At 41.4% G+C, this 72,089-nt stretch overlaps 2 protein-coding genes across 3 annotated transcripts in view; one reads left to right on the forward strand and one right to left on the reverse strand.

The window, feature by feature from the left end:
* Positions 1-16,468: 16,468 nt before the first annotated feature.
* LOC145412261 (mediator of RNA polymerase II transcription subunit 25-like) lies at positions 16,469-55,428 on the reverse strand. Its single transcript, XM_080282211.1, has 17 exons — positions 55,315-55,428; positions 52,662-52,710; positions 52,141-52,271; positions 45,759-45,963; positions 44,403-44,548; positions 41,655-41,877; positions 40,877-40,964; positions 40,470-40,538; positions 33,277-33,432; positions 32,487-32,709; positions 31,707-31,869; positions 30,840-31,007; positions 27,287-27,407; positions 23,679-23,768; positions 20,997-21,235; positions 17,765-17,938; positions 16,469-16,854 (listed from the first exon to the last, which is right to left on the reverse strand). Exons 1-17 carry the CDS (start codon positions 55,419-55,421, stop codon positions 16,582-16,584), a joined length of 2,625 nt encoding a protein of 874 aa, XP_080138337.1. The 5' UTR covers positions 55,422-55,428; the 3' UTR covers positions 16,469-16,581.
* A 2,099-nt stretch (positions 55,429-57,527) lies between these two features.
* Positions 57,528-72,089, forward strand: part of Sqor (Sulfide quinone oxidoreductase) — a 15,410-nt gene continuing 848 nt past the window's right edge. Inside the window, exons 1-12 of one of the 2 annotated variants that reach the window (XM_080282135.1) lie at positions 57,528-57,538; positions 59,654-59,764; positions 60,284-60,389; positions 60,835-60,915; positions 62,152-62,295; positions 62,692-62,886; positions 64,029-64,118; positions 65,676-65,795; positions 66,939-67,125; positions 67,651-67,752; positions 71,189-71,333; positions 71,633-72,089. The exon at positions 71,633-72,089 is cut by the window's right edge and continues 848 nt beyond it. In XM_080282135.1, coding sequence (XP_080138261.1) covers positions 59,673-59,764; positions 60,284-60,389; positions 60,835-60,915; positions 62,152-62,295; positions 62,692-62,886; positions 64,029-64,118; positions 65,676-65,795; positions 66,939-67,125; positions 67,651-67,752; positions 71,189-71,333; positions 71,633-71,690 — 1,320 coding nt within the window. In that variant the 5' untranslated portion in view covers positions 57,528-57,538; positions 59,654-59,672 and the 3' untranslated portion in view covers positions 71,691-72,089. Of the gene's footprint in view, positions 57,539-57,940; positions 57,954-59,653; positions 59,765-60,283; positions 60,390-60,834; positions 60,916-62,151; positions 62,296-62,691; positions 62,887-64,028; positions 64,119-65,675; positions 65,796-66,938; positions 67,126-67,650; positions 67,753-71,188; positions 71,334-71,632 lie in introns of those variants that run through there. The other variant, XM_080282134.1, reaches the window with a different exon arrangement.

Here is a 72,089-nt window from a genome sequence, read left to right on the forward strand (position 1 = left end):
CTTATTTTCCTGGGTTTCAAAGGGTGGTTAGTGGAGTGTGTAGAATTGAAGGTGCTGGCAATATTACGAGAGAGCGTGTAGAATTTATGCTGTTCGGAAAATGAAGAGACGAAGGAGTTTAGGAGTTTATTACGTTCGGTTTGCAGGAGATTGGCTGGCGGCACAGAGAGAGAGAGAGAGAGAGAGAGAGAGAGAGAGAGAGGGAGGAGTGTAATGAGGTGTAAAGAAGGGCGAAGGGAGTGGAAGGAGAGAGGGTGCGTGGGCGTGTTAGCAAGTTACATAGATACACAGACATCGCTGACCTAAAAGTCCTTACTCTGCTCTTTTTTCTTCAGCTTGGCCTAAAACTGCCATCTCTCTATCTTGAATGCTGGATTGTAGCAATAGATTAACCCTAAAATATGGTGCAAGTCACGAAGAAGTGCTGTGGAAATGATATGCACCCGTAGCATTGTCATTTTCTGCCACTGAGTTACGTGAAATAAGCTACAAAAGGACGAAAATCTGGGCCGAGTTAAGGTGAAAGAAGTATAGATAGTGTGGCCAGAGGAGTGTAAGTAGCAGTAATAGTAGTAGTAGTAGTGGTAGAAATGAAAATAATAATAATAATAATAATAATAATAATAATAATAATAAAAAGGAAAAGAAGGAGGAGAAGGAGAAGGAGAAGGAGGAGGAGGAGATGAAGAAGAAGACGAAGAAGAAGAAGAAGCCTTTTAAGACCAGATTTAAAAGACTAGGAAAGGCAATAAGACCAAGTAATTACCAAAGAGAACCTTTTACGGTAGTCATAACTCTCTCTCTCTCTCTCTCTCTCTCTCTCTCTCTCTCTCTCTCTCTCTCTCTCACTGTCTGATGTTGAATGGACGTTTTTTTCCAGAGTCTCCTTTTTTTTCTCATGCCCTCCCTTTATATCCTCACGCTTTCCCCTTTTCCTCACGCCCTCCCTTCTTTCCCACTCCCTCCTTCCTCTCTCTTCCCCCTCCCCTACCTTTCCTCTCTATTATCCTTTCTCTTCTCCCTTTTCTTCACTTTTTCTCCAGCTTTTCCCGGCTTTCTCTCCATATTCTTCCCATTTTTCTCCCTGTTTCTGTTACCTTCCTTCCTTCTTTCCATTTTGTCCTTCATTCTCCATTCCACCGCCCACCTTATTACATTCGCATTTTTCAGCTTTCTTGGGGAATTCCGTCGCCTCTCTCCCTCGCTCCTTGGTTCCTCCCTTCCCTCCCTCCCTCCCTCCCTCCCTTCCTCCTTCTCCCCGACTTTCCCTCTCCCATATTCCCTCCCTTCCTATTTCTCTTTCCCCCTCCATCTGTCCGTCCCTGTCTTCGGTCTCCCTCTTGTCCTCTCCTTCTTTCCCGTCCCTGTCTCCACTCTCCCCTCTCGCTCCATCCCTTATTACTTCCTCCCCTCTCCCCCTTCCCCGTCCCTCTTTACCTCCCTCATCTCTCCTTCCCTCTCATCTCTCCTTCCCATCCCTCCCTCACCTCTCACCATCCACAGAATTCAGTTATTTTTACATCTCCTCCCCCACTTTCTCTTCCTCCATTTTCCTTTTTCTCTTTTCCTCCTCTCCTCTCCCCATTCCCTTTCCTTCTCCCTCTCCCCCTCCCTTCCTCTCATCTCGTCCCTCATTCTCTCCTTTTTTTCTTTCTCTCCCTCGTCCCCTTCCTCTTCCCTCTTCCCCCTTCCCCTCGTCCATCCCCTCATCTTCCCTCTTCCTCTTCCCTCCTTCTTCCCCTCTCCTTCCACCTTATTCTCTGCAATCTGTTTTCTCTCCCTTTCTTTCCTCTCCTGCCTAAAAAGTGCGGAGAGAATGTTGAGTGAACTGGAGGGGAAATAGTTTGAGAGAGAGAGAGAGAGAGAGAGAGTTACAGAGAGGGGGGGCAGACAGACGGACTGACGGGCAGACACACAGACAGACAGACGGACGGACAGGCAGAGAGAGAGAGAGAGAAACTTACATAGATACACAGACCGTACAATTCATTTTCTTTCTCCTCCCTAAATATTTATTGAAAGACTTGCTCGCTAATTACAAAAGTTTCAGAAGCACAGAAGTTGAGAGAGAGAGAGAGAGAGAGAGAGAGGAAGGTTTGGGAAGAAGAATGGAGAGAGGAGAAAAAAGTGTGATCCTATTTTTCGAGAGCGAGTGAGATAATGAGAGGCTCTGGTGAGAGAGAGAGAGAGAGAGAGAGAGAGAGAGAGAGGAGTAGATTACTTTTTGTCACTGTCCATTTTTTTGGAACGAACTATTCACTATCGTGTACCTCCCTTATCAAGCGACTCTCTCTCTCTCTCTCTCTCTCTCTCTTTCCCTGATCAAACTTAATTATACTTCCACTCCAAAAAATCGGCCGAACAAAGCATTTCTGGCAACTTTGTCATTGTTTTTTTCGATTTAAAGTTTGTCAAAGAAAAATTGTCAAAACGAAAAAAGAAGCCTCGCGTTGGCCTTCCTTGCTTCTCTCTCTCTCTCTCTCTCTCTCTCTCTCTCTCTCTCTCTCTCTCTCTCTCTCTCTTTCAACAGTTTCCTCTTCCTTGGATAAATTGATAGACATATGGGGCAGATAGACGATGTGATATATATATATATATATATATATATATATATATATATATATATATATATATATTGTCAGACGCCTTAATCCCATAATGGGTGGCCACAAACAAATCGCCTCCATGTTGCCCTGTCCTCCGCCATTTCATTGCCCTGGTCCCAGTTCACACCCCCGCTCTCTCATATACCTCTCCACTCCATCCCTCCATCTCATCCTTGGCCTTCCCCTACGTACATACATACATATACTGTATATATATATATATATATATATATATATATATATATATATATATATATATATATATATATATATACATATACAGTATATCGAGAGAGAGAGAGAGTTTTAATGAAGTGGTCAAGAGAGAAATAGTGAATATTAAACTCACAACACCCCATCTCATTTCCTAAAATGACCCTATTCACTTCTTTCGAGAACTTCCCTTTGGCTATTACGAACCCCGCTGTGAGCATGGGAGGGAGTGTGGGAGGGAGGAAAGGGAGAGGGTGTGGGAGGGAGGGAGGAAGGGGAGTGAGAGAGGGTGTGGGAGGGAGGAAGGGGAGTGTGAGATTGTGGGTGGGAGGAAGGAAGAGGAGTTGGAGAGGTGTGGGAGGGGAGAAGGGGGGTGTTAGATGGGTGGGAGGAAGGAAGGGGAGTGGGTGGGAGGGAGGGAGGGAGGACAGGAAGGAGGAAGTGTGGAAGGAAGGAAGGAAGGAGGAAGCGTGGAAGGAAGGAAGGAGTGTGGAAAAAAGGGAGGAATGTAGCTGGAAGGAAGGAGTATGGATGGAAGGAGGGAGTGTGGGTGGAAGGAACGTGAAAGAGAAGAGTGTGAGAGAGGGAGAACATGAAGAGTGAGAGGATGTGGAATGAGAGAGGAAAGAGCAAATTTAACTGAGAGAGATTGGAAGGGGAGAGGAGTGTGTGAGGGAGTAAAGGAGCATAATGGGAGGGTAAGTAGGTATGGGGTGGGTATAGTGTAGGAGGATGGAATGGAGTGGAAGGAAGTTGGTTTTAAAAGTCTGATATTTCTTTCTTTACATCATTCTATATTTTGTATGTTGTTCAAATTCCCTTCCTTCACCGGCCTTATTCTTTTTTTTTGTTTATTGTAGGTACTGAGCACACAATTTTTGCAGCTTAGGGAAACCTTTTGGACTGGATAGGTTAATTAAGACTGTATTTACCTTTGCCAGTTAAATTCTGAAACGTGTCTCCCATGCTGAGTTGAATTGTCTTATGATAAAAAAAGAATGATATTGAAGAAATTAAATGAGTTCCTTGTAAAATTGTTATATGTCTTTGCCTACCTCCTTCACTCTTCTTCCTTTCCTCCTTTCAGACCCAAAGATGTTTACTTGGAGCCACCCCCCCCCCCTCCTACACCTAAATACGTCCCTTACCCCCTCAGCTGTGTAGGGAATAATATATATGTTCTTTTCAGGAGTAGGAGGAGGAAGAAGAGGAGGGAAGAGGAGATAACGAGGGCGACAAAAAGGTAGGCCAACGTCCTGTATTCTCGTCGGCGGAGGATGCTCCTTACCTACTTTTCTTAAGCGACTTATTACGTGTATTTCCACTTAGTGCCCTCTTCTGTGTTACATAACTCCTTCCAATGTCGTGATACTCTGCATAAATAACATATGAAAGGATATTAAGCAACCGTACCCAAAAATAAATCACTAAGGAAGAAAACTGTTAGGGAGCTTCCTTAACCGACGGGAGTAGGGGCCAATGTCCTTAAGTTCTGAGTATATTATGGTTGTGCAACGGAAGGAAATAAGTGCGTGGTACAGTGTGTGGCAGGATGAGTAGGAAATGGAAAGCTAAGATTTCTGTGTATGTCTTTGTGTATCTAGCTGAGTGACCTCGAATGACCTGTTAATAGTGGTTGGAATATAATGTTTATAATGTTTACTCATGCTTTCCTTCCGTATCTACTTAGACTTTTAGTTGACTCCTCTGTACTAGGAAGTTCTGAGCTGTAGATAAGAAATAACAGATAACAAGATACGCTTTTGGCCTTCAACGAGGTTATCTTTTTTTATGCAAGGAAGAAAAAACCAAAGGCCGGAGCCCACAAGATTGTTCCCCCTAAGAAAAAATTCCGAGATGTGGTGAGAGATAAAACCCACATTATTTTTTTTTTTAAGAAGATGGACAGAAGAAAAAACAAATAAAAAAAATCCATATACCAGCTTACAGGAGTCCCATTCATTATAAAAAAAAAAAAAAATGTGTATCGTGTGAAAAGGTAGAATAGAAGTCAACTCTCCTCTACCCCCCCACACACACACACACACACACACACACACACACACACACACACACACACACACACACACACACACACACACACACACACACACCATAGACTGATTGGTGAAAAGATTGCGTGGAAATTCTTATAGGACAGACGAAAGAGGAAATGCAGTGACCTTTTACCTATAAACTGAGAGAGAGAGAGAGAGAGAGAGAGAGAGAGAGAGAGAGAGAGAGAGGGGGGATGAGAAGGAACGCAGATAATGAGGACAACCATCGCTCACCTGAGAGAGAGAGAGAGAGAGAGAGAGAGAGAGAGAGAGAGAGAGAGAGAGAGAGAGAGAGAGACAGACAGACAGACAGACAGACAGACAGCTAGATAATACAAAAGGGAGGGAGGAGAGATGATAGGAAAACAAGTGACAAAGGAAATAAAAAGAGGGAGAAAAAAAAGAAAGGGGGAACTGGAAAAGGTTAAAGGCAATTACTTAACCAAACAAGAATGCATCGTCAGTCTTGTATCACTGGGCGATTTTTTTTTATTTTGATATTTTCTCTGCGTTTTGTTCAGTTTTTGCGTTGTTTTTGTGTATACTGTTGTTTTCTCTTTTCTCTTTTACTTTTTTCTTTTGTGGTTTTGCTTTCCGTTATTGTTTTCATTGCACCGAAATGCTTATGGCGTTATATGTGTCATTTTCTTGCCACCAGTGGATGTTCTTCAGAAAAATGATTAATGAAAGACAGCAAAACTGTAGGGGAACTACGCTCCATGTTTCAGTAATAGGACGGGGGTTTCAAGGGTTATTCAGTACAGGGCTTTATAGGGAGGTTAAACTCTCGATGGAAACCTGGCTACCAGATTGGACTTCATCCACTTCTGGAGCTCCACAAAGGGTCAGTTTACTCCACTCCCATTCATCATTCATACCAGTTACATAGATGCTGGTCTGTTACGTGTGATCTCAAAGTTTGCAGGTGACATCAAACGTGGAGCAGATGTGAGCAGTCGCGAAGGGGTTTAGATATTCCAGGCAGACTTGTGTGCCATTTAACTTGGAGAAGTACAGGATGATGCATATTGGCCATGAAAATCCTGAGTTAGACTGTTTGCTTTGGGGGAGGACTCTGGGAATGGCTGATGGGGAAAAGGACTTCGATATACTGATCAGTAGTAACCTAAACTTTTCCACACAGTGCCTCGAAGTACAAAAAACGCCAAGAAATTGCAAGGTTACATCCAAATGCAGTTTCCCCGTAGCTATCAAGAGACTTCTTAAACTTTATAACTCCTCAGTATGACCACTTCTAGAGTACACTATGTAGTTCTGATCACCTACACTTGCGAAAGACATAGATCGACTTGAATACGTTCATTCTACTGTAGAGCTGCAAAATTTATTCCATCCATCGGGGGACTGAGTTATAAGAGCCGCAAGATCTTGGAGACACTAATTTTTCCCCTGTAACTCCTTGTAACAGCAATAGTTTGAACATGTACGCTAACTTTTCATTGCCAAAAGGCAGTTACTTTTCCTTTCCCAGTTACATTTCCTTCCCCAGACATTCTTACCACCCCTTCCTGTGGAGCAGTCCTAAGCTCTGCCATAGCCAGAAGCTCAGTCTTTGCTGGGTATTTGGGACCTTGGCTTGGCTAAACTTTTCACACTGGTTAAGGAGGAGGCCTGCACTGGTGTGCCTCACAGACCTGATTCAGACAAATACACTTTACATGTGAGGGGAACACTTTTTATTTAATCCCTAACAGTGAACCTACCTAGTGTGGTTGCACCTGTCCAGTATAGCTCCACTGATCACTGGGATGTGCAGGCTTCTTCGCCACGGCAAGGCAGTGTTCCTTCGAAGAAGAAAGTTCGGACTTCAGGACATAGACTCATTACTGAAGCTCACACAGCAAAACTATACTTAGCTGAGTCATCCTAGCAGTCGTAAGGGTCAAAATGTGTTATAAAGGAATTTGTTGATACTGAAGCAGAACATAAAACATTTCAGTAAAGGTGCTTTGGACCACGGGATATTGACTCTTTATACAGGATAACACCACATGCTTGTGCTCATCTGATGGAGACATCCTAGCAGTCATGTTAATAAGACAAAGTAAAGACACCGGTAGCTGACACCCTTCACCTTGAGAGAACATCAGCCAATTGGGCTAGAGTGGGCCTGACCAATGGATCATTGGAGAATGCATCCAAAACCCATTCTTGTAGTTCTGAGGGCATAGCCAGCTTTACTTTACCAAACAGAACAATGATCACGTAGGCAACACTGTAAGTATCTGAAGCTGACGGGCTGAACTCACCTTGCAAAACCTCTGGTGCCATCCATGGGAATTTGCGTAGCCTCTCCCTGCACATTGGAATGTTAAACACTGGGTCTGAAGCGTTTGTAGCAAAACCAAAGTCGATAAGCGTTATCTCTGGTCTACCACCAATCTTTTGCAGGCAAACATTATTACATTTGATATCATTATGATAAACATTAAGAGAATTTATCTGATCGACTATTAATGCGAGTTGTTTAATGATCATCACTACAAAATCCAGGTCAACTTCTTCAATGTTCTTGTCAATATACGTGGAAACATCACTTCCAGCAAATTTTGTCAATAAAGTTCGGTACTCGATACAAACCGCTTCTAATTCTTGTACACCGGCAACATCCCTCAGCTGACTCAAAAACGTAATCTCCTTGACAGGATCCTTTGAAGCAGCATCATTATAATCCTTGCCACGTAGCTTTTACTGTTTCCCGTAAGCAGAACACACGAGCCCTGTACATCACACCCCAGAAAATTTATGGCATATTTTGCACTGATTTCTCCATATTTCTTTGCTGTATAATTCTTCACCTTTAGGGAAGCACAAAGGCCCCGTAAATGCTCCTGGTATGCATCCATGTTGATGAAACCTTGATGAAACAACTTGTGCTGGGTTTAAGTGTGCCTCACCCAAGATAGCTAAGGAATGACAGTAAACTTTTTTTTTTTCTGGCCTATCAACCATTGGGGGCGAAGCCCCTGGTCATTAAGGCCGTATATATATATATATATATATATATATATATATATATATATATATATATATATATATATATATATATATATATATATATATATATATATGTACACACACACACACACTTCCATGCACAAATACAAACACACTTTCATGCACACGTATATATATATATATATATATATATATATATATATATATATATATATATATATATATATATATATATATATATATATATATATATATATATAATAATTTTTATTTTATTTATTTTTTTTTATTTTTATTTTTTTAATTTTTTCTTGGTTTTATATTTTTTATACCTTATATTATAAAGAAAAACTAAAGACCCTAAAACTAATCACCTAACAGACAAATCGCTAACTTATACTAAATCTTACAGAGACAATAGCTAGACCAACACAAATGGTAAAAATACCTCGACTAACAGAACACCATCGACTGCAGATATGTAATGCCTTTCTGCATTACATACCTGCACTCATCACCTGGTGACTGTCAGTCGAGGCATAGCCTAATATAGGGGACATCAATATATGAAAGAGAACCAGACGAGTCAGGAACATTTCCATATACGTCAGCTGTCGGCCCTAATTAGGACAACTTAAACATGGTGGTATAAGGTATTTACATAACATGTACAAAAAGTGAAGGACCTCGCCCAACAGACCACCATCGACTGCAACTGCCCAATACCTTTCTATATTGCACACTTACACTCATCAGCTGGTGACTTTCAGTCGAGGAACGGGGTTTAATGTAGGGGACATCAATACTAGAAATAGTGGGAAGGAGGAACTATTTCAAATATGTCAACTGTCAACCCTAATTAACAGTACAATATATACATAATTACAGTCGATGAAAAACAAAACCATACAGTAAAAAAGTCACATTACTCTGATCAGTCCTGTCTCTCTCAAGAAAGCCATCAATTTATCAGTCATAACAATGTCCCCATCACCCAGGATGGTGGAAAGGGTGAAGGGGACGTCTGCTGCGCCGCAGTAATTTATAAGTGAAGCACGTTCACGAATAAATCGCCGACAGCACAGGATGATATGACTGATAGATAACACCGCATCACAGATGTCGCAGTGCGGTGGGAATCGTTTTACCATATAAGGTTTCATGTGAGTAAGCATGGTGGCATTAAGCCGTAACCGCGCCAACACTTTTTCTTCCAGGCGACTGGGACGGTTGGCAGTGGCCCAGTCGCCCAGGTACGGCTTACTCGTTCGAATATTTAGTCTGGTCCACTGACCTTGCCACAGAAGATTTATTGATTTCTTTCCGAGAGAGACTCGACCGTAGATCACGAGGAACGTCCCAAGTCTCCTCGAGTTCTACAGCCGACTTTGCAAGTAAGTCAGCCTGCTCAATGCCGTAGATGCGACAATGACCAGGCACCCAGATCAGCGTGAATGACTTGTTGCATGAATGCAACTTATTAACGATGCGGCCCTGGATCTCGTGAGAGTCCGTAGTATAAGATGCAATTGCCTAATGGGCTGATTTTGAATCTGAAAATATGACAAATGAGTCATGCCTAGAATGCAGAGCATAGTCTATGGCTTTGTCAATAGCGAAAAATTCGGAGGTAAACACAGATGTATAAGTCGGCAACCGATACCTGAGGGCACATTCAGTCGACCATACACTTGCATCCACACATTCACTCGACTTGGAACCGTCGGTGTACAATTGGTGGGACCCCAAGTGACGCACGATGATGTTACGAAACAAGTGGTGGACCTCTGCCTCCGGCGCCATGCCCTTTGGTGCTGGGAGCCATGATACGTCAATGGTAAAGCCGGGTGGCTCCCAAGGCGCTATATTTTTTAACACCGACTTATCACAGTCACTGAGGTCCACACCAAGCTCTTGAGTCAGTAAGTGGAGGCGAACGGCAAGTGGCCGACGCACCCTCCGCAGAAGGTGGTGGTATTGACGCAGGGGGGTACAGGCCATATTGCCGATATTACTTTTCCTCGATGTTCTGAGGCCATAGGACCAAGCCAGGTAGTCACGGCGAATACGGAGGGGAGGCACATTCACCTCCACTTCCATACGAGCTACACGGGTACACCGGATGGCTCCAAGACACATTCGCAAACATTTATTCTGCAACACATCCAATCCTTTCAGCGTGGCATCAGATGCTGAGCCATACACCTGTGCGCCATAGTCTAGCTTTGATCGAATAAGGGACTTATACACCATTAATAAAAATAATCTGTCGGCACCCCAGGTAGTACCCGCTAGGTACTTGACGACATTTACAGATTTATCACAACGAGCAAGCAAATTATCAACATGAATTTTGAAGTTCAACCGACGATCAAAATGTATTCCCAGAAACTTTACAGAATTTTGAAAAGGTACTGCCTGATTATCCAAAGTTAAGCACAAATTAGGTACGTTACGATTAGTGAAAACTACAGCGGCACACTTAGGGACGGAAAACTTGCCTCCCCACTGCAAGGCCCATTGGTGGACGGAGTCAAGGGCTGCTTGAATCCGCCCAGCCGAAAATTGTGCATTATGGGAAGAGTGCCATATTGCACAATCGTCAGCATAGAGCGTGTATTTAAGATTCCTCGGGATGGGAGCTGATAACAGAATATCATTGATCATAATGCTAAATAAAGTAGGACTAAGCACACTTCCCTGCGGCACCCCGTTTTCCTGGATAAATATATCCGATGTTACGTTACGGGGCAATTTGACAGAGAAAGTCCTGTCCCTTAAGAAATTTGAAATAAAAATCGGCAAATTTCCTCTTAAACCATAAGCATAGAGCTTCATCAGTATACCGTGTCGCCATGTCATGTCATAGGCTTTATGGATGTCCAAAAACACCCCTATCATGAATTCTTTATTGGCAAATGCCTCTGCAATACAATGTTCCAAATTCATTAAATGATCTAGTGAACTTCTGTATTTACGGAAGCCACATTGTTGATCATTTAACAAATTCTTCGACTCTAAAACAAAAAGAAGCCTATTGTTTACCATTCGTTCCATGACCTTACATAGACAAGAAGTCAACACAATAGGACGAAATGAAGTGGAATTCATAAGACGACCAGCCTCTTTGGGTATCGGTATGACCTGCGCAAAGTGCCATGAGTTTGGGAACGCTCGAGACGCCCAAATCTCATTGTACAATGCTAACATCTTAATCAGGTTGTCCTGATTAAGATGCTGGATCATACCGTACGTGATAGTGTCAGGTCCAGGGCTGGTGTCTTTACAGGATTTAAGGGCAAGGAGCAGTTCATCTAACGTAAACTCTTGATTGTACGGGGAGTCTTCGTCTTCTGTGGCAAAGTCTATGATCTGTAGCTCAGCCGTGCGTTTATGATGTTGAAAACGCGGATCATTATTGGCTGAGCTACTTATATGAGAAAAACTCCTGGCGAGGATGTTAGCAACGTCCACGGGCTCGTCATAGATGGTGTTGTTCACCTGCAGGGTGGTCACAGGGAAGTATGGGCCTTTATTATTTAATATTCTTATTGTAGACCAGACTTTACTTAATGGTGTAGTACGAGTCACCGTGGACACGAAAGACCGCCAGGAGTCACGTTTGGCCCTTCTTATTATTCTCCTTGCCTCAGCCCGTGCCTGTTTGTATGCAATAAAATTTTCCTCAGTGGGCTGACTATCAAAAATCCTGTATCTCCTATTGCGTTTTCTTAATGCTTGTCGGCAGTCCGGCGTCCACCAATGTGCTCTATGCTTCGCATGAACTGTAGAAGTCTTGGGAATAGCAGCCTCAGCTGCGTGTAATATGGAAGTAGTTACATTTTCGACCTTAACATCTATGATCTCCCCAGATATATCTAAATTGGCGATCCTTGAGAAGGATCCCCAATCTGCTTTCTTATAGTTAAATTTTGGAGGTGGAGGGTCCGAAACAATGTCGCGTGTATAAGAAAGACAGATGGGTAAATGATCACTTCCAAAGGAGTCGTCATAAGGGTCCCATGAGAAATCATGATGTATACCAGGGGAGGCCAGAGATAAGTCAATGGCCGAAAAGTTACCAGTACGCTCATCTACACAAGTCGCACTACCATCGTTCAGAAGACAGAGGTTGGACTGTAGTATTAGGTCGGCTACTTGCTCCCCACGACCATCGATCCTCAAGCTACCCCACTGATAGTGATGGGCGTTGAAATCGCCCAACACTATTGTCAGGAAGATGTTCGAATAGTGAATTTAAAGCATCACTATCACTGGGGCCATGTGGAGGACAGTACAGAGAACAAATAGACAGATGCGTGTTATTAAATTTTACTCTGCACGCGACAGCTTCCAGAGTAGAATTTAGAATCACTTCCGTTTGTGGATGTGATTTGTGTGTGTATATGGCCACTCCGTGACCTTCATATCTTCTATACGAATGGTAGTGTTTGAACTGTGGAGGATCAGGATGATCCTCCAGGCGCGTCTCCTGTAAACAAACAACGTCTGGCCTGTGTATTGAAAGCAAGATTCCTATATTTTGTAACTTATTCCCAACACCTCTACAATTCCACTGTAATATAGTGAATGCGGCGGTTTAAGATTTACGAGGGTGGCCAGTGCTCTTTTTTTTGTCTCCCGCCAGCAGGCGAGCGACTACCGGGGGACCTATCCCGGTGCTTGGAGATGGAAACTTTCATTTTCTCGTCAATAATGAGGGTCCCAGATTCCACCGAAGAAGAGCTACCTTTTCTCTCCCTCGCTGGGCCAGGAGCAGGTAAGACATGAGGTCGTGACTTGGTGAGGGTGGTCATATTATTCTTACTAGACTTGTCAGGCTTCTGTTTAGGTTTGACTGACTGAGAGGCAGCAGCAGCCTGAGAGTATGAAGTTGCATTGGGGATGTCAGCCTGAGAGGGTGATTGGACAGGAGGCTGATATGTAGAGTGTGTGGCAAGAGGAACCGGTTCAGGATCAGTCTGTGTTTCAACAGAGCACATCACGGGACGGGACATCACCGCCGAAGCATAGGACCTATTCGGTGTGGGAGTTGCATCCAACTCCTTCATCTTTTTACTTGCTTCGTAGTAGGAGATACCCTTTGTCGACTTCACCGCGCAGACCTCTTCTCCTCCTTCCACTTGGGACAATCCCTAGAGGAAGTGGAGTGAGCACCCTTGCAATGGAAGCAACAGACAGTCTCGGATGTGCAGTGTTCAACATCGTGACCCTGTGTTGCACATTTGCTACACACTGGTTGCGAAGCCCGACAAGTCTTATCTATGTGTCCATAGAGCTGACAATTCAAACATCTAAGAGGGTTAGGGATATACGGTCTTATGTTAAGTATTTCATAACCAACTGTAATCCGCGAAGGGAGTACAACCTTGCCAAAAGTCAGTACAGTTGTTGCAGTCTTCTTCCTTACGCCTTCCGTGAATCTAGTGATAAACCGTGCATCAGTGACATCTTGCGTAGCTAGTTCACGTATGATATCGTTCTCCTCCATAACCATGAGATCCCTGCAAATGATAACTCCCTTGCAGGAATTCATGGAAACCGGGATCTTCGACTCGACATCATGACAATGAAACTTGCGCAGCTTTAACAAGTCCTTTACCTGAGAGGAGTTGAAAGTCTTTACAAGGAGGTCTCCATTTCCAAGTTTTTTTTTTTTTACTTGTTCCACCTCTCCCGCACAGTGGTCAATCACCTTCTTGACAATGAAGGGATTGAGTCTGGACAGGGGAGTGGACTAGAGCATGAATAGTTTCATGGGTCGCATTCCCTACTGGAACTTCAAGTGGGGCTCGAGTCTGGCGTCCGTCAGTCTGGGGGTGGTCAGTCACATCACACCTATTGTCGGCAGGACCACTTCCCCCCCTGAAGGGGGGGGGAGGAAGCAGGGGCGTCCGACATAGTAATCACTTCTCCCGTGAGGGAGAAGTGGGAAGAGAGAAAAAAACGAGCAAGGGACAAAGCACCCAGGGAAGACACACCTAGTCTGAGATTCCCCTCTCAAACCACTCTCGGGAGGACGCGCCTATGTATACGGTAACTCACACCCCAGAGCGATCAGTGGGGGTACACTCCAGAGGTGAGTAAGCAAAGGCAATATCAGTAAGTAGATATTGACATCTGCTATATCTGTTAAGGACAGGGAGGAATATTAGAACTAGCTAACTAAACTTTTATTACGCTATTTACAAAACTAATGCCAGTGAGGCAGTCCTGAAAGCTAGAGGAGAGCCAGCAAAACACGTCCGAACTCCCCACGACCATGCATCAAAAAGTCCGCTCGACAGTAAACGAAAGTCACTGCCCTTATCTACTCTACCACTAAGGGATAGCGGGTTATTATAAATGGGAATGAGTTCGAATATTTTTACCAACAGACCATTATGTTGAAAGGATTAGCATTCTTCATTTACACTGTAGAAACGTAAATAGTGCATATTTTATTTATATTTTTATACGGCCAAAAAGATGCAAAAGTGCGATTATCTAGCCAAATTTATGAAACATGAATGTTTAGTATACCTGTAATTAAGGGATATCACCAGTAGGAGATGGACTACCGGCACCCTCACGAAATGTCCACCATAGTATGGGCTTGAGCCTTAGACTTAGGGCTCGCCCATCACAAGTAAAGTTTTGTGCGTTAACCACAGCGTTACCACAGCTCTCACGATTGTAATTCTTTCAAGATGCCTATCACTCTTGCCAGATACCTGGATATAGAAATTCATTCATCATTCACTATCTAATCCAGGGTTGCCCCATAAGACGCGTAGGAGCCCGGGGCTAGGCAGGTTGGTCTTGATATGCAAGATGATTGTGACCAGCCTCACTCATCCCTGAGTGGCATTACATGAGCAATAAACCCCAACCACCCCTTGGATATAAATCTGCACCGACTTAATCCGATAGGAGTGCCTTAATTTCCCACTAAACCACCAGGTGCCATAATTTGGTTATATGGTTACCATCCAGTGTAGTAAATGGTTTCCTGGCATACAGGAAACCATTTGACTTGTCACGCAGTGTAGAGTCACCCAAGGACAGAAGGAAGAGGAAAGAATTAAGGAAAGAAAGGCAGAAGAGGAAAGATGGAAAGAAGAAAGAGAGGAAAGGGCAGGCACCCGAAAGCAGCACAACATCCATGAGTGAATGGTGAGCGCCCCCACCAACCGCTTGTAAAGGAAAAGACTACAGTATCTCATCAGTTTGCAGGTCCATCTCCACGAAGCAACTTTCATAGCTGAAATTAACCCATTCTTAGTAAGGCATGGGAGGCATATGTTTCAGAAAATGGGAGGGTACAGTGGCTCCAGGATGAGGGGTAATATGAAGAATGATATGAAACAGTGCTGGGTATCACCAAAAGAGGATTGCATAAAGGCGTTTTAGTGTCCACACGAATATATGGGTGCGAAACTTTTGTAGGGCTTGAGTGTAAAAGGTATGACTCATTTCACTTGGCATTCTGTTTGTAGTTCTCCAGTTTTAATACATTCTCATCCTGTGTTTCTGGATCTTGCATCACCTAGTCTTCTAGTGGGAATGATTGAGATAATGATGATAATGGTGGGATGAAAACAGTTCCCCATGGCTCAGTAACAATGAGATTAAGTTAATAACGCTTTCACTACATTCTTGCATCAGCACAGAGGTAAAGTTTCATGAGATTCATTATGTTGGGGAACACAGACCATTCATCAAAAGAGCCCTGAATTTATCCTTATAGTTAGCATGTAACTGAATTACAGTAAATTATATTGCAGTACTTGTACCATACAGTTCTGATGAAATGCAGCTTTGAAAAAATACCTCTTGATTATGTGGAAGAACAATAAAATTGATTAACTATAATACCTTGATGAACTTTCTTTGTCATGAGCAGTCTAAGGAAAAGAATAATACCATATAGGTGTAACATGCATGACTGAGGGTAATGAAACGTATAAATTATGAGCAAAGGTTTTATTACTATCCAGCAGTCACAGCAAAACCCAGCCCCCTCTAAGCCACTGATCAGTGTGCAGGTGAAGAGCTGTGGTGTTTGCAGATCATGTAATTCTGAGTCCATAAATAACCAGGTACCTGTACTGTAATCATACTGACAGACTCAACACCTCTTACATTAAACTTTATTTGCAATACTGATACTGTACTGTATCATATTTTTAAAAATGGCAGAACAAAAATTTCTGATCTTAACCACAGTGTATTACACTGTTGGCAGACACATGGCCTTTTCCCATATTAAGGCTTTCAGTGACTGTAATTTCCATCCCAGGGGTGACTGAACATTTCCAATCAACAAAACATGCAGTTAATAACCAAATATTTACAGAAGACTGCCAGTACCTTGTAGTGACTTTGGGAAGCAAAATGTGGAATTAAAAGCAGGGCAAGGAGCTGTGAGCCCATACACTCTTCCTATAGGGTACAAAAGTTTCTCTAGATTGCAACTACTGTACAGAATTTTGGTTCCAGGATGTCAGTTATTTGTGGTAGCATCAACAGGCAGTACAAGACAGATATGCACCAACTCTGCAAACATTGGTCTGGTGTGGAATGAGAGTAGCATCCCTGTCATCACCTACCTTTAAATATTCTGGACTACAGTAGCTTAGCCTCGGGATCCCTACACCTCAAAGAGGGAAGTACAATATTGGCTGTTAAAGATATCCATGTATATTTTATATTTATCATTGTGTTCAGAGAAGGTCCAGGTAGTCTGGTCCATCTGTAAGTGGTTGGCCAATACCTTGTTGGTTCATGTTCTGTTGGCCCAGTGTGCCCTGAGTCATACCCTGCTGCCCAATCCCCTGTCCCATCACCTGCTGACCCTGCCCTGCCATCTGTGGTCTCATGCCCTGCTGTTGCTGCATCATGATTATGTGCTGCTGTTGCTGCTGCTGTTGTTGCTGCTGTTGCTGCTGTTGTTGCTGCTGTTGCTGGACTTGCTGGTGCTGAAGCCTTACATGTTGCTGTTAATAAATGTTTTAAAAATTACTCTTTACTTATCAAATGCTAACCTGATAGTGAAGAACAAAAGGGGAGGAAAAAAAAGGTAGTACTAGCAAATATCTGGTGGTGTCACTACATATTAAAATGAGAGAGTAAGTCAGTCCAGCTTCTCAATTATAGATCCTCAGTTATGTTTAACTTACTTTTTTTTTTTTAAGTTATGTTTCACTATTGATGATGGTAACTGTGTTGCTTACTTTACCTCTACTGTGATACAAGATTTTCAAGCTGGTTTACAGTAACCATCTTATTCCTTAATATCTGCAATCATTTCTAACTTTCCAAACTCCAAAGAGCCATGGGGTGTGGACTTACCTGAACTGTAAAATTTGTTACAGTACTGCCCTTGAGCTTGCTCTGCCCTTCTCCAAACATATCAACCTTCTAATACAGTATTATTCAATCTCCGGTGAGTCTAACAGTCTTTAACATGAGCCTATTTTGCAGCTGCCAGGCATGGTCAATCTACCTTTTCATATTTCTGGCATGACACAAGCTCTGCCCCTCAAACAGTGACTCTATAATGCTTGACTTTTTTCAGCTGACTTCTAATCTGCTACCACCAAGGTTTCTACTTATATAACTAAGACGGTATGTATCTTATACGGAGTCTACTGTGAGTCCAGTGTCCTAGCTAACTGAATGGCTCTGCTACAGACCTATGCCTAGTATCTGAAATTCAAATCTAGCTCACATCAAGCACTTTAATAGCCAAGTCTTGCCCCAAATGGTAGGACCTGGCAGGCTACTTGGCAAACACCAAGCATGTCAAAGATCAAGCTTCCTGACCACAGTCAGCCCCCTGACCTAGCTGTATTCTAACTAGATATAAACTGCAGCTCCTATCTGGTGACTCACCCAGACACTCACCTGTTGCTGTAGTAACTGCTTGAGGCCAGAGGTGGCAGCCATGGTGGGCTGCATCATACGTGGCTGCCCTAGGCTTGTGTTTGCCCCTGCCATGCCTAGCCCACCTGGTCGTTGCTGCAACTGTTGCTGCAACTGCTGACGTATAGCTGTGTGGTGTTGCTGTGGTTGCTGAGGCTGATCATGCCAACACAACAAAATCAGTCATTAGTGTTATAGAAGCATACAGTACTGTAATAGATTGTAACCAACGATACTGAGGCAATGATTTTTGCTGCCCAGAGTTGTTACACAGCATTATAATAATGCAGCTTCAACAAGGGCAAACTTCATCCTTTCACTGGAAGGTACTTCCCAATACTAAATACATTTTCCTGGTGCTTGCCATCATGAACCCAAGTGCTACAGTTTCAATAAGAAGGCTGACTCCTAGACATTTTTAATTGTAAACATACAATTAATGTTGAGAACTTACATTAAGAAAAATTATATTTCTTCTGTATACACTTCCAATCTACATCATACACTTAATGTTGAGAACTTACATTAAGAAAAATTATATTTCTTCTGTATACACTTCCAATCTACATCTGAAATTCTATTCAGACCCCTTTCTTGTAGATCACTGAAGCCTTATACAAAATACATGAAATTATATCTACCAGAGTTCATTTCTCCTTTTCTTAACAGTTTCAAGAGCTGTTGAGTAAATAACTGGTGCTGGCACTTACAAATGCTGCAGAAAATTTATGGTATCATTTGGATGTGGATGTGATAGAATGCATGTGGAGAAATACTCTAAGGTGGTTTGGCCATGTGGAAAGATAGAGAGCAAGAGACTTATGTGGGGGGGATGGAGAGTGAGAGACTAACGAGGAGTGTATATGAGTGAGGTGGAGGGGAGGAGAGGGAGGGATAGAATGAAGAGGTATATCAGATAGGAGTGTGCGAGCTGGGGGAAGGGCAGTGAAATGGCAGGGGACAGGGTGGCATGGACGCAATTTGTTTGTGTCCACCCCTTACGGGAATGAGGTGTCTGGAAATAGACAGATAGATAGATTTGGATGATGACACAATAAAAGTTTCATCTACATATGGGGTCTTTATTGTCTTCGGTCTAGGTAACTGCAGGTCATAGTAGTAATCTGTATAATGATATTCAGGCATAAGATGTGGTGTGTGGAAGGAAGAGAAGACGGAGGGGGGTGCAAGGAACAGTGTGGTGGACTGAAGAGGTGAAACAGGCTGTGGCACAAAAGAAGAAAGCATACAATGAATGGATGAGAAACAGGGGCGTGGAAGAAGTTGAGAGGCGGAAGAGAGAGTCATATGCAGAAAGAAAGAGGTGAAAAGATTAGTAAGAGAGAGTAAGAAGAGAGTGGATGAGGAAATTGGAAGGAATTTGAGTGTAAAGTGGAGGGACTGTAAGAAAATGTTCTGGAAAGAGGTGAAAAGAGTAAGACAGGGTGGAAGTGAAGTTAGCAGGGAAGTGAAAGATAAAAATGGTAGATTACTAGTGGAGAAGGGAGAAAAAGTGAGCAGAAGGAGAGAACACTTTAAGGAATTGTTGAATGTAGAGGATGGAAGTAATGCAAGTATAAGTGGCTGGGGAATGGCTGGGAGAAGGAGGGAGGTAAGAAGACAGGAAGAAATCAGTAGGATAGAAGTTGTGGAAGCAATGAAGAAAGTTAAATCGGGGAAAGCCCCAGGAATTGATGGAGTGTGTGGTGAAATGCTGAAGCATGGGGGAGAGATAGTAGTAGAATGGATGTGGAAGATGTGCAGATTGGCCTGGAAGGAAGGTAGAGTCCCAGAGGATTGGAAGTCAGGTATAATTATTCCCTTGTACAAAGGAAAAGGGGAAAAAGAAGTGTGTGGTAATCATAGGGGCATTTGTCTTCTTAGTATAATAGGAAAAATGTATGGTAGGATACTTATTGACAAAGTTAGAGAAAGAACAGAGAAATTAGTTGGAGAAGAACAGGGAGGCTTTAGGAAGGGAAGAGGTTGTGTAGATCAGATATTCATTCTTAGATCTTTAGTGGAAAAGTTTCTAGAGAAGGGAAAGAAGTTGTATGCAGCTTTCATGGATTTGGAGAAAGCATATGACAGGGTGGATAGACAAGGATTCTGGAAAGTGTTAAGAATATATGGAGTAGATGGGAAGTTGTTGAATGCTGTGAAGAGTATGTACGATGGTGCGAAGGCTGCAGTGCGTGTGGATGGTGAACTAAGTGAATTTTTCTCTTTGAAAGTTGGTTTGAAACAGGGATGTGTCATGTCTCCATGGTTGTTCAATCTGTACATGGATGGGGTAATAAAAGAGGTACAAGGTAGGGTAATGGATGTTGGAGTGGCCCTGGTGAGAGAGGATAGTGTTTGGAAACTCCCTGTACTGTTGTTTGCAGATGATACTGTGTTGTTGAGTGAAGATGAAGGGGAGCTGCAAGGCTTGGTGGATGAGTTTGAGAGAGTGTGTAAGAAACGGAATCTAAAGGTGAATGTAGGGAAGAGTAAAGTGATGGTCTTTGAGAGAGGTGAAGTCAGTGAATGTATAGCGAGGTTGGATGGTGAGGAATTGGAAAATGTGAGTACGTTTAAGTACTTGGGTAGTGTGATGAGTAAGGATGGAGGTTTGGAGGGTGAAGTGCTTGAAAGGGTACAGCAGGGAAGAAAGGTTGCTGGTTCTTTGAAAGCAGTGATAAGAAACAGGGAAGTGAGCATGGAAGTGAAAAAGTTACTACATGACAGTATTGTGATACCAACTCTAACGTACGGAAGTGAAGCTTGGACGTTGTTGGAAGGACACAAGTCAAGAGTGAGAGCAGTGGAAATGAGTTATTTAAGAGGAGGCTGTGGAGTCACATGGAGAGACAGGCTGACGAATGCGGATATAAAGGAGCGTTGTGGTGTTGATGTGGATGTGATAGGAAGCGTTATGAGGAACACACTGAGGTGGTTTGGCCATGTGGAGAGGATGGAGGGTGAAAGACTGACGAAGAGAGTGTATGTGAGTGAGGTGGAGGGGGGGAAGAGGGAGGGGGAGGCAGAGGATGAGATGGAGGGATGGGGTGGAGAGGTATATGAGAGAGGGGGGTGTGAGTTGGGAGCAGGGCAGTGAAATGGCAGGGGACAGGGCAACTTGGAGGCGATTTGTTTGTGGCCACCCCAAACAGGATTGAAGCGTCTGGCGATAGATAGATAGGCATAAGATCAGACCTACACACTGACTCACCTGATTCTGTCGCATCTGTAGCATTTCTGTCTGTTGCTGCTGCTGTTGTTGCTGTTGTTGCTGCTGCTGCTGGATACTGAGGGTGGGTCTGGTGGTTAGCTGCGTTGCCAGGACAGATGGCCCGGTGGACATCTGGACATTAACCTGACCTGTCCCTGGCCCCTGCTGTCCCATGCCTTGCGTCACCACCCCTGTCCCCATCTGAGACATCTGACCGCCAGCCAGCAGTGTGTTGCCAGCTGAAGGGTGGGGTCAGCACCATTATATAGTACTCTTGCTCATAAAATGTTTAATGAAAAGACAGTCTAGCCACAATGCAAGTTTAGTTGTGTGGCTGGAGTCAGTAGTAAAATTATCATCCAGCCCACTATGTGTCTACTGAAGAGACAGAATGGCCACAATGCAAGTTAGTTAAGTATGTGTGAGTTGAAGATGCTAACTATACTGTTTTTACTCTAACATGGCCAAGATTTTCGTCCTTTTGCAGCATATTTCATATAGGTCTGTCACAAAGAGACAATGCTACCAGTCTGCATACTTTCCATAGTACTTGTTTGTAACTTATCATAATCTAGTGTTAATCTGTTCTTTCAGGTCATCAATCAAGATGAAGAGATAGGAATTTTATGCCACGATAGAGTAAAAAAAGAATAGCATTACTCACCAACTGCCGCACACCAGATGCTGTGACACATAATACTTGTGCCTTTAAACCACTTGTGCTGTAGGGCAGGATGTTACATAGGTATTTTTTCTGACTAGCACCAAATTATTTTACTTAGCTGAGTGAGACCACTAACCAAGAAAGGTTTACAAGTGATTACTATAAATCTTTTGCGAGCCATGACGTGATTTGAATATTTTATTCTGCCAGACAGAGAGTAAAAGATCATATCGAATCATATCGTTTATAAGGACTCCAACATCACTTCATCAATACATTCTTTACTAAATGTTTGAACTACACTGTCCTGTCATAAAAGTACTGGATATAGCCTATACTGCATATATGGGTTAGCAGTCAGCACAAATCAGTGTTCTGGACAACATGGATCACTAAATAAGCAAATCAATATGCCTCGATAAGTTTCCTACTACTGTATTCTATTAAATTCAGGGGTGAAGCAAAGAGGGTTATATTCTGTATCAGAAACATCATATTCTCTCACCCATATGCTCTCATCCATACTCTAGTGCAGCAGAGAGGTTATATGATGCCACTAATAAACCAAAATGAAATGAAACTAAATAAAATTAACAAACGCAGCAACAACAACAGCAACATACCTTCACAAACAGCAAAACTGGGAAAGGGATATACTGTACTCTGGATGGGCTATAGTAAAGATCATATACTGGTGCAATATATGGTACACAATAACATAAACAACTGTATAACATTTCTGCTATAAGGTTGCAGAAACATTTATGATTATAGATAAAGATATAATCTAACTTGCTCAACTATAAATTCTAGCAGTATGATAAAATGCCAAAACATCTTTAAGTACAACAAAAATCAAATGACTGTTTAAACTGATATGCATTAAGTAAAAACATGTTCTTTACAACAAATGAGCTAGACTTCCAGCATATTTTTGGGATACAGTACACGTAAGCAGCTCAGATTTACGATCAACTCCATAATCACCCAAAGGCATGGATAAAATATCAAAAGCCTACTTTTGGGGGGAAAAAGAAAAAAAGAAAGAAAAAAAAAAGTAAACTGACTTTTGTTAGACAAAAATAGTAATCAATGGTGGAAGAAGGTATGCATTTTTTTTTTTTTTGCTACATTTACTGATACAGTAATATGAAATAGAGAAACTGATACAGAGAGCAAATGATGAATTCATCCTTTTTCTGCTATTAATGATTATGTGTATGTGCTACAGCAAACTTTTGTTAATGCATGGATATACTGTCTTTACATATTGAGCCTTCCAATCAAATTTTTCTATACCTTCTGTTGCACAAGTAAACAAGGGACTAGGAAAGAATTTTAAATGTAGCATTCAATGACTTACAGTGACTTAAAAAAAAGAAGTAAATAAGTTAAAAAAAAAAAAAAGATTATTGTGAAGAACATCTAAGAGTACTCATGAATGTAAGATAATCAGAGACAAAATATTTCATATTTAGTATGAAAGAAAAGGAGGCAATAAGAAGCAAAGGAAAGTTATAACAGATTTTGTGGCAGGCATATTCATAAGGTTAGGAAACCAACCAGATGCCACAATTCTTCCTGGATGAAATGCTCAGTCTTGACAAGATGCTTAGATTGGAATGGGTAGCTGATTTGCAGCTAACTTACAGGATGCATATTTCAAATGATCAAAGGGATAACAGCAGCTACAAAATTATACACTGACTGTATGATTGTATACATACAGTAATCTTTTACAGACTGGATGACCTGAGAAATGCTGAAAGAAAAGTTAAAATACAGACACTAAAGGATGGAAATGTGCCCAAGACCATGAGATGGGTACTAGAATGGGGTACCAACAAGGATAGACGAGAGCGGATGAGTGTGACATGTTCACAAGATTCAGGGGGAGCTGGGAGGGGGTAATACTTAGGGGATAAAGGAACAAAGCACTGGAACAGGTTACAGGAAAGGGGCACCAGAAAGAAGTACAGTACTGAAGGGAGAGATGACAGTGGATGAGTGTGATATACCTTGACTAATGGGCTGACTGAGGGCCTGGGTGAGCTGCGGGTTCTGCTGGATGATCATACTCTGGGTGGGCATTACATTCATACCCGCACCTGCCAACAGACTCTCAAGTGTTACCCAGTATCGGTTTCTGTTACCATTTGCTCTGACCTCTACCTTTAACATGCTTTTTTACACACCTACTGCCAGATGTTACTTTAGATACTACCTGCTCTCACCTACAGCTTCATAATGCTCCTTTATACCTATGATGTCCGTGATACAGTTTTTGTTGCCACTTGTTGTAACACAACAGTTCTAAAACTTTTACATGACTGGAACTACTTTGCGTTACCACTTACTATCTCCCAACCCCTTCAATGTACCGTACTTCTGCAATTGCTACACTCCTCTGCTCGTTTAAAACTTTGATATCCTTATGCCTCTGATGATGCAATGTCACTTTTGCTCCTGTACATGTCACTTACATTTTCTCTACTGTTCATCTATAATGCACTCCTCCATTCACTAACACCTATTGGTACATTTCCATATACTCTTTTATTGCATGGCTATATGTAACTACAGTCTCTGTTTTTACTCTCCCTTCTCTGCATTCATCAACTCTGCTCCAAAGAAGGATGAAGGCCATTCTTAACTTATTTTCAGTCTAACCTGCTGGCTATTAACCTGAACTACACCACAACCTCTTGCAGCATCTCTAACCTTTTTATCAACTATCACATTCAATGAGGAGTGTCCTAGGCAAAAAGACATCCAGGTATTTTTGTCCCTACTAAATAACATGCCCTCTTTTCACAAAACACCATCTTCTCTAATTCAAGTATACTCTCGAGTCTTATCCTTCTACCCTTTTCCTCATCTACATCTCTTTTTCCTTCCAATCAACCCACTCTCATACACTCTAGTCTCATTATTCTTCCCACCACTCCACTCTCATACACTTCCAGTTCATTCTTCTTGAGACTGTTTGATTATCATCTCTTCGGCCAACTTGCCTAGCCCCGGGCTCCTATGCTCCTCATGGGACAACATAGGATTGGATGATGAATGGATGGATGAAACTCTCGTACACTTTCACCTCTTCCTTTTTCTAAAAATCCTACTCATATTCCTTAACTCATTTCAAACATCCCACTCTCATTTCTTATCTTCTTCCAACCATCCAGTTCTCCTGAACTTTAATCTCTTCCTTCTTCCAACCACCCCACCCATGCACTCTCATTTCCTTCTTCTTCCAACCACCCCTGTCTCATCTGTTTCTTTCTTTCTACCACCCTACTCACATATGCTTGATTTCTTTTTTCTCCCAACAATCCCACTCCTATACAGGCTTTTAGCAAATGTCACTCTTCATTTGTTCCATAGGGCCAAACCACAATGAAAAGTTTAATGATGATATCCATCCTTTTAAGCAATATGGTGATACTCTCCACCTCACCTATGGTATTTTAACAGTATTACCATTTCCTCTTCTATAGCATTCCTCCTCCTACTTCTGTATTTTCCTATATTACAAAAAAGGCATCAGTAAAAAACACATTACTAAAAGAGCACATCAGGTGCAAAACTGAAAGCAAGGTTAAAAAAAAAAAAAAAAAAAAAAAAAAAAAGTCAAAACAATGCATAAAATGAGCATCATTCACTCAAGATGATAAACTCTAAAATGAATGAATATGATTAACATTTAAATATATGAAATTAAGACTATGCACAATCTGTATCACTACTGAAAACTATCATTAGTAGCAGAGTATATAATTGAAATACCATTACTAATTCAAAATCCAAAAAAATCATCACCTTCACCACGTGATCTGACCAAATCATCTGGTGACACTCCACCATGGCAAGCTTTAATAGTACCTTTACAAGTATGGTACCATACTGACCAGTCGATGAGGAAACTGGCATATTACTGTATTTTGGTCAAAAGTACTTCTATACCAACTTCAAAATGTGTGCTTGAAATGTGCTAAGTATGGAACTACTAAACAAAATTTTGTTTAATTAAAGACACTGTCGTAATGGCTAGTATTCTGCAAAGAATAAAGAAATAATTACATAACTGCAATTAGTATCTACTACTAAACCTTAACAGTTTACTTTTTTAAAATTCATATACCTAATATGAATTTCTTATACCTGTACATTATGTATTTACCAGGTATCTGCATTGCTATATCTAACAGTAATGCTTACCCCATAATAAAAACACTATTCACTACAGTAATATTAAAGTCTTCCCATTTTATTACACTGCTCTTATGTTAATAATGTCAAAGCAATCATTAATTCTTCATTCACCTCTCATTTTATACTAAACTGATGCCATTGATGCTTAACTCATGATGGCTGAACATCTGCCCAGAATCCCTTTCCTGAAAATAAAATCTATAGAATGATAAATATGTGAGTATGTATCCAAATATAAACTGTGCTATACAACACAAACCAGGAAATGAGTAGTGTACTATTAATTGTGGGACACCAAACATAAGAACTCTAGTAAACTCAAACCCATGCAAAATTAACAACACAAGAAAAATAAACAAGCACGCAGGCATACACACAACGAACAGTGTAAAGTTGCACACACACACACACACACACAAACTGCTGATACAGATGCACTTCCACTTCAACAATAATTAAAGTGATACATCAACATATGTGTGACTGACTGCAGTGTGAGGGAATGTATGTGTGCATGTTCAGCTTCATGTTGTAAATAAAGCATTATGCCGAAACATATACCCAGTATAGGGTATCTGTGTATGGGTCTCATGGTAATGGCGCTTCACTAAGCTAACCTTCTCGTGCAGTCCATTATCTTCTTTATGGGGGAAAGGGAGGGTGTGTATGTGGAGTGACATATGGAGACAGGAGGGTGTAATATGTATTGCATGAGGTCCCTATGGTATCTTTTGTGTGTGTGTGTGTGTGTGTGTGTGTGTGTGTAATTCACCGGGTCGGTCAGGATCACTTGATGGTCGTGATCGTCAGCTTTTACCCTCCCGGAAGGGAGCTGAGAGCTCATATAGTCCGATCTAAGGGCAAGGCTGTGACCTTCACACACGCACACACCCATCCCCTTGCTCAAGGGGGACAGTAACCACCCACTTCGTCAGTGAAACTTTTCGCAACCTGAGCGAGGCGCGAACTCCCGTCCACCAGTTGGCAGGCGAGAGCGTTACCACTGCACCAGCGAGCGATGTGTGTGTGTGTGTGTGTGTGTGTGTGTGTGTGTGTGTGTGTGTGTGTGTGTGTGTGTGTGTGTGTGTGTGTGAGAGAGAGAGAGAGAGAGAGTAATATAATAAAAAGGTATGTGTTTGCATATACTGTGTGAGGTTCCTATGGTGTATGACTGTGACATGGCATATCAGAGAATGGAGTGAGTGTATGTGTTTTGTAAGAAGTTCTTATGATGTAGTGACATCCAGAAGGAATGGTATGGACAGTGACTGTAGCATTAAGAAGAGGAAGCCATGTTTTGTATGAGGTCCATACAATGTACAGTATAGATTATACTGAACAACATACCACAAAAAGGAATGAGTGTGTTCTGTTTAAGGTCCCCTTGGCATCTAGTGGATGTTGTGAGACATACCTGGTGTGGATGAAAGCTGTTGTAAGCCAGTGCTGCCTGGAACCACCATATGAGGAGCTCCAGGACCCGGCACTCCTCCAGGACCACTCACACCTGCGCCCATCATCCCACCCGACATCTGCTATAAATGAGAAATAGGATATCTAGCCATTGTCAAAGTCATTATAAATCATCATTACTTATCTACACCTCAAGTGACTACATCCTCTAGCTTGTGAATGATTGCCAGAATACTAAAAGACTGTCTATCTACCTTTTAATCATCAACCTCTAGCACAGTAACATCTGAGTTCCAAACTTTGCCTTCCATATTTCTTCCTACATGTACACATTTGGCTTGCTTCAATCCTTTATTACCCCACTAGAGACCCAAAAGGAACCAGGGCATATGAGGGTCAAGGTTGGTTACCATACCCCAGTCCAGATCAACATGCCATTGGAAAGCTGGAAACCATCTTATATCCCTAGCAGCTGCTGCATGGCATAAAACCTCCAGCCAGCTCTTGGATTTAAATCATCGTGCATTGTCTGACGCTCTCCTTCAACCTGAGACTTCTGGCAAAACAACCACACACCAATGCTGAGTGTGTGGGCTCACATGGCTACATGCCAAGTCTCTTATCTGTCATTTGCATTTGTTACGGTCAATCACCATAGCAATAACTGATGGCCTTCACTTCCATGATGAGCTGTTCCTGTTTTAGTAGCAGTCAGTCTGGTCATAATATACTGTATATGCTTTTTATCATTTCTGTACTGATCACCTCATCATAAGTTCCCTTTTTGGATTCTCTTATCACTTATTTACCCCTCTGTTTCAAATACCCATACTTATAGTCCTGTTTTCTTCTCTCTTTCATTACCTTCAATGTTTTCCTACAACATCTTCCATCCCACTTTTCTCATTTGTTGCTAATCCTATGTCACTATCATATAGTGTAACTGTGTCTCTTCTTACCCATTTTGACAATGTTCGTAAACACTAAAAACAACTGCCATGTTTTTGGCATATCCGATAGAGCCAGGATTCCGGAGGCTTGAATGATGAGTGAATGGAAGTGTGGCCCACTGGACTGGGCAAATTTGGGCTGTCTGGACACTGCTCACCCTGCCCCTGGGTGGGAAAGGAGGTCTGGATGATGATGATGATGATGATGATGATGATGATGATGATGATGATGATACTGATGATGATGATGATGACGATGACGATGACGACGACGACGACTTAACAAACACTATTTTGGTTCAGTTACATCAGTCGTCGTGTTATTCCTGACCTTTTTTTTTTTTTAACTTCATTCATTTAGAAACTCACTCATTTCCTTCAGCCTTAACCTATCATTTCCACAAGCTTTATTACACTTCAGATTTTCTCTCTTTCTGTGGTAGATGGGGGCACTCACCATCCACTCACTCAATATAGTGTTGCTCTCGGGTGTCTGCCCTTTCCTCTCCTCCATCCTTCTTTCCTTCCATCATCTTTCTTTCCTTCAGTCTTTCCCCGTCTTTCTGCCTACGGGTGACTTTACACTCCCTCTTCTGTCTTTCATTCCTTCATTCTTTCCTCTTCCTTCTGCCTGTGGGTGACTCTACACTGAGTGACAAGCCAATTGGTTTCCTGTACACCAGGAAACCATTTAGTATGCTGGGTGGTAACCATATAACCAAATTTTGGCGCCTGGTGGTTTAGTGGGTAATTATTATGCTCCAATCGGATTGAGCCGGTGAAGGTTTATATCCAAGGGGTGGTTGGGGTTTATTGCTCACATAATGCCACTCAGGGATGAGTAAGGTTGGTTACTCATCTTAAATGTCAGGACCAACTGCCTAGCCCTGGGCTCCCATGCTCCTCATGGGGCAACGTAGGATTGGATGATGGATGGATTAATGCATCCATCGTAAGTTTTTCTGTCTGCCATTTCTTATTTTCTCTTATCTTGGCATCATCATCATCATCATCATTATGACTTTTCTCCTCATTTAAAGATTAGGGTAGCCATTTGCTAACACTACAAAATTATTTGAACCAAACTGTATATCTCATATCTAAACCAAAACAACAAATGCTTCAGGAGGTGGAGGGTGCATGGTTCCAATCACCTTAATATCAGTTACAAAGAATAATGTTTATAATACAGGTATAACAGTTAGTAAAAGTCACACAGCCATGTCACTATGATTGCGTGGTGATCATGTGGTTTGAGAAGTAGTTATCTGTCTGAAAGGCTACAAGAGTGATTCCAGGTTTGAGGCAGGAAATATTCTGATTTGTAAAAAAATAATTAAAACAGACTCTACTGATTATCTACAAGACCCAGTGACATATCATAAAAACACCCCAGCTAATACTATTACAGGAGATTACAGTCCTAGCAAATATTCAGCATGAACGGTGGATATCCACACCAAAAATATGTGTGGCATGTTGGAAGATTGCTGGACCTTTGGGAATAGGCAGGCAAGTCTATGCCCAGAGTCTCATATATTTAAAAAGTCAACTGATTATAAGTGCATTCAAGTAAAAGTTTTACAGCCATTTACAATACAGAAGGAACAATAAAATATATGAGACTTGGCATACTATGCAGAGCCATCATGAAGGGAAGCAGGAAAGAAAATAGTAACAGCCAATATCTAATCTCACTGACCTCCTTCAAAGTGTATGGGCCTGTGACCAGTCTACTTCCCTCTCTGGTGTTACATAATCAAAAACTTTCCAGTCACCTATTGAGGAATCAAATCTAAGTTCATTTCAAAGTCATCACTCCAGTGGATGTTCTATCCCCTAAACCACCAGGTGCTTTGACCATCATGGATAGACTTATACTGAAAAACTAAAAGCTCATGGCAATGATAACCATATTCTTTGGAGATAATAAATCAGCATTTTCCCTGTAGTATTGGTTTCATTTTACTCTGGCTACCAAGAATTGATTTTACTCAAGTTAGGGGTGACCTCTAATGTTGAGTGTGCTTATGTATAATATATCTAAAACCTTCAAAATTAAATATCTCTATGCACCACTAAATGGGTTAATGGAGACATTTTTTGTTCATTCATTCATTCCATCAATAAAGATTTCTCTTACAATGATTATCTTACAGTAGCAAAATGTAAAATAATAAAAAAGAAATAAAGAAAGGAAAGAGAGTAGGCTAAGTAAGCACTGGTAGTTGAATGAGAAGAGACTGGCTAACAACCTTCCATGGTGACATAAAAGTAGATGGACAACCCTCCGCAGTGATGGAAAATCCAGTACTGGCTAAGCATAAGATATACTATCTATGCTTCCCAAGTGTGTTGGATGGCATAACTGTAACAGTTATGTGGGGAAAGCATGTAAGTGCCAGACTGTCAGCTAAGGCAAACTGGGGATACGTTCTGGACTGGCGACAAGGGAAGAGATGTTATGCTGAATATAATCAATTGACGGCAGAAAAGAATGAAGGAGACCAGGAGAGATGGAGTAACAGAAAGAATAACCGGACTGTAGGAATAAAAAAATGAGACCAGCCTTAATCCAACACACATATGAAAACTATTGCTTACCTGGCCTTTGCGAGCACTTTGAATGACACTCTTGATTTTGTTGACAAAAGAGAACTGATCGATGGGAATGAAGCCAACGTAGGCCTTCTTCTCACTGGAGTAGAGGAGGATGATCACCTTGACATCACTCTGGTGAGGTGATGCATGCGATACATGAACACAACCAGCCTGGAAGTTGGGTCACAGTTAAGGTTGTGATCTCATGAGTTTTTGGAGGTCTCCTATGCATGTCTCCATTACAAGGTATCTCATAAATGGTAGTCCACTAGAAACTCAACTGGCAGTATTTTGTGTTCTGAAGGGATGGCTGAGTTGGCTGGTGTGGGACCATGGGTGTGGGTGTGGCAGTTGGAGTAAGAAATGAACAGACGATACAGGACAGTTAATGATAAAGCTGACTGAGACATCCCCACAAAACATGAGCAACTGCCCGGCAGAGTGAAAGAGGAACATTATATATGGACCACCCTGTATTTTCAACCATGCATTTTTACCTTCATCAATGTACTTGCTTGAAGTTCCATACCTCACTCTCTCACACTCCCACGTACAACATACAACCATCTTTGCTTTCCATGCCTCCTCTCACCTTTAACTTAACATCCATCCATCCATCCCTCATCCAATCCTACACTGCCCCATGAGGAGCGTAGGAGCCCGAGGCTAAGCTGTTGGTCCCGACATTTAAGATGAGAGTGACCAGCCTCACTCATCCCTGAGTGGCATTGCAGGAGCAATCAACCCCAACCACCCCTTGGAACTTAACATCCATTACAGTATATACATTTTCACCACAAGCAGTCACATCCATACTCAAAACATACTCTTTTGTACCATTCAGTCATTATTCTAGCTTACGATATTTACCATTCCTCGAAACAGGAAGTTGGTGAGAATTTCCAGAGCATGACTCTGATCTGGCAAAAACATGACAGTCTTGACATTCTTGAAAAAAGTGTTGCCAATGTTCCCAAGGATGTGCTTTGGAATCATCTGCATAATAAGTGTCTGTGACCAATGGTCTGCCTTCCTGTAAGAAAAAAAATCATCATTATTTTTATCATCAGTTCAATCCTTGTTCTCATCTAAAGATGGGATGCAGCTCAATAAATAAATACCAGTACTGTAAACAGAGTACTGTATATGGTTTGAAATTCCATTACTTTTACTTCTGAAAGCATAGTACTGTAATCATTATGAGGGTGTTCAACAGAACTGAATCTTCCTTTTTTCTATACACCAAAACTACACCATGCAGGAAACACTGTACTAGTGGCAACAATAGCCACCAATCCCATTCTACCCTCTTTGAGGTGCTGGGGCCCCAAGGATAATCTACCACAGTTCAGTACCCATCCCTCCCTCTAGGTGGCATTACATGACTGATGCCTACAGTTACCTTTGGGGGATCAAACTTATGGAAGACTGAAACAATGACTAGGTCATTTTAACTATTAGACCACTATAATCAATTTGCTTATACCTGACAGAACTGGGGAACTCGGTCAACCTGAATACTACATCATGGTTGCATCAATATCAATGAGTCTTAGTTGTGAGAGATACGAATAGGTTATTACGGTCAAATTAGGGTACATGGATAATAATTTCTCTCCCGTATCCGTTCTCAACAGGGCCATGACTTACACTTCTGGTTCCCCGTTGACCACAAGCGAGGTCATTTTACATGTGACCTGGTGCACCACTCTGCCATTGTTGTCAGTCTTCTTTTCTTGCCACTCCAGTGCACCCTGCCACACCACCTGCCGCTGGTTGGGAGGAGTTATACCCACCTGACCCACACCAGGCCCAGACCCTCCAGCTCCCTGAAGAGGTCCCTGAGGTGGGCCTATGATGGTTGCATCCATATCTGCCACAGAAACAGTTGGATCATTTTTAATATTATGTATTCCATGCCTTTTTCATATGTCTGCAACTACAGTGAGCACTTATTATGCCAACTATTTTAACATATTTTGCTCTGATGTTTTCAGTAAATTAGAAAACAACTGCCAAATAAAGTTCCATTGCCGCCATACTGATATGCCAGTTTCTTCTGATTTACAACGCAAAGTTTACGGAGAAGCCATGGTATTTTAGAACACATCCCTAACTTACAATAAGGACTGCATTACATGAATGGATATTTAATACTAGATCTTTTTCATATTATGCTTGAAAGTACAGCACTAAACTTTATTCACTTTAACTACCAGTAGTAAGAATTTTCATCCTTTTGCACCTTATTTTCCACTGCTCAGTGGGAAAACTCAACAACAGTACATCCATATATCCCTTCTATAGCACTTCTTTGTGACTAGCACCACTTTCCAGTGTTAATCTCATTATAGTTCAGTATTCAAGATGTAGAAATGGCAATTTTATACCAAGTTAATAGGAATAGAGTACAATACAAGTGCAAAACATAAGAACTGACTTTGCACTGAGCCTGGCTGAGGTTTAGGTCCCCCCATGGAGTCTGCAGGGACAGCCTGCTGTGGCTGCTGGTTGACCATGGGTGGCATGGTGGGTGGACGTGGACCAACATTACCTGGCCAGGTTGCACCTCCCCCTCCTGTTGTGGCCGTTGCCTCTGTGATAAAGAGTGAACTATTTACAGTAAAAGTCCCATCATTCGGCATCTATGGGACCGGGATGATGCCGAGATATTGGATTTACCGAATAATCAAAAACCTACCCACACAGTCTATCTATCTATCTATAGCCCGACGCCCTAATCCCGCAAAGGGTGGCCGCAGACAAAACGCCTCCAAGTCACTCTGTCGCCCACCATTTGACTACCCTCCCCCAAACTCACCCCCCCCTCCCTCATATACCTCTCAACTCCATCCCTCCACCTCATCCTCGGTCTACCTCTCCCTCTCCCTCCCTCCACCTTACCTACATACACCCTCTTAGTCAGTCTTTCATTCTCCATTCTCTCCACATGTCCAAACCACCTCAGGGTATTTCTCCTAATCTTCTCAACCACATCCACATCCACCCCACAGCGTTCCTTCACTTCTTCATTCGTCAACCTGTCCCTCCACGTCACTCCACATGCTCCTTTCAAGTAACTCATTTCCACTGCTCTCACTCTTGACTTGTTCCCCTCTTGCAAGGTCCATGCCTCACTTCCATACGTCAGGGTAGGGATCACAATACTATCATGCAGTGACTTCTTAACTTCCATACTCATCTCCCTATTTCTTATCACTGCTTTCAGTGTACCAACGACTTCCTTCCCTGCTGTGCCCTTTCACGCACTTCATCCCCCAAAGTTCCATCCTTACTCATCACACTACCCAAGTACTTGAATGCACTCACATTCTCCATATCCTCACCATCCAACCTCACTGCACACTCTGTGACTTCATTCCTCTCAAACACCATAACTTTACTTTTGTTTACATTAACTTTCAGATTCCTCCTCCCACACACTGTCCCAAATTCATTCACCAAACCTTGCAACTCCCATTCATCTTCACTCAACAATACTGTATCATCAGCAAACAGCAACACCGGAAGCTTCCAAATCTCACCCTCATTCATTAGAGCCACCCCCACATCCACTGCCCTACCCTGCACCTCCTTTACAACCCCATCCATGTATATATTAAATAGCCATGGAGACATCACACAACCCTGTTTCAGTCCCACACTGAGATCAAAGAACTCACTCAGCTCACCATCCACTCGCACCGTAACCCTAGCTCCCTCGTACATACTCTTCACAGCACTCAACAACCCACACAGTACCTTAAATATATTGGTGAACACTGTCATCACCACTTATGGTATTACAACTGTTTGCAGAGAGTACTGCATACTGTACAATACTGCAATCAATACAGTACTATACCTGAATCTGAAATATACGAGTATATATAAATTAGTGAACATATACAAGTGTAACGACACAGTAGGCATACAAGGCAGATAACACTTCCTGGATGGCCGAAATGATACGTAATATTTCCTACCAGCTCAGTACATCACTTGTATTGGTGAACTCATCACTACTTATATTATTACAAATATGTTTGGAGTGAGTGCTGTATAGAGTACTTTTTCCAAAAACAAAATAAAATAGTCGGAAAATTGCATAAAGTGAAGGAATATGAATTTTTTTTTTTTTTTTTTTTTTTTTATGCGAGGAAGAAGGAACCAAAGGCCATGAGCCCGCAGTAACAGTTCCCTCCAAGAGAAAAACAAAATACAATAGAGAGCCAAATTCAAGATCCGATCATTTTGAGGTGCCTGGACACACTGCGTTTGAAAGACTGGAGATCATAGGCAGGAGGAAATACAGACAGAGGGAGACAGTTCCAGAGCTGACCTGTTGCATGAATGAAAGACTGGGAGTAACGGTTAACTCTTGCATTAGAGAGTTGGACAGAAAAGGGATGAGAGTTTGCTGCCAGACGGGTGCTACGCGCCCGTCGTAGAGGTGGAGGAATGCAAGCAGACAGTTCAGAGGAGCAGTGACCATTAAAGTAGCGATAGAAAAGAGATAAAGATGCAACAGTGCGGCGAAGAGACAGAGGTTGAAGGGAGTCAGTAAGAGGAGGAGAGTTAATGAGACGAAAAGCCTTTGACTCCACCCTATTGAGAAGAGCTGTATGTGGGGAGCCTCCCCACACATGAGAGTTGTACTCCACACAGGGGCGGATAAAACCCCTGTATAGAGTCAACAATTGTGCAGGGGTAAAGAAAGAGCGGAGTCGGCTTAGCACACCCAATCTCTTGGAAGCAGATTTTACAAGAGATGTAATATGATCTTTCCAAGATAAGTCCCGAGTAAATGAAACCCCAAGCATGTTCAAGGATGATGTAGGATTAATCTGAATATTATTAAACATTAGTGGGTATACCTGTGGAAGATTTTGTCGGGTTGATAGGTGTAAGAACTGAGTCTTAGAAGCATTAAAGACAACCATATTATTTTTACCCCAGTCAGAGATATGAGCCAAGTCAGACATTAGGTGTGCCATAGCCTCATCCCTTGTTTCTTGAAGTAACTGTTGAGATGGGCGTTGCGGGAACCGAATGGAAAGGTGAAGGGTGGAGTCATCAGCGTATGAGTGGATAGGGTTAGATGTACAGCTTAGAAGATCATTGATGAATAAAAGGAAGAGAGTTGGTGATAGGACAGAGCCCTGAGGAACACCACTGTTGATAGATCTAGGAGAAGAACGATGGCCGTCTACGACAGCAGCTATAGAACGACCAGAAAGGAAGCTAGCGATGAAGGTACAGATAGAAGGATAGAAACCGTAGGAGGGCAGTTTGGAAATTAAAGATTTATGCCAGACTCGATCGAAAGCCTTTGAGATGTCAAGTGCAATGGCAAAGCTTTCGCCAAAGTCCCGAAAGGAGGATGACCAGGAGTCTGAAAGGTAGGTGAGAAGATCGCCAGTGGAGCGCCCTGACGGAACCCATACTGACGATCGGAAAGAAGGTTGTGATAGGAAAGATGCCTTAAAATTTTTTATTAAGAATTGACTCGAAAACTTTTGAAATACAGGACGTTAAAGCAATTGGACGATAGTTGGAGGGTTGGGAGTGGTCACCCTTCTTTGGGACTGGCTGAATGAGAGCAAACTTCCAGCAAGAAGGAAAGGTACAAGTTGACAGACAAAGGCGAAATAGTTTGCCTAGGCAGGGTGTAAGCACAGAAGCACAGTTTTTGAGAACAACAGGAGGGACCCCATCAGGCCCATATGCCTTGTTAGTACTGAGGCCAGTAATGGCAGAAAATACATCAACTGAAGAAATTTTAATGTCAGCCATGAGGAAGTCAGAGAGGGGAAGTGATGGAGGAACAGCACCGGAATCGTCTAAGGTGGAATTGGAGGAGAAAGTCTGTGCGAAGAGATCTGCTTTATCAGTAGAAGAAACAGCTACAGAACCATCAGAGTAGAAAAGAGGAGGGAAGGATGATGAGGTAAAGTTGTTAGAAAGATTTTTGGCAAGGTGCCAGAAGGAGCGGGAAGAATTCGAGTTGGAGAGTTGAGAGCATTTAGTATGGATGAAATTATTTTTAGTAGAGCGAAGGACAGACTTAGCACGATTCCGGGCAGAAACGTAAAGATGATGTGATTCAGGGGTGGGTTGGCTCCGGTACCTTTTGTAGGCCTTCTCCTTGTTGCGGACAGCATTAGAACAAGCGTGATTAAACCAAGGCTTTCTTGCGTTAGTCAAAGGATATGAGAAAGGAATGTATGCTTCCATGTCCGAGAGAATAACCTCCGTAATGCGCAAGGCACACTCAGATGGCTCACGGCCATGGAAGCAATAATCATTCCAGGGAAAATCAAAGAAGTACTGCCTGAGGGCCTCCCAGTCCGCAGCTCCAAAATGCCAGAGACGACGTTTCCCTGGAGGGTCCGCAGGCCGTACTGGAGCGATAGGACAGGTTAAGGTAATAAGGTTGTGATCGGAGGAGCCCAACGGAGAGAAAAGATTAACAGAGTAAGCAGAAGGATTAGTTGTGAGGAAGAGGTCAAGTATGTTGGAGCTCTCTCCAAGGCGGTCAGGGATACGGGTAGGGTGCTGTACAAGCTGCTCTAGATCATTAAGGATAGAAAAGATGTAGGCTTGTTCACCAGGTGGATCCGTGAAAGGAGAGGAGAGCCAAAGGTGGTGGTGAACATTGAAATCTCCAAGAATGGAGATTTCAGAGAAAGGAGAAATGGACAGAATGTGTTCCATCGTAGAAGTAAGATAGTCGAAGAATTTTTGATAGTCAGTAGAATTAGGGGATAAGTAAACAGCACAGATATATTTAGTCAGAGAATGACAGGAAAGCCGAAGCCAGAGAGTGGAGAATTCGGAAGAATCAAGTTCAGGAACACGAGAGCAAGATAAGTCGTTGCGTATGTATACACAACAGCCACCTTTGGCTTTGAAATGAGTATAGAGAAAGTAGGAGGATACAGAAAAGGGTTTGCTGTCAGTTGCCTCAGACAGCTGAGTCTCCGTTAGAAAAAGAAGGTGAGGTTTAGAGGAGGAGAGGTGGTGCTCAACAGAGCGAAAGTTAGATGAAAGGCCGCGAATGTTGCAGAAATGAAGAAGAAGAGAGTCAGACAGTGGTTCCAGGCACCTCGAGTCGTCACCGGGAGAGGGGCAGATGGCGGGGGCATTTATGGTCCCCCCCCCTGGGGACTCCGAGGCTGGGTGAATTGACGCCATTTTGGTAAATTTTGAATAGGAAGTGTAGTGTGTACTGTGCATGTAGTTTGGTGAAGATAGATAGAGAAATTTGTACTGGAGAGCATGCTGGCCTACTCTCTGTGTAACTGAGACACTGAAAAAGTTCAGCAAAGGGGGATGGTCAGGAACTAGTCCTGAGGGCTGATGAAACGGGAGCTCCAGCACTCCCTGTCATCAGCTTTCCATCCACCTCGGGAGTACTGCCCTGCTCGACTGGTGCTACAGTCTACTCCCTGGTAAGGTCTTTCTGATGAATGTTAAACCTACATTTAGCACTCATTCTTTTGTTCGTTTTTTTTTGTTTACATGTGAAAGGGAGAGTATTGATGGAAACAGTAATGTATTCCATTATCCCCTTAATAACCTCTGGCATTGACCAACCCATTACAGTAAAAAACTGTGAACAATTATGGGAAGGGAACGAAGGTCACTGGTATGTTTACACGACTCTACGATACGATTCCAAGCAGTCAGAGGGTCGGTTAATCTCAGATGTTTTCGGCCATTTGGTAAATGCACCTTAATTTTGTAACTTCTCCCATGAATCACAGAATGTGTTTAGGAAGCTAAATAACACATTGTTAGGTGCACCAGACGATATCTTCACATCTTTAAGAAAATGGAAGAAATTTAATCTCTCTCTGAGTACGTAGAGTAAGTTTCTTCCATTCTTCTGAAATCAAATTGTTTTTCTTAAAGATGTGAAGATAATTGTCTGGCTCACCTAGCAATGTGTTATTTAGCTTCCTAAACCCATGCTATGATTCGCTATGAGTCATAGAAAAAGTGATAAAGTTACGGTGCATTTACCAAATGGGCGAAAACATCTGAGTTTAACCGACCGCCTGACTGCTTGGAATCGTAGCGTAGAGTCGTGTAAACATACCAGTGACCTTCGTTCCCTCCCCATAATTGTTCAAATTTCTTTATAGCTCACACTAACTTGATATCACTGACATCGGTACTGTAAAAGGTTGTTCTGTGCCGAAGGTTATTAAGGGGTTAATGGGGTATATTACTGTTTGCATCAATACTCTCTCATTAAACAAAAACGAACAAAAGAATGAGCGCTAAATGTGCGTTTAACTTTCATCAGAGAGACCTTAGCAATTCATATTCCTCCAGTTTATTTTTAAGTATTTTTCTGACTTTAGGTTAGATTGGGAATGGTTAAATTATTAGGTACAGTTAAATTCGGTTAGATTAGGTACAGTTAAACAGGGCAGTCCCTCCCACCATTATGCTGGGGAATAAAAATACTAGAGCTGTCACAACCGTACAGCTAAAAACAACAGGGAAACTGATTTAACAAGCACCATTTATTTATGGGTAATGCATTACAGCATCAATGGTTCATGGGCTACGCAATTACCAGTAAATGTCACTTTCAGGAAGGTGTCAAGAATGAACGAATTTCAAGTAATAGCAAGAGGGCTTGGAACGTAACCCTCGCTAATTTGGAGGGGGTGGTTACTGTACTGTATGATACTATCCAATATTGTAATCAATACAATACTATGCCTGAGTCTGAAAAAATATAGAAATTGGTGAACATACAGAAGTGTAATGAAACATTAGGCCTACAAGTCACAGATAACACTTCCTGGACTGCCGAGATGATTCCGGACAGCTGCCGAAATGTCGGATCTACCGAATAATCAGCTGCCGAATAATAGGACTTTTACTGTATCAGCTTAAGCAGCCCTAACAAGCAGCCAGGTACATTTTGCTGTTATCAGTTTTATTTTTCACTGTATCTGTGATAAAGAGTGAATTCTTTATTCATCAGCTTAAGCTGCCCTAATATTAGAGCAACCAAGTACATAGTTTGCCATTATCAGTTTTACCATCATTGTCATTCTGCATTTCACACATGTCGGTTTCTATTTACCATCATTATAGTATATTTTGTAACATTTCATAACTTAATTTTCATTACTGTCACCATGCTCGTCCTAATCCTCTCTGTTATTGTTAGTTTTATCTGATATCATCATACAGTTAAAACCTGAAGTTGATGGGACTGTATTTACAGGAATTCAGGCTTTAATGGCTTTTTCACAATATTTTATGGCATCAGTTCGGTATAATTGGAAAGCTGACCAGCGCTAAATTGGTTTACTGGGACATAGTTGCTAAGTCTTCTAGGCTGTGGCACCAAGTATAATGCAAGTGAAAGTCTTTCACACCTGCCACCAGGAGGCACTGCATCCCTTTTTTATACATCACTTGAATTCTCCCCACCTCATGTGAGGTGTACAGTCTCTGGGCTATGCTGTCAAAGTCTTCTGACGACATCACACATCTGAAAAATCTCCAAAACGACATTACAATGGTGGTTTCATACATGTTGTATATTGCATCAACCTGTTTAGGCAGTGCAGAATACAGGATGCAGCAGAAAGGTTGACTCACCTACAGACCACCGAGGACGGGCTGGGTTGATCATACGAATAGGGGGCATTGGCTGTCGCACCATCGGCACTGCAGGAGACAATAAACATTTACCACCTTATGTTTACCTTGGACATGGTAACTTCTGACAATTCCTTAATCTAATGATAACATACTCACTAAAACTCGGACTTGTTGAAGTGTGAAATTTTCAGGTAACAAAACTCTGACATCATTACCAAACACTGTCCCTATGTATTAAAAAATGTCTGTATATATAGAGGAAGCATACCACTAACTTTCTTTTTCCCCCCATTATTTAGCTACTTTAATCTATGTCTTATCTATGACTTAATAAAACTGCAGCATGAATACAAAGACACAAGTAATTAGGAACCGACAGGAAAAAATAAAAGTAAATGACTGACCCTGGACACCTGTGCTGGGCTGTGAGGTAATGCTGCAGGGAGGAGCTTGATTTACAACCATTGGATTGACTGCACCACCACGACCAACCTGTTTATGAACTAGGGATTAGGTATTCATCTCCACAACACCACACTAAACTTTTCTCTACCTTCATAACTAAAAAAGGGCAAGAGTTTCTCTTTACATAACCTATCCGTCCATCATACAACCATCCACCCATTTATAATGAGTGTAGGGACCTGAGATTAGGTTACTACTGTTGTTTAAAGCAATGCTGACTAGTTGCTTGCCTCTTAATACAGTACCACTTCATGAACAATAAATCTTAACACTCCCAAGATTTTTAACCTTTGTGGCTTTTTAACACCACCTCACTAATTAATACTCTACCTTCATAACTGCCTATCGATACATCACCATATTACTTGTTATTATAACATACTGTACCAGCACACATACATTTTCTGCTACAGAGTTTTGTAACAGTACCCTACCGTTAATGTCTTCCGTCAATCCATCATCCAATCCTCTACTGTCTCATCAGGAGTGTTAGGTCCTGGGTTTAGGCTGTTCGGCCCAGATACTTAAGTGACTAGTTGCCTAACCCTAAGCAGCATTACATTAGCAATAAACCTAACCATCCCTTAGATTATACCCATATGGGCCACATCCAGCTGATGTGCCTTATTTCACTAGACCACAGGCATCAAATTTCTTCCAAACAGCATAATGATAGGAAGGAAGGGAGAGAGGAAGTGAAGGGATTCAGTGTCCAACCTGTGGTTGGCCAGGTTGCTGTGGTGCTGGTGAACCCCCTGGGCCAGGTGAAGGTGTGGTGGCTCCTGGCCCCATCTGGTTGGGTGACGGTCCTGGTCCTCCACCACCAGCCACTGCCACACCTTGCTGGCCAACTTGGGTGCCAAGGGCTGCTGGGGGTGTGGCCACTGACCCTGTCTGAGTGTAACCCATCAGGGATGGGCTCACAGCACGTTCCTGAAGACTGTAACAAAACTATCAGTTCAAGGTCTGCTATAAACTATTACCATAATAACCATTGTCCTGACCTTTTTTCCCACCTATGGATGGGATACAGCTGGGTTAACAAGAAAAGGAAACAGAGAGAATGAAAAAAAATAGGCCAGGTTATTTAAAAAAAAAAAAAAAAAAAAAAAAAAAAAAAAAGTCCTTGGAATCCTAATTTCAGTCCTTACCATCTAAGATTTGTTTTTGTAGGAAGGGGAAGGACAGGAAAGTAAAACAAAAAAAATCTTCCATGTACAGTAATCCCTCCACTATCCTATGTAACAGAGCCCAAGGCATGTCCGGAAAGTGGGCCCCTGCCTCCTGGACTGGTACTTATGGACCCTAACCCAGCCTAACTCAGAAAACCATCTACATGACTCTCTACCGGACATGCACAGCACCTATTTACACAAACAGGAGACAGAAAGTATGAAATAAATGAAAAGAAACCAGAGAATGAGGAATTAGAAGTGATTATGGAAAATATTTTGTATAGGGTACTTACAACATGTCCGTGGCCGTTCGTTAAGAAGGTTAAACCGCCTCCTTTAAGGCTCTGGCAGTGGTGAAAATGCTCTTGAAGCACATACAGTAATCCAGTGTTGTGCTGCACTTAATCCTTTGCACTATGAGTTATATTTGTTTAACACTGCACATACTGTTCTTGATTGCGCCATGCCAGTTTCAACCATCAGTTTACATTCTGTACTTAATCTATGCACTCTGACGTCTAATTTCATAACACTGCACAACACTGTAAATTCCCATGTGGTCTAGTGGCAAGGTATTGCAGTTTATTCACTGTTTATTTACAAAAACGAGCACATGCAGCATCCACTGAATGAGCGTCTAGTCGGGATGGTAGTTAGGTGGTAACTGGGGAGGCTGGGAGGGATGGGGGAAACAAGTAGCGAGGGTAAACACAGCTGGTCGGCGCTGCGCGCCAATTTCAAAGTACGGTTGAAAAAATTTTCAGATTTTTTTTTTTTTTTTTTTTTGCATTTTTGGGCCAGTTTTGAGTTTCAAAGGCCCGGGCCCAAAATGTCTGGTAAGTGGGAAGTCCGGATAGTGGGCGTCCGGATAATACAGGGATTACTGTATCTTGTTCTTCCCTCTAACAAAAATCTTAGTCGAAAAGATTTTTTTTTTTTTTTTAATTAATCTCAGCACAGTTATGGACTGACCAAGATGACAACTGCTGTGAACAGAAAAAATAATAATAATACAGTAATAACACAGTAATAATTTCAGTGAGCTGATGTGGTACCATAGCATTAAATGGTGCAGCCAGGGGGGAAAAGTATGCCTTATTATTTCACCTCTTCTGCTTCATATTTTCCTCTCAAGACTACTTCTTAAGATGAGAGAGGTTTGGTATGTTTTTTCTTTTCTGTGTGTGTGTGTGTGTGTGTGTGTGTGCCTATTCACCTATTTGTAGTATACCGTAGAGGAATTGAGCTAGGCTCGTACTATCCTGTCTCCATATCTACTTTTATCCAGTCTAGTTTTAAACACATGGATGCTTTTTGCTTTCACCACCCCCTTGTCTAAGTCATTCCAAGCACTGATACTACTGTCTGGGAAACTGAACCTTTTAAGATTATTAAGGCATCTGCTCCTCCTCCAATTTAAATTCATGACCTCATGTTCTTCCATTCTCCAATACAAAAAAGATTATCCACCTTTTCCAAACCTCTAACATTTCTAAACATCGCAATCAAATCTCCTTTTTCCCTTCTCTCACACAGTGTTGGTCATCATCATCATCATCATCATCATCATCTAATCCAGTGTTACCCCATGGGGAGAGTAGAATCCCAGGGCTAGGCAAGTTGGTCCTGACATTTAAGATGAGAGTGACCAGCCTCACTCATTCCTGTGGGGTATTACATGAGCAATAACCCCAACCACCCCCTGGATATAAACCTGCACTGGCTCAATCCAACTGGAGCACCCTTATTACCCACTACTTCAGTTTTTCCAATCCCTCCTCACAGGTCAGTTCCCTTGAGTATGGTATCATCCTTGTAGCCCCATATCACAGCTGCATATTCTAGTCTTGGTCTTATCATGGACACTATCAACTTCCTGAGCTTTTCCATATAATTACAAGCCACTCTCATGCTGGTCAGTAATTCATATGTGCCTCCAATGATTCTGTTTCCTGTATATGCCTTTCTGGTGACAGTTCATCTTGTAAAATCACTCCCAAGCCCTTCTCTTCTTTTGCTAATTATCTCACTGCCCATTTTATATAACCATTTTTTTTTTTTTTCACTCACATTTGTAACACATGACACTTCTTGGCACTGAACTCCATTTTCCATTTGTGTGTGTGTGTGTGTGTGTGTGTAAAATGTAATAATGTACATTCAAGAGGAAAGTGAGGTATGAATAAATCTCCTTGGTTACTGGTCACTCAGTCCTTAAGTTGACTACACTTGGCTATCAAATAACTGAAAAGGTTTAAGGAACTTAGTCAGAGTAAATGCACTACAATACCTAAAGCCATTGAGAAGGACGAGATGCTGCGGTTTGCTGGCGTAGTTCTTGGTTGGCGTGGCCTGGTGGTCCCCCCCTGCTGCATCAAACAGCCGGTACAGCTCCACCAGCTTATGGGCAGACACCACCGAGAGCTGTGTCTTGCTCTGCACACCAACATCACAATATAAAATCAATTAATCAAGCATATGATGCCATACTTCCTCATAAAGCAATTCCCACATGGGTTGCTATGTTCTACATGGAATGAAAGCTAAATCAAGTGCCACGACTAATTAATTACTTCCCTATTGTTACCGAAGAACTTAACCCGCCGCATGCCAGTGCCATTTTAAACCGGTCTGACATAATTCCGCGGCCAGTGCCAATGTCGATTTAAAACGGTTTAAAATAAAAACTTCACTGTGACCGCATTTTTCAAGATTCGCTGGTAAAAATTGGCAGGCATATAATAAAACTGTTCCTCTACCATCCCCCAGGCTGACAAGGCCATACACTCACTCGCTTCCCCCCTCACACTCGCTCTGCCTTACTCTGCCTGTGTGCCTCACCCAGTGCTATACATAGTGAAAGCATTTTGTAAATATTTTCATGTAAGTGTAAGTTGTAAATATTTTCTTGTAAGTGTAAGGACTATATAGTGAAGTCAAGTTGTAAATACCTTCTTGTAAGTGCCAGGACTGTACGTAATGAAGTCAGGTTGTACCTATCTTCAAGTAAGTGTAAGATAATGCATTCACAGTGAGAAAGACACGCAAATTGTGATAGATGCTGAAGTAATAAGTAATCAGAAAAGTGTACTGAACATTGCTATACCTTCCCAGCATAAATACCTGAGTATACCTTACATAGAAAACGGCTTTCTCTCACGTACGTGGTGAGCGTGAGAGAGCGGCAATACCTGTACACGAGTATGCAGGACTTAATAAAACTCATTTCTAAGCCTCGCTGTGCATTTTAATGGCAAAATTCGTTGTTTCCACATCAAAATCTAGCATTTTAGCAAAAAAAAAATAAAAAAAAATAAAAAAAAATAAAAAAAATAAAGTCGAAAAATCGGGTGACCCATAGGGCTAAAAATAGCCAGCACACGGCGGGTTAATATAAATTCAAATGGAAATCTGGTGATCATTAGTTACGATGTTACTCATTATTAACTTGAGATGAAATGTAGAGCAACTCTTCTTCTCAAATGTTATTGTATTATAAACACTAGACAGCAACAATTTTTCACTCAAAAAGTACTGCACTTTTTTTTTTTTTTTTTTTTTTTTTTTTTTTAAGCATATGCTTCACGGCCTGCTTCCAAGGCCCAATAGTCCTCCTACATACCATACACCTCTACATGTCACTTACTCTTTTTATTTCCTTGAGAACTTTCTCTGGGTTGGTGGGTGACCATGGATTGCTCATGGGAGTGCTCTGAGTGACCAGCACGCAACATCGTGCAACATTCTCACCATTACCATCACCCAACTTTTTCATGGCCTCAAACATGTTGAGTGCTGCCTGCAGCCCATCCAAAATGAATGCTTGCCGGCTCAGGTTCTTACAAGAGTAACTGCAAACAAAATTAAAAAATAATAGAATGGTAAGAGTAACCATGAAATATTTACCGTGGTACAAGAAAAGTGAAAAGAATTCATAAATAATTTTACTACATATCAGCATATCTGTCAAAAGCCATTAAGGTACAGTATTTGAAGGTGCATCTTGACAACAGAAAACTAATTCTGCTTCAATGTAAACCTGATACTTTTGCATAATTTTAAACATCTGCCTAACTATCTATCTATCTATCTATTGCCAGATGCCTCAATCCCGTTTGGGGTGGCCACAAACAAATCGCCTCCAAGTCGCTCTGTCCCCCGTCATTTCACTGCCCTGCTCCCAACTCAGACCCCCCTTCTCATATACCTCTCCTCCCCATCCCTCCATCTCATCCTCGGCTTCCCCCTCCCTCTTTCCTCCTCGACCTCACTCACATACACTCTCTTCGTCAGTCTTTCACCCTCCATCCTCTCCACATGGCCAAACCACCTCAGTGTGTTCCTCATAACACTTCCTATCACATCCACATCCACACCACAACGTTCCTTTATATCCTCATTCATCAGCCTGTCTCCATGTGACTCCACAGGCTCCTCTTAAATAACTCATTTCCACTGCTCTCACTCTTGACTTGTGTCCTTCCAACAACGTCCAAGCTTCACTTCTGTACGTTAGAGTTGGTATCACAATACTGTCATGTAGTAACTTTTTCACTTCCATGCTCACTTCCCTGTTTCTTATCACTGCTTTCAAAGAACCAGCAACCTTTCTTCCCTGCTGTACCCTTTCAAGCACTTCACCCTCCAAACCTCCATCCTTACTCATCACACTACTCAAGTACTTAAACGTACTCACATTTTCCAATTCCTCACCATCCAACCTCGCTGTACATTCACTGACTTCACCTCTCTCAAAGACCATCACTTTACTCTTCCCTACATTCACCTTTAGATTCCATTTCTTACACACTCTCCCAAACTCATCCACCAAGCCTTGCAGCTCCCCTTCGTCTTCACTCAACAACACAGTATCATCTGTAAACAGCACAGGGAGTTTCTAAACACTATCCTCTCTCACCAGGGCCACTCCAACATCCACTACCCTACCTTGTACCTCTTTTTTTACCCAATCCATGTACAGATTGAACAACCATGGAGACATGACACATCCCTGTTTCAACCCAACTTTCAAAGAGAAAAATTCACTCAGTTCACCATCCACACGCACTGCAGCCTTTGCACCATCGTACATACTCTTCACAGCATTCAACAACTTCCCATCTACTCCATATATTCTTAACACTTTCCAGAATCCTTGTCTATCCACCGTCATATGCTTTCTCCAAATCCATGAAAGCCGCATACAACTTCTTTCCCTTCTCTAGAAACTTTTCCACTAAAGATCTAAGAATGAATATCTGACCTACACAACCTCTTCCCTTCCTAAAGCCTCCCTGTTCTTCTCCAACTAATTTCTCTGTTCTTTCTCTAACTCTGTCAATAAGTATCCTACCATACACTTTTCCTATTATACTAAGAAGACAAATGCCCCTATGATTACCACACACTTCTTTTTCCCCTTTTCCTTTGTACAAGGGAATAATTATACCTGACTTCCAATCCTCCAGGACCCTACCTTCCTCCCAGGCCAATCTGCACATCATCCACATCCATTCTACTGCTATCTTTCCCCCATGCTTCAGCATTTCACCACACACTCCATCAATTCCTGGGGCTTTCCCCGATTTAACTTTCTTCACTGCTTCCACAACTTCTATCCTACTGATTTCTTCCTGTCTTCTCACCTCCCTCCTTCTCCCAACCATTCCCCAGCCACTTATACTCGCATTACTTTCATCCTCTATGTTCAACAATTCCTTAAAGTGTTCTCTCCATCTGCTCACTTTTTCTCCCTTCTCCACTAGTAATCTACCATTTTTATCTTTCACTCCCCTGCTAACTTCACTTCCACCCTGTCTTACTCTTTTCACCTCTTTCCAGAACATTTTCTTACAGTCCCTCCACTTTACACTCAAATTCCTTCCAAATTCCTCATCCACTCTCTTCTTACTCTCTCTTACTAATCTTTTCACCTCTCTCTTTCTTTCTATATATAACTCTCTCTTCCGCCTCTCAACTTCTTCCACACCCCTATTTCTCATCCATTCATTGTATGCTTTCTTCTTTTGTGCCACAGCCTGTTTCACCTCTTCAGTCCACCACGCTGTTCCTTGCACCCCCCTCCGTCTTCTCTTCCTTCCACACACCACATCACATGCTGCACATATTTCTTCTGTAAATACCCTACACACACCTTCCACGTCTCCCATCTGCTCCAATTCATATTTGCCCAATCGTTCCTCCACTTCTCTCTTATACTCTGCCTCTTAAAGTTAAATTCTGTAAGTTTTTTTTTTTTTTTTTTTTAATGCAAGCAAATTTATAAAAAAAAATGATGTATCCTTAAATAAGAGGCACAGATGGAACTATGTAGGAGATTATGAGACAAGAAGATGCTGTGGAAAACTGTACCATACAAAAGAAAAAATCAGAGCAATGGGTGGACAAAACATACATGCGTGAATGTGAGTACAGTAATCCCTCATTTATCCACTGTAACAGAGCCAAAGGAATGTCTGGAAAATGGATCCGTCCGGGTAATGGACTTCTCCCCTGGCCCCCCTTCATACATAACCTAACTTTGAAAGCCAGTGTAAAAGGCCACTACAGTACATCGTACAACAATTGTTCCTGTTGTTTTATACAACTCTATCTAGTCAAGTAGACCTATAAACCATTGCCAAGCAATTACCATGGTCAAGCAGACCCATCAGCCACAGACACACAATCACCACTGCAAGGCCATACCCTGCAGTGATGTGAAAAAAAAATGAAAAAAATGGCTACATAAGAAAAATGCAATGGGCACACAAAACATAATGGCAAATGGAATAAAATCATGATGAAACAGATTAAAATCATGATACTTGGCTGCCAAGCATAGGGTTAGAAGAGAGGTACCTATACAGGATGAAGTCTGAGTCACAAAGACTTTTACTTGATAACCTAAATCATGTGGAAAGGAAAAATATGATATTTAAGGTGGCATATCAGATGAAGAGGAATAATTGGGATATTATAGGTAAGCAGTGTGTGAAGAATGATGAAGGAAGGGTAGTGGTGAACAGTGGGGATATTAAAGATGCATGGACAGAGCATTATAGCTGGTTGTTGAATGAAGAATTTGACTGGGACAGGGAAAGTTTGGAGCCAGCAGATCCAGTGTTTGGCCCTAGGCCTTTGATTGACTCTGCTACTATGAGTGCGGCAATAGGCAGGATGCAGTTGGGGAAGGCAGCAGGTGCGTCTGGGTTGACTGCTGAAAATGTTCAAGGCCTCAGGGGATACAAGGGTGAGGTTGGTCACTGACCTGATAAATATGATTATATATGAGTGTGTTGTCCCAGATGATTGGCTGAAGAGTGTAATTGTAAATATGTACAAAGGGAAGGGTGATGCCCTGGAAAGAGGAAATTACTGAGGTAAAAAGCTTTTAAATCAGATAATGAAGGTAATGGACAGAGTTCTAGAAGGTATGATTAGAGAAGGAGTGAATACTGATGCGATGCAGTTTGGGTTTATGCTAGGCAGGGGGACCACTGATGCCATATTCATTGTTTGACAGCTTCAGGAAAAATATATTGGAAAGAAAAGGGATTTTTTTTTTTTTTCCTTTTTTTTGGAAATGGCCTTTGACAGAGTCCCTAGAGAGGTGGTGAAGTGGGCAATGAGAAAGCTTGGGTTGGAGGAGCTGCTGGTTATGGTTGTTATGGCCATGTATGTGGGTGCTTGCACCCAGGTAAGAGTGAATGGAGATTTGAATGATAAGGTTTCCGTGAATATTGGTGTGCATCAGGGGTCAGTTTTAAGTCCCATGTTGTTTATCATGGTATTTGAAGCCCTCTCACGTGACTTCAGAAATGGACTCCCTTGGAGGATGTTGCATGCTGATGATTTGATGTAGATTGCAGAGAATGAAAGGGAGACAGAGGAAAGATTTAGGAAGTGGAGAGATGGTATGGGGCACAAGGGCTTAAGGGTAAATGCAGATAAAACAAAAGTGATGATATCTAGGGTTGGTGGCAGTACAGTCAAAGAAGTGGGAGGTTGGCCATGTGCAACTTACCACAAGGGCGTGGGAAGTAATTCCATCTTATGCAGTGTTTGTGATAAATGGGTGTACAAGAGATGTCGTGGTATTAGAGGTAGACTGCGAGATAATGGTGATTTTATGTGTGCGGCATGTTGGGGAGAACAGGTAGAGATTGTCAGGCGTGAAAGGATTGAACTTCCTGGTGAATCTCAAGTGTGTGGAAGAATTTTGTTATCTGGGAAACATGTTATGTGCTGGAGGTGGGGGTGGAGCTAGCTCTGTGGCTAGGGTGAGAAGTGGTTGAAAGAAGTTCAGGGAGCTGTTGCCTTTCCTGACATGGAGAGGACTCTCCCTACGTGCTAACGGGTCTTTGTATGCAATATGTGTTAGGAGTGTGATGCTGTATGGTAGTCAGACCTGGGCAGTAAGGGGAGTGGTTATTTGCAAGCTCAAAAGTACAGAAATGACAATGATTAAGTGGATGTGCACTGCGTCGCTGCGTGCAAGGCCTAGGGGGGGCTGGGTTTACGATGGAAGAGTTGAAAGGTTGGATGGGACTGAAGTGTAGGCTATTGGTGATGTGATGAGGAAAAGTAGATGGAGATGGTTTGGCCATGTGGAGAGGATGGAGGATGATAATTGGGTGCAGAAGATGAGAAGTGTTAATATTGGGGGTGGGGATGCGAGGGGTAGACCGAGAAAGACATGGGACGAGGTCATTAGGTGTGACCTCAGGGTTAAGCGACTGAACAGGGAGGCTGCCTTAGACTGAGCGGGAGAGCCACCATTAAGTGACCAAGGCCGACACATGCAAGCATGTTGGAGCCTTCAAAAACAAAACAGTACAATAAGCTGAAATAAAATCAAAGTGAACACTCACGATTCCTTGCAGGGCATCGTGCTGAATAACCCACAAGCTCCTTGACTCTGACCATTGCACTGAGGCTCGCGAAGTACATCCCATGTGGTCTAGTGGCATACCCTGATTAGATTAGTTGCAGTCAGAGTCAAGGAGGAGCCATAGCAGTCAGCCCAGGGAAGCAGCTGTGGGACTTGGTGATGGACTGCCCACTTCAGGTGACTCAGAAGACAACCGCAAACTATGTCCAGGGGACACACCATGGCTGATGACGTACTAGGTTGTGGTTCTGTTGTTGAAGGTGTGGTTTGATGCTGTGATGGTGGCAGAGAGGAGGTGGACTGGGTGGGCGTCAGAGGCCTGAAAAAGGAGTTGGTCTTGGACTGGCAATAGGAGCGGCAATTCAGGCGTTGGATGACACTCTGCCGTACAGAACGCAGATCCTCAACAAGGTGAAGAGGCACCGTCTCTCTGTCACAATGGTGCTCGGCATACTCAAGCATCTGCTTGATGTTTGCCTCGAATGTGCACAGGCAAGAGATGGCCACCCCATGTGCTGCCATAACAAACATACAAGAGCTGTTCACTACTCTGTCGATGCACGGGAATTGGGGACGGCTGAGGGGGCCTCTAGTGGACGCTGGATGAACTACCGTGCTAGACAGAGCGGTGCCACCAGGCTATTCCTGCCCAGGCGGGCGAAAATGTTCACGTGGCCATAATTTCCACCCGGACACAAGCATTTTATCTAGATAAAATGGAAAATGTACGTATAATGGTTTAACACAGCCAGATCACAGCGTCTGGGTTATGGATCATACGGATAATGGACGTCTGGATGAATGGGGGATTAATGTAATCCTGCAATGTAATATGATGAAAGAATGTGAGAAAAATATGGATGAAAAGTATGGAAAGATTACAGGTGATCTGCACAGCTGTGGTAAATACAGTACTGTAATACTACTGCAAAGCAGTTAAGGATGTCTGATGCAAAAATGATGGAGAGAGGGGAGGGAGGCAATTAAGAATTTTGATGGCAGGGAGTCAGAGGATCAAGATAGTATCTGAGAAGTGAAAAGAAACTGAAGATCATATCCTTGAAATGAGAAAGTAAACAACAAAAACATCATTATACTGTTGGCTATTACTACAAGACAGGGAATTAATACTGACCGAGCATTCTTAATGGAACTGACTATATCAGTTTCAGAGCATGTTGGGCCATAGCACTCCACTTGTCCCCAGGATCCAACCAGTGAAAGCTCTGTGCCAAAGAAGACTGATGCATACTGTACCACACTGCTCTGTGGGGACAGGTGGAATGGTCACCGTATATCATCATCACCATCATCTCTTTTTTTCCCACTCGAGGGTGGGGTGAGGCAGAATCATGACAACAAGAAAAAACTGATATAGGTAGAACTATCACCATGCCAGGAAATAATATACAGGCAGTCCTCCTTATCTTTAAGATACCGTAAGTCTGAGACTTATTACTATTTTTTCTCTTGAACTGGTTCTGTACTTTAGGGAAAACTAGCAAAACAGCTTTACAGAGAACACTGGAATATTAATAGGCAAAATTCTTTAATCTCCATATAATGCTAGGTTTTATCAGCTAATAGGATTTGAAAAACATAAGAGAATGATCTGGTATGACATTCTAAAAAGAAAAATGCTTGCTGTCTTGTTACCTGTGTGAAAAAGACATCAGATTCCTCAGACAGACCATTCCCAAAATACCTGGAATAGAAGGGAAATATATCAGTCTGATGGTGAGTGTCACGAGGGTGGTCGGAATGCATACCCACCACATCTTTAAAATCGCATGGGGAAAACTGCTTTGATATAGCTAGGAGGATTCAATATTTGCTGACTCTTTTGGTTTACATCCTCAATGTATATAAGGTTATTCCTGTAATCTATCTATCTATCTATTGCCAGATGCCTCAATCCCGTTTGGGGTGGCCACAAACAAATCGCCTCCAAGTCGCCCTGTCCCCCGCCATTTCACTACCCTGCTCCCAACTCACACCCCCCTCTCTCATATACCTCTCCACCCCATCCCTCCATCTCATCCTCGGCCTCCCCCTCCCTCTTCCCCCCTCCACCTCACTCACATACACTCTCTTCGTCAGTCTTTCACCCTCCATCCTCTCCACATGGCCAAACCACCTCAGTGTGTTCCTCATAACGCTTCCTATCACATCCACATCCACACCACAACGCTCCTTCATATCCTCATTCATCAGCCTGTCCCTCCATGTGACTCCACAGGCTCCTCTTAAATATCTCATTTCCGCTGCTCTCACTCTTGACTTGTGTCCTTCCAACAACGTCCAAGCTTCACTTCCATACGTTAGAGTTGGTATCACAATACTGTCATGTAGTAACTTTTTCACTTCCATGCTCACTTCCCTGTTTCTTATCACTGCTTTCAAAGAATGAAGTAGAAACACTTCCACATGCTGTCAATGCACACTGGAATAATGTTTACACTATAATACCAGATTCCTAAGAAATAATAATGGGAATCAATATACTGAAGTGTGGTAGGTGGTGGCGACCATCATCCACTCACGATGTAGAGCTGCCTACTTCTTCCTAAGCCTTTATCATTCTATTTCTGTGTCTGCCCTCCTCTCTTCATATTTCTCCCATCTTTCCTGTCTCTTCTTATTGCTTTTCTTTCCTATACAGGTGGCTTTACATTGAGTGACAAGCCAAATGGTTTCCAGTAAGCCAAGAAACCATTTACTACACTGGGTGGTAACCATATAACCATACCATACGTGCCAACAAGTGGGTTGGTGGAGGATTAGTGCCCCTCCCCATAAAACAAATAACTCAAAGTCAAATGGCCACCCCTTATGGGATTGTGACATCTGGCAATAGATAGATAGACAGAATATACCGGTACTGAACTGTCCTAAGTCAGCTTTCTTCTGTGAAATTTCTTCCACAAATAAAAAATATGCAAAATATTGTGGGGTCATTAATGTGTGTAGTTTGTTTACATTTCATCCATTAAAGGCAATGCATTTTTGCTTTTTGGTGAATTATGGTCCTGATTCAGCCAATCAGAAGACCAGAAATGGCTCTGTCTCATGTTTTCAATCTGAAATCAGTATAGATGGACTCTGCCAATGACTATGGGCAAGACTGGAAATTAGTCACACATAAGTTCAAATGACATGAATCTAGGTTAAGTGGCTTTTGGGTAGGTCAATGACTGAAATGGCTTGAAATTCTTTTGTTTGTTTTTATATTTTCCATTATGAAAAAAAAAAAGGGGGGTTGGGATATGGTAAATTTTTACAAAACCATAACACCACACTGAAGACCCCACAATATCTCATTTTTTTTTTTATTTGCAGAAGAATCATTACAGAAAAAAGCTGACTTAAAACTGCACATATTGATTCCCATTATTATTTCGTGGGATCTGGTGTCATGGCTTTGTAAATATTTGCTGCACACTGTACTTCGCTAATCTGATACTGTACTAACTCTGCAAATTAAATATTTGGATGTATGTTAACTATGCAAAAGTAGTATGTATATTAATTTCTAGCTCCATTACTTGAATATAATTCAAAAACAATACCTTTCAACTTTCATTTGAACCATTCACTTTCACTGCTCTGATGGTTGTAACATCATGACCTGGACTCCAAGGAAAAATGCATCTTGGCATGTTACAGGCTAGCATTAGAAGATCAGATACAAAAACTCCAGATCAACGTATATCTCAGTATATTACTGACTAGCACTGGAAATGATAAACATAAAGGTGAGGGCAGATGCCATGAGGTCTTTTAGCCATGGTGCCCATCTCCACAACATAGGCTTTGTGCCTGTGGCAGGTTACTCACTCAATATCATGGAATGCGAGGCCATTGCATCACCCAGGTTACCACGTTGCCTCCCCTAGATGTTAACCTACTCATTTTACCAACCAACCCACAAAGGGTACATGGACACCTAAGTTGAGTGATGCCAGCTGCCTGCAAAAGGATTCGAATCCTGGCACTAACACACCAGCAGCTTCAATCAGCAACGCTGACCACTCAGCCAGCACAGCTTTGAAAGATATAATATAATTGTGCAGACAACAAAAAACCAGGATACCTTGGACCATGCTAAAATATAGGCAATCTAATAACAATATGACTGTTTAAACATGAAAGTAATGTATACTTTGGGCACCATCATGAATTATAGGCCAAACCACCTCAAACCTAACTAGAAAACTCAGGTTTGGCGGTAAAATATATTACCATCACAAAGTTGTCTGTAAATGACGAACCCGCTTCCCACGAAAACTTAACAGGGTACCGTACTCACGTCACTGTTGGTATAATATAGGCCTCTAGCAGCTCTGGCAAGTATCTCTTCATGCTCACACTCTTCTCCACCACAAAAACCACATCTGTCCTCTCGCAGTTCATCATGGTGCATAATAATTGGCGTTTGTCAGTGTTTTCCTCCTCCGTCCCCCTTCGGTTTGTTTATTTTTCTCAGTTGGCATATTTAGCCAATTTGGAGAACTCGCATCTTGTATACTCTCCTTCTGTTTATTTATTTTAAACAGTTACATGACATTTTTAACACTGAGAGTTACTATAATCGAGAATCGTCTCATATAGTATCAGGTACCAGGCCCTTGTGCCCTAAGTGATTAAAAAAATAAAAAACTGTTGACTTGCAACAAATTTACAGCAGTGTTCAGTGTCACTCAAATGTAAAGAAAACTACCATGGTTATGTGGAAAAAAAAAAAAAAGTAAACATGATGACTGTTAATGTTGGTAATCTTTAGATCGAAAAACATGAACGCGTATACTGTCCAAATTGCCGTTGTCTTTTGAGATAGAGATGTCGCCATATATCAAATGGTTTGCTGCAGATGACTCTTGCATTGCTTTCTAGTTGCCGCCAAACGATTTTATTCAGGAGAAATGTGAGCCTACAAGCGTTCATAGCCCATATTTAAAAAGGGATTGATCAAGTTTTACTTTAACAGTTAACATATATCTTCCACATGGCGACAATTATTAGACGTAGAAATAATCTTTGGCTGTTTCACTTCACCCCGTGTCCCTCAGCGCAAGAGCGAAAGTTGACCGCGTACTTGCCTCGTGCCGATTATTTTTCATTTTTCACTCAAGCGCAAGTGGTTGGTCATCCTAGCCTTAAACCGAACAAGGACCTATAATGTAGTGTTGTGATAATAGTGAAACATTACTCTTCTTACCTTAAGCTGACCGAAAATAGCCATGTAGTGTTGTGATAATAGTGAAACATTACTCTTCTTACCTTAAGCTGACCGAAAATAGCCATCTCCATCTTCAATGCCGATTTGCAGCAGTAGATTAACGCATGAATGATATGTTAGTCACGAAGGACTATGAAAACTTGTAGAACTGTAGTATTGTTGTTTTCTGCCGATAAACTGTGTGAAATAATCAGCAAAAGGACAAGATTCTGGGCCAGGTTAAGGTGACAACTACAAGGGGATATACCAGTGCTGACTGCATAAAGTTGTCATGATGTGTGGTTCTCATGCACATTTAGTACAGTGTGAAGGGGCTTTACAAAACTACACGATTAACATGGTAACCATAAACTGCGTCTCATGTAGTCTAGCTAAGAACAATAAGAACCTGGTGCCGAAATTTAGCTCAGAGCCGGATCATCGATTCATTGGATACAACAGGGCGGGCCTACGTGAACACTGACACGGCGTGGTTAAAGAAATGTATTGACAGAAGTATATTACAAACGTGACTACTGAAACAGGGGATGGAATTCGGAAAGAATACCAGGAGAGGTAAGGAAGCACATGATATTACGGAGAGAAAAATACGGTGATTCTCGGAAAGTCTTCAAGAAGTGGGGCAGGTCGAAGGTGAATCAAGAAGAAAGAAAAAGCAACACGTGTAGGTAGTTAAGCTTCAAACTGCAGTAGCGTTTTAGGTATGGGAGCCCTTTAGCACCCTTCCCCTTCCCTTCTCTCTCTCTCTCTCTCTCTCTCTCTCTCCTCTATATATAAGCTACTTTAAGAACTTGAAGAGGATCCAAGTCCTGAAACTGATGTATCTTTTGAATACCGGTACGCAGCTTATCCCACTGAGAGTTCAGTTTTTACTTAGGTTTGTGCGTCTGTGTGTGTGTGTGTTCTCAGTGCCCTCTAACAAAAATGCATCGTATTATGGAAGCGGCTATGAACTTTCCATTATAGGCCTACCCGACATTGCGGTCAAATGAAAATATTCACTAGACCTTGGCTGGAAGGAGGTAACTGGATGAAGTCAAACCACTTGGGAGGTGGGATTGTGAATGTAGAATCCTTGGTAGTTCAGTGAATTTTCAAGTAGCTCTGTGGGCAAAAGATGCCACACACAGATCTGCTCATTGCGAGCACCATTTAAAAAAAAAAAAAAAAAGTACAAGGGCAAACTGCTGAGAAGAGGCTTACGTGTGGGAAGGGTCTTTCCCGGCCGCTTGAGTCTTGACTAATCAGTTGCTCAAGAGCAGCCGTGGACATAGGAGAGTTGTCTTACTCGCAGGTAAGTTCTCATGTAATATTAAGACTGTCGTATAACTAGGACATAGGCACAAGTCTGTGCGTATAATACCGTACTGCATTACAAATAAAACTCTGTTGCTGATTATATGCAACAGGTTACATCTATTCGTCGACTAGTGCTTACTCAAGGTCATTACTGCGCTACTTGTACGTCACTCGCACATTGAGCTACAGTATTTCATACGTAAAAAATCACTGTGTTAGGTAGGGAAGTATTGCTTGTCAGAGCATTCTGTTAAGTATTGGAGCATTCTGTTAAGTTACGTGTGTTTGTATAATGATTTTCAATTATGGGCGTAGTTCAGTAGATGTACCAAATTTTATAATGCCTTGTGAATCTTTCTTGACAAACCGTATTGATTGTTGGCATGCGGTAGATTATGTTGTATATAAAGGTAGACGTGCACATTAAACTGAAAAGTTTATTGCTGTTGAAGGCCATAATGACCAGTTACTGGAATTGGAATTAATGAAGACCCATACTTAATGAATTATAAATTGCATCTGTTTGTATCGATATAATTATAATATGTAAGATATAAATGAATGGAGCCGAAATCATTCTTGTGGGCAAGATTCGGACCAGAGAAAGTTCCCTAACGCCTTTTCCTCAGTGATTTATTTTGTTTCTTACACCGTACTGGCCTCTTGTTTGCCACGCAAGGCATTCCAGTATTACCATACTTTGCGTTAATAACGTACAAAAGGTTCTAACTAGCCATATCCAAAAATAAATCGCTGAGGAAAAAGTAATAAGGAGCCTCCTTACCCGACGAGAATACGGGCCCTGGGATGTTCCCTGACATTGACAGCCAGAGACGATGATAGCATTTCCTCTTATCGTATTTTTCTAGCTGTTACTATTTCCACCTCAACATTTTTTTTTTTTTGTCAGAAGCCTGAAATGTTTCACAGGTCACGTAGGTCGTGTGCTACAGTGTAGTTGTGTAACATTCTTTCAAGTGGCATTACCTAAGTTAATCAATCTTATCTGATTCCAACTCAAGCGGATTACGTGACGAAGATTGAATTGATCACCATGTGATTGTTAGAGTGTGATATAAAAACTTTCCAGTGTAGTTCGTTTTGCTTACATCCTCGGAAGGCATAGAATAAAAGGATTTAATGACTAGATTCTACACAATTAGATACTGTAATGAATATTTTCTTTTTTACGGGTGTGGCAGTTGGCAGGGAAGAGTTATAACTATTTCATCACAGCTGCTTCATTTAGTACTTGATAAATAACGAAAGTGAATTCATTCAAAATTTTCAGTAGTTTTCGGCATGAAACCAATGTTTATTATTATTATTATTTTTTTTGTGTGATTTGGTTTAATTTTGACTTCTATGTCAGTAATAAGTGCTTTTGATAGTATAGGGCTGTCTTCCTTGGTGATCTCAATCATTTAAGGTGGAAAGTCCTAATGTGGCCTAACCACAGTATAATCATGCAAATATTAGCATTTACTAACCTAAACAAGCCTAACTTTATTAAACAAGAGCATACAGTGGGCACTCTTTTCATCAACTCTTGAGAAGACTGTGATGCAAGAGCACTGGTGGGTAGGATTATGGGTAATGTAAGATAATACTGTAAAGGTTCTCCAGCTCCTAGCTCCATCTGCTATTTCTTCTACTTTAAAATTAGATTAGGTCCGGCTAGCTCCCAACATGTGGATGCAGACATACAGAAGTAGAGGTTGCAGAATACTCTGTGTTGTGTTAGTTATGCTTGTGGATTAAGGTACAGGACCATACTACAGTACTATGCTCCAACTCATCCCATCCTCTGGGGGGCGCGGTAGCACAGTGGTAGCGCGCTGGACTTGGGGGGGGCTTGCAAGTTCGAGCCTCGCCCGGGCTGCCGTGCCGGGAGGGGTAGCTCCCTCCTGTAACCCTAGCGGGGCTATATTGTCCAATACAGGGCTTAGCTCGGGGGAACTCCATTTCTCCCATTTTTTTTCATCCCATCCTCTGTGTACATGGAAAGTCAGGGTTAGGATTATGTTGACTTTTCCACTGTTGTCCATTATAACTGTTAGGTACAGAATATTTTTATATTTATATATAGTACAGTCAAAGTGTGCTTCAGGTTTCAGGTCACCTTCGCCATGCTGCTGACTCGTTCATTTCTCCTGTGCCGTAGTTCACAGTTAGCTGTTCAGAATGCTGCTTTCTCAACCACTTGCAGAGCTGAGAAGAGGTGAGTTGAGAAGAGGATTATTGTTGTGGCCTCAGACTTAACTGAATGTTAACCTACCAGGGAGCAGACTGCTTGCTGAAACTGCCTTTCTCCTGCAGTCCACATTTCTCCATTCAGGGACTTAAATATCTCTTCTCTGCTTAGCTTCTCAGGATATCTCTAGTATATGATTCCTGTACAGAATGCAGTCTCCTATAGTACTCTGTTTTGTTTTAGTTTGGGGTTTGAATTTCACTGTACCATGATTAATTTACTGTATATGGTCAAAATTATGCATTCATATTGAATACAGTATATGTTTATTGTGAAGATGCAACACTTTCTGAGTATGTGTATACCTGCACCTGTTGATGTTCATTGCAGCTAGGTAAGAACTGGAACACTATACAAAGATTTTAACTGTATGACACACTACCTTTTATTGTGCTCTATTGCTGTATTTACTTCAATCAGTTTAATGGCAAGAATCATAGTATAATTATGCAGAGGGAAGTCCTGTAAAATCCCCTGTATCTACAGCTATCAGTTGCTGGTGGTGGGTGGGGGTGCTGGTGGTTGTGCAACTGCCGCCAAGTTCTCATCAAAGCTTGGCAAAGGAAAGGTTGCTGTGATTGAGCCTGCTGATGTAAGTTTTCATATCATGATAAGCTTTTCCTAGTACCGTATTAAGCAGTATATAATGTCAGTTGTGATGAGTATATTTCCATTTGTAGTGAGATTGGCATGCCAAATAGAAAATGAGAAGTACATTGACATAATTCCAGCATGTCAGAGAATGCTTACAGTCAGGGTGCTAAAGAAATCCTATGAAAGGGAAATTGAGGATACTTTGGTAAGAGGGAGACCATTAATCGCCGTTGTACCCAATATTCTAGGATGGGAAACGAGGGCCTGATGATGATATTTTTTCTCCTGAAATTATAATTTTAACTCAGATTTCTTTAGTTTCTGTGCATACATGCTTCAAGAAATTCTTAATGTCATAGAGTTGATGTTCAATACCTTTAACTAAAGTTTCATTTTGCCTAATCATAAATTGAAATACTTTTTTTTTTTTTTTTTTCCCCCAGATGCATTACTACCAGCCAATGTGGACCCTAGTGGGAGGTGGCATGAAGAAGCTGGAGGACTCTGGAAAACCCATGAGCCAGGTTTGTCTAGTACAGTATTAAGTTAGATAGAGAAATTGAACTGGAATGTGTTTGTGGAAGTACATGTATGGTAATAACTATTTTTTAATTGTTTACTTTTATGAACAGTTAGTTCCATATACAAATTTCCAGTTGTTAGTGTAGACTTAGTAGTTAACCCGAGGATTGCAAGCCACAACTTAGGCTGGGTGGCGTTGCATTCCGAGCCACAGCTCAGGTTGTGTTGGCTGTGCATCACCGTAAACAACTCAGCCCCTGCACAAACTTACGCATGGCGCTACTGTACACAAAGATGGAAAGCGAGATTTTTTTCTTTTCATCAGGTAATGCCCTGGATATTTATCTTCAAGTTTATTATAAACAATTTTATTTATTATTTATTTTTTTCACTACTCCTATACATAAACTTATGCATGGCTGTACACAAAGATGGAGGGAGATTTTTTTCTTTTCACCAGTTGGTGTCCTGGATGTTACTCTTCAAGTTTATAATAAACTAAAACAGAAAAAAAAAAACTTTTTTCCTTTGTTTTTTGCACACCATGGGGTGGGATAAAAGAGTAATTGCACAATCCATGGGTTAAGTGAATAGCTTAGGGAACCAGGTAAAGGTAAAGATGGGTTATATGCCCAGAAGCATTTAAAAATATGAAGTTTGGAAGAGGAAACCATATTTGTTCCTAACTACATCAGCTGTAGGACATCTTTTATTCTGTGTTTTTGTCACAGGAATTTTAGTCTGTTTTGAAGAGATTTTTCAAACTGCAGGGGATAGATTTAACTTTCAGAAAACACTTCAGTTGTTATCATAGCACAAGGCTTATGTGGATATGAAACTGGCAGACTGCATGGTGAAAGGAAGGTTCCCTTTTCCTGCAGTCTGCCATCCTCTTTTAAGGGAGCATAAATTTATGGGGCATTTGTTTAACCAAGCTGCAAATCTGTATGGTCAAGCAGTATCGATGCCACCACATAGACACCCCTCTCCAGCACCAGCGTCTTTTAGTACAACGTGTTTAATTTGTTATTCCTTCATGAACCTCTCAAGTATGACAACTGTTTATTAGGCTAAGTGAGGTCATCTGGCAGCAGCAAGAATTAAACAATAATGGTGTCATTATAATGTAAGGGTAAAGATGCAAAATTAAATCCTGACAGTCAGACACACGTCATATATATTGTAGATGTGTTGTTTAGCCAGCATCCTATTTATTTCTCATTATTATCATATGACAGGTGCTGCCAAAGAAAGCTGACTGGATCAAGCAGCGTGTTGTGAGCTTCAATCCTGAACAGAACACTGTTAGAACAGAGGATGGCCAAGATGTGGGTTATGAATACCTGGTGTTGGCTATGGGGCTGCAGCTTAACTACCACCAGGTAAGTTCACCTGCATTTTACTGTCAGTATTATCGTCTCAGTAGTACTATTAAGTATAGTTAAGTGTACAGTACATTAATATTGTTTTACTTCTACGAGGCCATCTCTTTATGCAGCTACATTAATATTCAGTATCACATGTCCATCCCTATTAATGGTACCTTCAGCAGCCCACATCACTGTGACCAGTTGTGCACTAAATCTTTTACACTGCTGTCACGCCACCCATATTTTGTTTACTAGGTTATCATCAGTATTTGCTCATTAGATTTTAGTGTGCTGGTTCAGTTAGACAGCATCCTTTTTGTATAATCAGAAGTTCTCATACGCAAAAGCGTTGTTAGTAATTTACACCAAACCTTTTACATTTCGGCATAATTCTTTACTCATCTTCAGATCAAGGGACTCCCAGAAGCATTTGAGACTCCTGGGGTGTGTTCGAACTACTCACCCCTGTATGTGAATAAGACCTTGGCCAGTTTGGAAAACTTCCACCAGGGTAATGCTGTATTCACCTTCCCAGCCACCCCTATTAAGTGTGCTGGTGCCCCACAGAAAATCATGTACATCTCAGAAGAGTACTTTCGTAAGGTAGTTAGATACATATGCCTGTACATTTATTACAGCCATCCAGTGTTGCAATGCATGTTAGTAGTGTACCTGACAATAACCTCCAAATTTATTGGAGTATCTTATATTTTAAGAAAATTAACCCATTAACTGATTGGTGTAATCTTTGTCTATTTATATGAAATTTCTCTTAGATGGGAAAAGAGGTCTGGATGATGATGATAAAGATCATGATTATCATAGGTAGCTGCATGTAATTCAACATTTTGTTTTAGCAAAATGAGGTAAAAAAAGAGGAAAGGTAGAAGTGGGGGGGGGGGGAAAGCAGGATTGGAATCTATGGCAGTTTAAGAAGGAAAGGCAGGAGTGGAATAATGCAAGTTGATATCAGTAGTTAGTGGCATTGTTGTGCTTTCTTTATTGTTGTTCATATATTCCAGCATTTCTCATTATCCTGTTGACCTGCCTCTCTGAGTAGGGTTGTAATAAAGGCCATTGAGTGTTAAAGTAACATGCAAAAGTGAATGTCCTGTTGACTGGCTTCATATGAATGTTGATGTGTAAGATTGGCCACATGTAACAACTCAGTTCCACCTAAGATTTTTAGGGTATTATAAGTAAACTTGCATGCAGGTATCTTGTCTTGCAAAGATGCTTGTGGAATTGTATCATTGAATAAAAAGCAATTAATTTTCTCCATTACTGTAAGCTTAGAGTCAGGTCGTTGCTGCAGTTTGAATTTTTATAACTTACAGATTACAGTTTATAATGAAAATATCATGCTAGGTATATGAAAATATGACTTATTTTCGGTAATGTGTCTTACAACTATATGCTTGCCACATATTGCGGATTTTTCAGGTTACAGATTACTGGATTGACCATGTTTCATTGTAACATAATCATAAAGTTTATAGAAAGGCTGTGGTGCAAAGTTTCTTGTTGAGAATGACAGTTTTTACCATACTGTACATAGTAGAAAAATGACAAAATTTTCATATAATGTATTCATTATAGCTATATATTTCAGGTTTCATCTGGAATCATGTTCAATAAATATTTGAAGGTATGTGATAGGATAGATTCTGTATATTCTAATTACAATGAAAGTTATTGGAAATCTGTACTACCGTATGACTGTAATTTGCTATTTTTTTGACCAGCATGGGAAGCGAGACAAGGCAAATATCATCTACAACACATCCTTGCCAGTTATTTTTGGTATTAAGAAGTATGCCGATGCCTTGTGGGAGGTGAGTGGTATACTGTGTGCCTGTACTGTAGAGCATATATTTATGGTACGGCCATTTGTGTTGTGCTGACAAAATTAAAATAAGTTACCGTAAACTGGGGTGAATTCGGACTTGGGGCGAATTCGGTTATTATTGCAATTAAAAGTTATTTAAATTAATTAACAATTAATGAATAAACATACTAGAAATCTGTTTGTGCCCAATTATTTGTAGTTCTTTACTGTACTTTTGTGTATAAAGATAATTAATACATCACGTGACACATACCAAATATATACTAAAAAGCAAACATATAAAAAGAATAAAATTCGTAACAGCGGCAAACTTTCCATGGCAGAAATGTTAATGTATAGATGCAGGAAAATCTTCGGTGCCCAGATGTAGTTTCATGTGTAGTGTGAAAGTCCAAAGTAAGTAATTGGTGTTATCTTCCCAGTTAATCTCCTAATTGAGCATTTAATGAAATTTTTAAAATTTTATTGCAAATTGGAGTCAGGTCGGACATTGGGGTGAATTCGAACAGGGGGAGTATGAACGAAAAGTAACACTTTTTACAACGTACAATTGCCTATAATTTGCCAGATGTGGATATTGTGTGTAATTGGGTTCATATGTGTCATTTACAGGTACTCTCAAGAGCTTTTATGATACTACCTGTTTAAGCAAGGTCATCCAATGACTCGAACATTTAAGAATAGAACTGGTGGAGATCAAGGTCCTTATCGCAGTGAAAAAAGCAGTAAAAAAATTGGTAAAGCCAAATAATCATGTTAAATATCACCTTTAACTAATTTTCCATTAGTCTTCCAAAAATGATTTCATTAGTCAGAAATGATTAAGTATAAACAGTACTAAGGTTTGTAGCTAGATTTATATTATCTACATGTGTTCTAATATGTTTTATTTAAACCAAGGAAAAAAATAAAATTGTTGTGTTTGTATCTCATTATAGTCATTAGCTTATTGTGTCAGGGAGTGACATTATTTTTGTACTGGAAGAACATTTTTTTTAAGCCCCAGAACATCCGAAATGGCCCCACACATGGCCGAGACTAAACTGGGAACCCAAGGTAGTCATCTGCATTCATTTTTTATTTATGTACGAATTTATACTATGTGTCCGAATTCACCAAAGTTTAAGTACAAATTCGAACACTCATTACTATATTTGCTATAATTATATATGAAACATTTTACATTTTTTACTGCTATGATTCGATACCCTAGTGGACCAGCCCCACATACAATACTTAAGGTCTTGGATTGAATTAAAAACTAGATTACGTGGCATAAAAAAATGAAAAAATCGTCCGAATCCACCCCAGTTTACGGTACTTATTTTTGTAAATATATATATAAAACAACTTTAGTATGATATTAAGTAATCCAGAATGGTTTGTTATTACATATAGTGTTTACTGATATTTGGGTAGGTTGTGAAAGAGTTCACCACTGCAGTTTACATGTATAGTACTTATAAAACAGCTTGGATATGTATGACCTAAACTGATTCTAAAATGACTTGGTATTATAAGTTGTTCATTGATGTATGAGCAGGTTGTGAAGGCACGTGACATCACAGTGAACCTCCGTTCAAACCTGATTGAAGTTAAACCCGAGTCCAGAGAAGCTGTTTTCCAGAACCTAGATCAACCAGATGAGCTCACAACTTACGAGGTAAGCATTTCCATTGGATGTAAGACATTCTTTTATCATAGGACTGGGAAGAGATCGAGCTGACTGGATGAATGTTGTGAGACGTGCACGGTCAGGGATTTGTCACTCGTTTTTAACGTGACAGCATTCAAATTGACTCTGTCGGATATGATTATGTGAAGCTACAGAATGTGGTGAATGTTTTTTGATGTATCCTATATAGCCAGGATTCCAGGGGCTTGAATGATGAATGAATGGAAGCGTGACCCATTGGATTGGGCAAACTTGGGCTGTCTGGACATTGCTACTCCTCTTCCTGCCCTAGGGTGGGAAAGGAGTTCTGGATGATGATGATGATGATGATGATGTAAATTAACAACAGCAAAGGTGCCACTGTATTTTCTTCTAACATATCTTTATTTAGCAGTAAAGTATATATATTACTGTACCATAGTAATAACCAAACCTGAGGAAAAGTAAATGGTGATGTCACAAGGGGAAGTATGGAATAGGCCATTACCACTAGCCAGTTACCTGTTATGAGACTGTTGTACCCTCAGTTGTGTGTTTGTTCTAACCAGACAATTTTCTCGTGTGTTTGTTCAAACCGGACAGTTATCCCATAACCCTTTCTGCTCAGTTGATAGCTGGGTGTAGGTGAAGTGGATGATCAGTTTGATAAGTAACCAGAGAGATTCATTCCCTCTTCATAATTAAAGGCCATTGAATTTCATGGAACTGCATCACAGTGCTTGTATTCAAGTTGTGATAGTGACCCAGTTGCATTGTGCAAAAACAATGTAAAAAATACTGCAGTGGGTAATATGGTGCTAGCTATTGCTGTTTATTGCTTGCAAAATGTTACTCAAGGAAAATAACTGGTCACTCATCTTAAATATCTGGACTAAGTAATTTAGCCCATGGCCTCTGTGCTCTTGCACCAGATTTGGGATGATGAGTGAGAATCATCAGAGGAACAATTAGTTAAATTTGGAGGCAAAAAAAGGTCTTAGGTCAGGGTCATAAAAACATGAAACAGAGGATGGTGCCACAGTGACAGGTATGTATGTACTCTTTGAGTGCATCTTTGTGTGTGTGTGTGTGTGTGTGTGTGTGTGTGTGTCAGATTGGGTATTGGAGAGTAATGCCTGTAATGTCTTATAGTATGAGATGCTGCATGTGACGCCACCCATGAGCACACCAGACGTATTACGAGAATGCCCCAAGCTGGTGGATGCTGGGGGGTTTCTTGATGTCAATAAGCACACATTACAGCACATCAAGTTCCCCAACATCTTTGGTATAGGTGACTGCACTAATATACCAACTTCCAAGACTGCTGCTGCTGTTGGTATGTCACTGAGCTGGTGTTTTTGCTGCAGTTCTAAAATATAACTTCTGATATATGACATGAGGGATTTAGTAATGTATTGATTAAGTACCTTGTTGCTGAATAAGGAAGAAGCGCAGTGATAAGTGAAGATATTTCCTCTAGCTGTTACCATAATCACTTGTGTTTCACTACCAACACAAAATACAGTACATCTCAAGGAAAATGTACAGTATTACCAGTATATTGTCATTGTAATGCAACCCCTCACTACACAACACAGTTAGACACATAGCTGCTCACCTCATGCTCCTCATTCTTACATCATAAACAAACCTAAAACATAAACTCATCCAAAGATCTCTAAGAACACCTAGCTGAAGAGGCTGGTTTCTTGCAGTCCACTAGGTTCACATCCATATGAACTTGGGGCCATAACAATGAAAGCATCATTACTACTGCCACTAACAACTGCAGTTACAAAACAACACCACCACCACCACCAACAGCAGCAACAAGGCTGACATATATCCATATTTTTGTCAGCGGGTCAAGTTGGGGTGCTGCGCAAGAATTTATCAATGGCCATGCAGGGTCAAACACCTCGTCACCTCTATGATGGCTATACCTCCTGTCCCCTTGTCACAGGTCAGTCATGCTTAGATATGACTTAAATTGTTGGTGTTATAAGAAGAATGTTATTTTTATTTGTTATTCAGTTAATTATGTGAAACACCTCACCATTGTGATAGCAACACCTGTCCCTTTGTTACAAGTCATTCACATCAAAGATATGGGTGACAGGTTCATTTTTGAATTATCTGGTACTCATGTCTGGCAATGTCACCCTCACTTCAACTCAGACTAGAATTTTGATGTCATCTACAGGAGTTATTCTGTATCTTGTTTCACAGGTAAATTCCATTGTTTTCCTATCCCCTTGGTCATGAAAACTGATTTTGTTATGTAGTGTGTTGCATTTTCTCTAAGGGCTCATTTGTTTTTATGAGCAGTGGGTAGCAGCAAATCCAGAAGGAAAACCTCAAGTGAAAACAAAACTCTGCACCCTAGGCTGGTGACAGAAAGGGTTTATGGGTATTAAATTCACCCACATTATTTGTTGTGGCACACTGGTGACTGGAGCAACATGATATCCATTGTTGTTATTAGTATGTACAGGTGAAAAAAGGACTTAACATACATGTGTATGCTGTATGTCTATTTGTCCTATCTTTCTGTGCCCTGAAATAATCATTTCATGATATCATTTTCCTCATACTGTACTTTTGAGAACTGCTTCCAGATATACTGTAATAATTTACAGTACAGTACAGTACAATATCATTTGTGCTGTTACCTCTTCTGTTTCCTTGAGTAATGATAATCTCAGTTCTATTGGCAGTTTTCTCAGGGTCATCTAGATCTGATTATCAGACATAAGATATTTCATTAGCTTCCCAACATCCTTAACATTTATTTATTTACACTCAATCCTCCTAAATCGCGTTTTCGTAAAGCACAGATTCGTAAATCGCGGCTAAGTGGCCGTCAGACTGCCGGCAACCTTAAATCACTGTTAAGTCATGAAAATTGCGGACCTAGGCACCCAAGTGAGCCTTTTCCAAGGAGAACCATAAACCGCGGTATTCGAACTGAAAATTGCAACCAGACAACCAATCACTGTGCATCCCTGGTGGCAAGTGTTCATATTAATGCCGCCATGTTGTTGTTGTTCTTGTCCCATCAGTCCACACACTACAGACCGTCGCCGTGGAGTACGAGAGCTACCTGCCTTTTTTGTGCAACTTTCCCCTGCCTCCTACCTCCCATGGCCCCTCCCGACCCCCAGTGAAGCTCTCTAAGCAGTATGGCGTCAAGAAGCTGCCACCGTTGTTGTACAGTCAACGTTTGGAGCTCATTCGTCATGTTGAGAAGGGAGAGAAGCTTTCAAAGCTGACGAAAGAGTTTGGGAAGAACGAGGCTGTTATAGAAGACGACAAGCACTTGGAAAGGTAGACCAACTGTGAAGTGAATGTGCAGGAACGTGGCGGGCCTTCAATGAAGGAGCTTGGTGATTTGCTTGTTTACGAAGACTTAGCCGAGGAGACTGTGAAATCCATTGAACGTGATGAGGAAAGGTGTAGGGAGAGTATTGGTTACCTAGAAAATGCTGTGCATTTTTACAAGGACTTGCATAATCGCAGAGTTAATGAGAGACATCAGGAACTCATCACCCACTATTTTGCCTGGGTAAGGGCAGAAGCTGAGCCTGAACCACAGCCTGGCCCTTCATACACTGAGGACATGGATGACATAGGATCTGTCATCACTGAGGCTGACTTTGAGGGCTTCCTGAGGGAGGCAGAGGTGCTGGAGATGGGAGAACAGCATGAGGGAGCACCCCCACCTTATGCTGAGAGGTTCTAAGTTCTTCCCAGCATCACCCCACTCCATTCACTTAAGCAGTTTCATCACAGGATTAAGGTGAGATGCCTTAACATTGCTTATTTCTATTTAATACATGCACTGAATATTCCTAAATTTGTATGTTTGTGTTTGATGGTGCCTAGATAGGTGTAGGTAGGGTGCTTTGGGGGCAGGTTGGCCAAAGTCCAGACCCAAATTAATTTTTCACATTAGAGTTAAAATATATATAAATAATTTGGTTTTACGCCTGGTATCCTTGAAGTGCTAAGGCGTGTTCCTGGGTAGAGGACTTTTGGACTGGAGTGTGTAGCATTTTATGACCGGATGCCCTTCCTGCTGTCTACCAATGACCCTTGGGTGGATTCGATCCTCCGACCCTTCGGTCAGAGCGGAGCAGTGGTCCAGACTCAGATTGCTGCGATTTACGAGGATTGACTGTATTTATTTATTTTTTTCATTTTTCATGTAAAGGTGTGTATTATCTGCATTGAAGTGTTAGGTGGCACCATGAAGTTCCTGAAGATTGGCAGCAAGATTTACTCATGTTGACTGAGGATTTACCTAGTTTTTAATGTGTAAAATATTGATGAATACAAATTAAAAATACCACCATGTATGTAGGAGTGGGGGCACTCACCATCCACTCAGTCATTGTAGTGCTCCTTTCTTCCATCCTTCTTTCTTTCCTTCCTCTCCTGTCAATCTTTCCTTTCTCTTCTGTCAATCTTTCCTTCTGTCAATCTTTCTTCTTCCTTCTGTCTATGGGTGGCTCTACACTGAGTGACAAGCCAAATGGTTTCCTGTACACCAGGAAACCATTTACTACACTGGGTGGTAACCATATAACCAGATTATGGTGCCTGGTGGTTTAGTGGGTAATTAAGGTGCTCCAGTCATATTGAGTCAGTGCAGGTTCATATCCAAGGGATGGTTGGGGTTTATTGCTCATGTAATGCCACTCAGGAATGAGTGAGGCTGGTCACTCTCATCTTAAATGTCAGGACCAACGTCCTGGACTCCTATGCTTCTCATAGGGCAGGGGTTCCCAACCCATTACCCCATTACCCCATTTTCCACACCTCCCTTCACTCATTACCCCTCATTGCTTATGTTTCCACAATTGCATTTTAGCTGCTTAACATTTTGATGCCCAGATTTTAGTTTGAATGTAGGACTTAATTAAAGGTTAGGCTAAAACCAAGAGAGTTATTGCAAGGAGTAATTTATTTTTATTATTAACACTGATACCAAATAAACATGACTTTAAACATTCATCTCTGAATTTTAGTATAGGTCTGAAAGTCTATCATAACTGGTATGATTTTTAGATTTTTTTTTTTTTTTTGTTACCTCCCCCATTACCCTTCACAAAAGACCAAATTACCCCACTTGGGGTAATTTACCCCAGGTTGGGAACCCCTGTACATAGGGCAACACAGGATTAGATGATGATGATGATGATGTGTTTTGGTTTTGTTGCAACTATATTTGCAGTAGCTTTAGAATCTATGAGGAACCTTCACTACAGTAGTTACATAGTGTAGTTCTAGGATTTTCACAGCATTAAGATGTTTATGCAACTGGCATTTTTTTTTTTTTTTTTCCCTTCATATGCTTCTTCAAAAGAATGAGTTAATCAGTAAATATTTTTCCACAGGATATTCAAAGTGCATCCTTGCGGAATTCGACATGGATGGGAATCCTTTGGAAACCTTCCCCATCAACCAGGGAAAGGAGCGTCGCACAATGTTCCATCTGAAGAAGGATATGATGCCACCCATGTACTGGCTTGGCATGTTGAAGTAAGTTTATTTTACAATGGAAAACCTTTTTACAAAAAATAATTAATTAATGAAATAATGGTCTGTTACCACAGCTTTCCATGCATGTATGTATTTGTCTTGCACTAGTTTCCAATGTAAGCTGTTGATGAAATGATACAGATACAGCTGCATGCTTCAATTGGCAAATAAGTTGATGATTGAGACATACTTGCTTATGGTATATTGTTTTAATATCATAATGAAAACAGAATAGTTGCTTGTTAAGCTTTTCATGTTTAAAACTGTCAGTTCTACACTTTTATTTATTTTTTCTCCAGTGGCTATTGGGAGGGACCAAAGTATCTCCGCAAGCTCATGCATCTTGGCATGAAGTAAACTTCCACACCTGCTGTGATTTTGAATTTGGTATTTGTATATAATGGGAGGTAGTAACAAAAGCTAGTTAAAGGCACCTGTTCACATAAAGATTCTGTAGTACACAATTAAAAGCATGCCAGCAATAATTTCTTAAAGTGTCAACAAATATCAGCATCTTAGGCTAAATGCCAGGACCAACTTGCCTAGCCCCGGGCTCCTACGCTTCTCGTGGGACGACATAGGATTGGATGATGGATTGATGGATGTCAGTAAATGCCAGTTAAACTGTACAAGGATGCAGTGCCTCTACTATAATATTCACTCATGTACATCATTATTAGCTCCAGTGATTGCTCTCCTTCATTTTGTTTCACTTCGTTTTTGAAGGCTCCAACGTGCTTGCATGTGTCGGCCTTG

Source organism: Coenobita brevimanus, chromosome 92, assembly GCF_032717465.1.
Source record: "Coenobita brevimanus isolate Jiangsu-jjx chromosome 92, ASM3271746v2, whole genome shotgun sequence".
Lineage (NCBI taxonomy): Eukaryota > Metazoa > Arthropoda > Malacostraca > Decapoda > Coenobitidae > Coenobita > Coenobita brevimanus.

Coding starts and splice junctions, on each gene's coding strand:
- LOC145412261 (XM_080282211.1), bottom strand. CDS start 55,421: ATGATGAACTGCGAGAGGACAGATGTGGTTTTTGTGGTGGAGAAGAGT. Junction 40,965..41,654: donor AGCAACCTGGCCAACCACAG/GTTGGACACTGA, acceptor GTTCATAAACAG/GTTGGTCGTGGTGGTGCAGT. Junction 40,539..40,876: donor GCCCAGCACAGGTGTCCAGG/GTCAGTCATTTA, acceptor TGTCTCCTGCAG/TGCCGATGGTGCGACAGCCA.